This window comes from Apodemus sylvaticus, chromosome 3, assembly GCF_947179515.1.
Source record: "Apodemus sylvaticus chromosome 3, mApoSyl1.1, whole genome shotgun sequence".
Taxonomy (NCBI): Eukaryota; Metazoa; Chordata; class Mammalia; order Rodentia; family Muridae; genus Apodemus; species Apodemus sylvaticus.
Genome location: NC_067474.1, coordinates 133,254,046 through 133,305,628, shown reverse-complemented (window position 1 = coordinate 133,305,628; position 51,583 = coordinate 133,254,046). Strand labels below are relative to the sequence as shown.

General features: G+C 49.7%; 2 protein-coding genes and 1 pseudogene across 3 annotated transcripts; 1 reads left to right on the top strand and 2 right to left on the bottom strand.

Moving 5' to 3' along the window:
- Positions 1-266: 266 nt before the first annotated feature.
- Positions 267-3,159, bottom strand: C3H1orf210 (chromosome 3 C1orf210 homolog). The gene is made up of 3 exons (XM_052175637.1): positions 3,100-3,159; positions 1,174-1,286; positions 267-1,001 (listed from the first exon to the last, which is right to left on the bottom strand). The coding sequence occupies exons 2-3, from the start codon at positions 1,190-1,192 to the stop codon at positions 685-687; spliced, it is 336 nt and encodes a 111-aa protein (XP_052031597.1). The 5' UTR covers positions 1,193-1,286; positions 3,100-3,159; the 3' UTR covers positions 267-684.
- Positions 3,160-6,306: 3,147 nt separating this feature from the next.
- LOC127681177 (40S ribosomal protein S5-like) lies at positions 6,307-33,233 on the bottom strand (annotated as a pseudogene).
- On the top strand, positions 30,121-49,296 carry Tie1 (tyrosine kinase with immunoglobulin like and EGF like domains 1). 2 transcript variants are annotated; one of them, XM_052177175.1, is made up of 24 exons: positions 30,121-30,172; positions 30,355-30,511; positions 32,793-33,110; positions 33,189-33,299; positions 34,756-34,911; positions 35,066-35,197; positions 35,324-35,464; positions 35,653-35,781; positions 36,655-36,800; positions 37,038-37,182; positions 39,047-39,205; positions 39,381-39,518; positions 39,721-40,011; positions 40,452-40,736; positions 40,933-41,123; positions 43,525-43,735; positions 43,873-43,983; positions 44,192-44,382; positions 45,432-45,545; positions 45,645-45,715; positions 47,482-47,522; positions 47,601-47,697; positions 47,806-47,905; positions 48,867-49,296. In XM_052177175.1, the coding sequence occupies exons 2-24, from the start codon at positions 30,454-30,456 to the stop codon at positions 48,936-48,938; spliced, it is 3,408 nt and encodes a 1,135-aa protein (XP_052033135.1). In that variant the 5' UTR covers positions 30,121-30,172; positions 30,355-30,453; the 3' UTR covers positions 48,939-49,296. The 2 variants fall into 2 exon arrangements, with proteins under 2 accessions (XP_052033135.1, XP_052033134.1); XM_052177174.1 differs by having other exon boundaries at positions 30,122-30,172; positions 40,452-40,742.
- The last annotated feature ends 2,287 nt before the right edge of the window (positions 49,297-51,583 follow it).

The following is a 51,583-nucleotide window of genomic DNA, read 5'->3' as shown; positions in this document are numbered from 1 at the left end:
ACATGTGGATCCTGGGGATAAAACTCGGGGGGCCAGACTTGGCAGCAAGCCCCTTTACCTTCTGAGCCATTTTAATAAAATGAGCTGCAACCAGAGACATGCTCGTGGAAGGTAACCTGGAGGAGAGAAGGCCTGGGTGGTATTTTCCAGCTATGAGCAAAGCATTTACTAGGTTCAGAGAAATGTAAAAGGAACGACTTCTTATGCTAGTCCAAAATGAAAATAGATTTATTAACTGCTGTGAAAAACATGATATATCTAAGTCATATACTTTATTGATAAGAAAAAAATTTCAGTAAGAAGTTTGGCACGGTCTTCTCCTGCTGGGGCCTGTGTGAAATAATGGCCCACTTGTGACTTGGTCAAGGCTGCCTTCACGAGGGGGGGGCAAGGCAGCCCAAGGAGGGCGTAAAGCAGGAAAGTGGGACCAAAAAAGAAATCAAGAAAGAGGCCTGCTCACAGGGGCCTCTTCCCACACTCGTTCATGCACTGTCAGGCTGTATCCTGGGACAGCGGGGAGCCACCACGGAGAGTTAATGAGAAACAGAATTGTCACTTTGGCGACCAGTGTCAGAAAACAGGCTTCTGGTCAAGCTTTAGGTACTAGCGAATTCTGACCCTGAGACTTGAGGTGTCCCTGTCTTTACACTGCCAGGCATGGAAAGAAGTGTCCAAAGATGGGGCTCAGAGGGAGAAGTGGTCCCGGCTTCCCGTCGTCTCCATCTCACCAGCCCCAGGCTGAATGTAATTGTCCTCGATGAAGCCATCATCGTCGTCATCTTCTCCCACCTGTGGATGGTTCCCACCCCCTGCTCCGGACAGCGGGCGATGCCGGTAGCTGGCCTGGTATTGGCGGCAGAGGTGGCACTTGGCAGCGAGTGCGATGAGAATGGAGAGGATCACTGCCCCCAGCACAACCCCTACCATCACAGGCCATGTCCGGTCCCCGGTGGCCAGTTCAGGGGTGGGGGTTGATGCATTGGTGGCCCCTGGGAACCCGGCTGCAGAGAAAGAGATGGAGTTACAAGCAGTCAACTTGTAACTTGGGACTCCTGGGGGCGGCGGAAGGGGAAGGGGGGGGACGGAGAGTGTGGGCAGAGAGAGCCCTTCCTCAATCTCAGTAGATTAGGGGCCCAATCTGTCCTCAACCCCCCACACCTCTCTATCACTCACTTGTGTTTGTTTCAGTCATGGATAGGTCTGACAGCGGTGAGCCTTGGCCTCTGCCAGAAAAAGTCCTGGCTCCAGAGACACCCCAGGCTCCAGGCAGCCCCGGGGCACAAGCCCTGAAAAATAGAGGTGTAGGGTTATGTAGAGATCGCACCTTCCACGCTAGTCTAGCAGCCGTGTTAGAGTACTATAAACGCCAGAGGACAGCACCACTGCCCACATCACTGGTCCACGGATAGACCCAAAGCTGTTGTCTGTGGATTTCAGCTCTAGAACAGGCGAACAAACGGGATTTCTCATGTTCTTAACAACCACACCTTAAGATTTAGGTACCAGCATTATGCTCACAAAATCCATAACACAAATGTAACTACTATTCCTGCCTCACTGATGGACGCCTGAGGTCCCAGAATTCGAACTCAGGTCTCTAACACCAGATTGCAGTCTGGCATGCTCTTGGGCAAGCTGATAATAGTCAGGGCAGAGACCATTCAATAGCAATTGTGTGGAGCTACCCAGCTCTGGTGCAGACTGCAAGAACGGAACAGAGGAACACAAGAACGGAAGATTGTCCCCAGAGAGCCAGAGCAGCCCTGCCTCTCTGTTCCTTCATCAGGAGCCTCTCCTACTACATACCTCAGGTCTTCCAGTGGAACCATCTCAGAGGGCCAACTGAGTATGAAAAGGCCCTGACGAGGGTCACGGCATTCAGGGCCGAGAAACCCTGGGGGAGGGCATCTGAGCCGGAGAAGAGCACGTGTGTACGATTAGGCTTGGAAGCCTCTGAAGAAGGGGAACTGTGCATGGAGAGAGGCACACAAACCTGAGGCACATCAAGGGAAGGGAGAGGGAACAGCTGGGGCTGGGCAGTGTCTGCTGGAGGGTGGCACGAGTCAGAGACATCATCCCTGGGCAGAGTAGCCAGGTAAGGGACTGAAAAAACCAGCTTAGAGGCCTTTTCAGCCACAGTCCTCAGTGTGGTACCCAAAGGATGCCCTTACTCAAGATGCACCACTTCCTGCTCTGGTGATTCAGCCCTTCTCCCTACCTTCTGTCACAGCTGTGTCCAAGCTACCTACTCTTTGTCCCTCTAGTTACTGTCCCCAGCTTTGATCTCCTAACAGGCATCTAAACTCAGAGCCTATGACTACAGCTCCCCGACATGTCCTCTTCTTAGTTGAGGGGGTCTCAAAACCAGCATGAGACCCTGAAACCAGGCTCAGTCACTCCTCAACTCTCATTCAAATCCGTTTTCATTCAAATCAGACCAGCCCAGCTGGCAAGGTTGCGCCAGGGTCCACAGGTGATCTCTGCCTCATCAGCATCCAGTCAGAACTGGCCATTACCAGCCACACACTTCCCTGAGGCAGAGGGTTGGGTATGCTGGTGTAAGCCTGTGATTGGGGCCTGGGAAGCTGGGTTTCTGGGCTCAGTGCACCAGGCTTGTAAAGTGAATTCAGGGGTGTGGGGGAGAGAGGCGATTGTATGGGGGAAGGGAATCCTCAGAAACGGAGCATGCCTAGTTAACTCATTCATTTCCAAGCAACCTTTGGTTGCCTTCTGGGGACCTCTCTCTAGGCACACAGTATTCAAAGGACAAGAGTTTGTTATACTACAATGAGTTCATTTAGACCTTTCAAAGGTTTTACACCTGTCCCCTTCCTCCCCTTCCCTGCTCAGTAAATTCTTCCCAAAGATATACACAAAGTCACATTCTAAATGCCTCAGAACTCACAGCCCACACTTGTCTGCCCATCCCCCTCCAACTGTCATTTCACAACCCACAACACAATAATACACACTCCTCAGATCTGCAGATATGCACACTCAACTGGATCTAGATTCTCTGCTGCATGCAGGAGCCCTTATGGATCAGAAGAGACCTGAGTACCCTCTCCCGCGACCCCAATGTCCCCTCTCCGCTCCCACCTTCAGACACTGTGCACAGTCCGTGGAGGTGGCTTCCGGCTGTGACTGCTGAACCTGGACAGGTGGGCCGGCCAGAGCAGAAGCTTGACTCACCTGGAACAGTGGTGGAGTGGGCGGGGCGGAAGTGCAGGTGAAGAGAAGGCGGAGCACCGGCCAGGGTTTGCAGCAACCTCAGCAGGGAGAACTCATCTCACATCTCACCAAGGGTTGAGGGGGAGCAGGCTTGCTTCCCTCCCCCACTGCTACAGATTAGTACAACTGGAATGCAGAAGGGACCCAGCCTGTCCCGAGGAACCGATCTCAGCAGGCACTGCTACCGGCCCTGATAAACAAATGGATTTCCAGTGCCAGTACAAAGTTCAAAGTTGAAGCTGGGAGTTTTACAGACCTGCAAAGGCAACACGCCAGATGGTGCCATCAGGGGAGAGAGTAATGAGCAATCTTCCCAGGCAGAGCCTGAGGGAAGCGCGCGTGCTCCAAGCTCCCTTGAAAAGTGCTAGCACACAGTGTGTGTGTGTGTGTGTGTGTGTGTGTGTGTGTGTATTCAGGGGGTTCAAACCTTCATCCAGATCTCCTGTCCCCTTGTCACCACTTGCCAGGCCCTTAGCAGAGCCTGGGACACCCTTGGTGCAGTGTTTGTCAGGGTCTTGGGTTCATTCCCACCCAGCCTGCCTCCTAGCTACCTGGATGTTCTCCCCAGGTAGAAGACAGCATCAGAGGCTCTCTGGACTCTCAGTACCCAGCACAGTACCCAAGGCTGGACAAGATCAACAGATGACACAGGGAGAAAGGATTACCGGTGTGTGGGTGCTCCAGGATCCACAGGACCAGCCTGGTCGAGAGAGAGCTGCCCAGAGGTGTTGCTAAGTAGATGATTAAGGAAAAGTTCTGAGATGCCCTCAATTTACTGACAAAGGGCTGCGGCTGGAAGGAAAGAGAGCAGGGGCGGGAAGGGTTAATAACTTACAGGCGGCAGGCCTGTGAGAATCTGTGTTATCTTCTTGAGTAAGTGTTAAGACATTGAGTGGTAGGCATTGCCTGCAGCCTTTACCTGAAGCAACAGTTGCTTCTCCACGCAATCAGCCCGTCCCAAAACCTTTCCCAGTTGTGAGCAATATCTCTTTCCTCTTGCCTGTAGCCAGTGTGGGTTCAGTGCCTTAAAATGATTGCCTGTTTTAATCTCCATTATAAAGTCCTGTGGCAAAATAAAATAAAATAAAATAAATAAAAAAATAAAGTCCTGTGGCTTTTTAGATCACTCACTCCTGCGCTCCAGCAGGAGCGTGGTGGGACTGTCTGCAGGCTGGAAGTTGGTATACAAGGCCTGAGACTCTAAGGATGAAGTCCCACATCACCAGTAAGAGCCCCTTCCCACAACTGCTACCTAGCCTTGCTGGGGATGCTGGTAGGGAGTGTGGCAGCCTGTACCAAGGCAAGCCCTTTGGGGCTAACTCTGTAATGGGTCACTCAGTTGGTTCCTTTCTGAGATTTCTTGGTCTGATGAGGTTTGTGCTGTTTTGTTTAGGCTAAGTGTGTATTTAATTTTATTTTGAAACAGGATCTGTCTATGTAGTCCTAGTTGTCCTGGAAAGATATCTTTCTCTTTCTGTTTCCCAAGTGTTGGAGTTAAAGGCAGGTGCAGTCACAGTTTGTCCGGAGAGTTCTTATTTTGTTTTGCTTTGTTTCAGCAGGAGCGTGGTGGGACTGTCTGCAGGCTGGAAGTTGGTATACAAGGCCTGAGACTCTAAGGATGAAGTCCCACATCACCAGTAAGAGCCCCTTGCCACTCTACCTTGGCTCACCTCCTTTCTTTCCCAGACCCTGCATTGCCTCCTCTTCCTGGGCTCTGCACAATGTGACCCCAACTTTCCAACAACACTTCCAATTCCTGCACATATCTATCTCTAGCCCCCCCCCCCCCACATACACACACCTCCAAAGTGTATTTCTCCTAGGCTCCTCACTTCTAGGGTCCCAACTTGGGAGCTTTTAAAACAGAACTTTCTCCCGCACTCCCCTCTCCTCTCTTCACCTTGGCTTTTGCCTCTACAGTCCACTGCTGTGGGGTGTTTTTGTTTTTTGTTTTGGAACCCCGGGTGAGCTATGAGCTGGGAGCCATTATGTGATGTCTATATCTATCTTGTTATCACATCATATCCCAGACATCTATAATGGTGACAATGAATATGTCTGAAATAAATTAATGAGTTGACAATAAATTAATAATTGATATAAGTAAATAAAGTACATTAATAATTGACAGGTAAAGAGCCTGGGAGGGATGACTGGTGAGGTGGAAGATGCAGACCTGGTGGGGATTGAGGTACAGATGGAGGAAAAGTGGGGATCCTATGAAAATGGGGAGACAACTCAGAAAGCCTGGGGTGGAGCCTGGGGCAGAGCCTGGGAGGAGAAACAGATGAGAGGGAAATGGATGTTATTACCGGTGGGACGACGAGGTACCAGGAAAAGTGGGTTTTATTTTATTTTTGAAGCTAAGAAATCATTCACCAACAACTAATCTAGTAACATCTACCATGTCCCAGGCACTGTGCTTGTTTTTAAATGGAGATATTTCTGTAATATAACCCTATTCTCAAGACCTAAAACCCATCCTGTTAGCCATTTTGAAGCATTTGAGATTACATTACTGTGTGGCTCTTACTGTAGTCATGGTACTTTTCTCATACCAAAGGACACCCTCTACCCTTGCCCCCTCATCTTGTCCCCTGCCCCTGGTTCCTGAATAGCCCCATGCCACATTAACTCTGACCTCATCACTGGGCCCCTTCCCACTCTGCATTGTACCCAGCATTCTTCCTTTGCCTCTGTTCATTCCGTCTGTTAATTTTCCTTTTCTGGATATTTTGTATAAATGTAATAATATGTGAACCTCATATGCTTACTTATTTTATTTAGATAAGAGTCTCACTATGTAGCCCTGAATGGCCTAGAACTCACTATATAGACCAGGCTGTCCTCAAACTCACTGCCCCTGCCTCCAGAGTGCTAGGGTTAAAGGTATGTGCCACCACCACACCCAGCCCTGCACCAGCTTTTGAAAGGACTAGTTCATTTGGGTCTCATAACCATCCCATGAGGGAGATGCTAATAATCCCCTGGCCAGGTGAAGAAAATGAGGCTCTGAGGAAAGAACGAACGTGAATCCCTGGCAAGGGAAATAAACAAATGGTCCACACGCCCATCAGTCCTTTATTCCAAGAATATTTCCTGAATGCACACTATCCAATAAGCAAACTACACAGCAAGCCACTGGCACTTTGGGCAGGAGCTCTGCTGCAGTGCGACCTTTCCCTGGCAGCCTCGCAGCCGTGCGGTGAGCTCTGTGCACATTGTCGACCGGACGGCGGTCTCTCATATCAGTGACGGACAATAGCCCAGCCGAGAAACAAGACTCTTTCAGAAAATGGTGATCGCTACAAGTAAAACAGAGTGGGAGAGATGGCTCAGTGGCTCTCCAAGAGCACGTGTTGTTCTTGCAGAGGGCCTGGGATTAATTCCCAGCATTCGTGTGGTAACTCAAAAGCATCTGTAACTTCAGTTCCGGGCATCTGTCATGTCTTCTGACCACCATTGGACTGGCACCAGGCATGTAGCAATTACATAGGTAAACATGCAGGCAAAACACTGCACACGTACAATAGAATAAATTCTTTTTGTTTCCTAAAGTAAAAGTGCTACATTGGGGCAGCGTTGGCTCATACCTTTAATCCCAGCACTTGGGAGGCAGAGGCAGGTGGATCTCTGAGTTCAAGGCCAGCCTGGTCTACAGAGTGAGTTCCAGTTTAGCCAGGGCTACACAGAGAAACCCTGTCTCAAACAAACAAACAAACAAACAAACAGAGAATAAAATAAAAGAGCTTCATGTGACTGTGGCAGTGGCTGTGACTTCAGAAGCTCAGGATAGGAGGGGACTCACTAATTTAGGCACTTTACTGTTGCTGTGACTGGCACGCGGACAGAACCATCTAGAAGGAGGAAGGGCTGATTGTGGCTCTCTGTTTCGATGTTTCTATCAGGAGAAGGAAAGTGCCAGTTGCTCAGGTTGAGGCAGTGAGAGAGTAGTGGAGGTTGTTCATATTGAGGTGACACAGAAGCAGACATCAAAGTAGGAAATGGTAGGAGATGACACCTCTAGGTCCTCAAGGACCTAGACACCTGCCTCTTGCGGTTAGCTCCACCTTCCACACTTCTGAGGACCTCCTGGCTACCATCGGCGGCTGAGACCAAGCATTCAAAACATGAGCCTATGAGCGACATTTCATTCCCAAACCATAATGTCCCACCCCATCCCCCAAAGGTTTACGGTGTTAAAATCTTATAATGTAAAATTTAGCCCAACTTCAAGTGTCCACAGAATCTTAACCTTTCCAACATGATTCAAAAGTCTATGTGGAGTCTCCCCTGAAACTCAGAATACTCTTTTAGCGGTGAGTCCCTTCCTGTACATAAAGTAAAGGTATAAACTTCAGTGGTTAAGAGCATGTACTTCAGTGGTACAGAGACAACATTCTATCTTAAAAGGGGAGGAATCTTGCTATGAGAAGAAACAGTGAGATCAAAGCAAGGCCAGTCAAGCAAACCTTAAGCCCTGTAGCCCCATAACCAACATCCAGGGCAGCGCATCACGACATGCACTCCAGCAGACCTGGACAGCTCTGTCTCTGTGGTCTTTTCTGTTTTCAGCACACATGGCCTCTCTCTTGGTCTGGACCTATTTCATTCCTGAAGCTCTCCTTGTCAGACACCCACATTCCTGGCATCTCAGACATCCTAGAGTCTCCACTGCAGCTTGGAACTCACTTCACAGGCTTATAAATAACTCATAGGGACTTTAACCCTGTTATCTTGCCAGGCCTCATGGCTCCCCTCTAGAGAGGATCTTTAAGGATGATTATACGACTCCATAGATCAGCACTACATGTATGCATGTATGATACAAAATTCTACCACCAGCTTGAGCAGCTGCCACACCCCATTGGACCAAGATTGCAGAAGAGTGTCTGCGTGTCCAAACAGCTAGGCTTGGCCACACAGTTCAGTTTATCTTTCTTCTTGATGGCATAGGAGATGGAGGAGCCCTTGGCAGCACTGATGAACTCATAGGCAAGGCATTTGGTGATGGTCTTGATGTTCTGGAAACCCAAGGAGCACCTGTGCACAGCAGCCAGATGGCCTGATCCACTCGGCTCAGGGGGGACACATCTGCAACCTGCTGTCTCACTGTCCCAGCCCATCCAATGTGTGTTGAGTCTTCCCAGGGTGGGGGTGGGGCGCTGTTGATAGCGTTCACCTGGACCTGCAGAAGGTATCTCACCAGTGAGCAGGTGGATAATCTCTAAGGCACGATTGACGATCCGCAGCCAGGAGCTTCTTGCCATTGATGTGACGATCATCATGGGGTTAGTCAGAAGGCGCTCTGTGACAGTGTGCTTTGCCGAAGTGCTTGGCAGCAGACCGTCCCGCACTGTGGGTGGGGCAGGTACTTGGCATACCTCTCCATCACGGCAATGCAGTCCTTTAGAGAAATATCATTTATCTGCACATCATCAGTGTTCCATTTCCCAAAGAGCTTGGCGTCTGGGTTTCTGCCACCTCTGGTGTGGCTGTCTCCCACTCAGTCATTCTGAAGGTGCAGACCAGGCTTCTCCGTCACTCCGTGTAGACCACGCACCGTCCTGGCACAGACATGAAGATGGAAAGACACTTTGTCAGATGGACCCACTGGAGTAGACCACATGGTGGTACTGTCTTTGCAAGGAAAGGTGGGGCTTTGCCAGATTCCGAAGGTACTCATGGCATCTCTGTTCCTGTGTATCCACAGCCTCTTTCTGTGAGTCTCTGTCTCTCTGTCTCTCTGTCTCTCTCTGCCTCTCTGTCTCTGTCTCTCTTTCTCTTGCTCTCACTCTTTTAGTTGATACAGGATTTCTTTATATAACCCTAGCTGTTCTGGAACTTTCTGTGTAGAGCAGAACACCAGGTTGGCCTTAAACTCACAGAGATCCTCTTGCCTCTGCTCCACAACTGGGATTAAAGATGTAGCCACCATGCCTGGCCACGGTTTCTCTTTAATGATGCTGTTCTCTCTATGGCTCCCTTACCCACAACGCTCAGTAAGTTCACTTTCTGTCAAACTACAAGTCTTTTACTTTCCGCCTTCTGCTGTTTGTTGGCAGTTCTCACTATAAACCTAACTAAAATCAGTCAGCAATACCTACAGCTTGAATGCTGGGCCTCCTTGGAGTTTTAGTTTTCTCTGCCAAATTAGTCCATTACTTGTGAATTCAATCTCACTCAATTTTTCAGAATACGGGAAAAATACAGACAAATCCCTTGCTAGAATATAGCAGGAAAAGTCTCTAACTCAAATACCCAGTAGAGTTTTGTTCCTGTTGAGGTCTGCCACTCTAGTGTAGCTGTAGCCATTTTGTTCCATACCTACCAGTCATTGGCACAGAAAAATAACTTGACTCAGATCAAGATCATGTTAATCACATATCCCACTGTATTCTGTATGAGGTGTGTTAATCTTCAGAAATTCCTCAAAGCTTTACATAGGACCCATCAAATCAAAGGTCAATGTGAAAAGTCCTGTCTAAAATGACTTGAGCCTGAGCTGACCACTGGGAAACCCTTCCTGCACCTGTGTACGAACTTTTTGTGGGTTTGGTGGTTTGAGCCTTTATAAGCTGACAGAGAAAGTTGCTTGGGGTTGTGGTGCAGCCCCTAAATTCCGAGCCATGACCCTGATCGATCAGCCTCAAGGTATGCATTCAATAAACCATGCCTGTCGGACTGTGATTGGTGTTTGTGTGATTTGTGGGCAACTCCTGGATCTCAACAGTTCCCATCTGAAACTGCATGAGCACAGCCTTTATTGTTCACTTTCCTGCCAGGATTCTGGCTTCTAAAACCCACCAACATCTCCCATTCAATTCTGCTTATAGCATTTTAGGACTTCTGTAGACTGCTTCTCCAAATGTTTCCAAATTCCTTCCAAAACCCAGCTCTAAAGGCCTAAAACCCACGTGGTTAGATTTAATCAGAGTAGTGTTCCCACTTCTGATATAAAATTTTACAACATTTAACAACTATTACATTTTATTTGTAATTTTTTTATTTGTGCATACAGGTGCAACACACACACACACACATTACAGCATGCTTGAAGAAATCAGAGGAGAATGGCTTTCAGGAGTCAACTCCCCCTTTCTACCATGAAGATTCTGGGGATAAAACTCAGATCTTCAGCCAGGTCCCTTTACCCAAAAGCCATTTTGTTGGCCCACAATTTAATCATTTTTTTTATTAATTATTTTTTGTTTGTTTTTTGTTTTTTTCGAGACAGGGTTTCTCTGTGTAGCCCTGGCTGTCCTGGAACTCACTCTGTAGACCAGGCTGGCCTTAAACTCAGAAATCTGCCTGCTTCTGCCTCCCAAGTGCTGGGATTAAAGGCGTGCGCCACCACTACCCAGCTATTAATTACTTTTCGGCCACATTACCTGACTAAAAAGATTCCAAGGAGGGAAGGTTGGTCTGGGCTCATGGTTTGAGAGGGTCTCAGTCCACGAGGGCAGGGAGAGTGTGGCTGAGTAGCCAGTTCACCACAGCGAAGCTTGTCACAGAGGCGATTTACCACACGGCATGCAGACCACCAAGCAGAGACCAAGACAGGAAGTGGGCAGAGGCAGCATACTCCCCAGTGGCCCACCAGTTAGGCCCCACCTCCTCAAAGTTTTGAGAACAGTCCCAAACAGTACCACCAGCTGGGGAGCAAACATTCAAAATATGAGATTGAGGGGAGACACTTCAGAGTCAAACCATAACCCTGAGGGCGGGCTAGGTAAACTGAGATCACAACCATGTCAATATCTGGGGGAAGAAAAAAACCAGCAGAGAGCACAGCTGCCTTGCTCAAACACAGGAAGGATGCTGCTGGATGGACCGTGGCTAGGGAAGTGAGAAAAATGAATATCGGTGTCTCAGAGTAGACACTGTGTGAGTAGTGTGTGAGTCTACTCCGCCCGAGGGTGACCCATCCGTTGCGGTTTTGGACTGGGGAGCCAGGGTAGAAGCGGGGAGGTCAGATAGAATGTTGATGCGAGCATTTAAGTAAGAGTAAACGTGGCCTCAGAGAAGCCAGGAGGAAATAGAGAAAATGCTCAGATTACAGGCAGAGTCGATAAGATTTGCATATTGGATTTTGACAGCAATCAAGAATTCCTTCCTAGCCGGGTGGTGGTGGCACATGCCTGTAATCCCAGCACTTGGGAGGCAGAGGCAGGTGGATTTCTGAGTTCGAGGCCAGCCTGGTCTACAGAGTGAGTTCCAGGACAGCCAGGGCTACACAGAGAAACCCTTTCTCGAAAAACCAAGAAAAAAAAAATTCCTTCCTAAAGATCAGAGCCAAAGCAGGAAGACTATAGTAGGACAGGATGTGGGGAACTACGCTGCTAGGACCCTTGGTTTGGGGTACAGTAGATACCTAAGAAAGATCCTAGAAACACGTACAGTATGCATAGAATAAAGTAGCCCAGATGCAACAGTCCTGAGCATGTATGATGGAGAACCAGCAAAATGTGGAAACCAGGAAGAAAAAGATCATGGGTCTGGGCAAGCGAGCCAAAGAGCTGGTGAGAGAGAAAGCCACAGAGTGTGCCAGGAGTGGAGGCCAGGGAGGGGAGGAGACCCAGGCCAGGAGGCTGGGAACTAGGGAGTGGCCAGCACGGTGAGAGGCAAAGCAGTCACAGAGGCGTCCTGGCCAGAGAACAAAGTTTAAAAGGAGAAGGCTGGGTTAGCTCTGTAAAATCTGCAAATAAGTCAACTATGCTCTGAAGCCAGCGAGCGGGAGTCTCGGAGCACCTTGACCAGAGCTGCTCGATTAGAGGGTGCGTGTGCCTGCAAACAGATCCCCAGAGACTACTTCTTCAGGGAATTCTGCTATAAAGGAGCACAGGAACAGCAGGCACTGGAGAAGCGCTGAAAATGGAAGAAAGCTGTGGTTTTCTTTTAAGGCCAAGAGCAGTGGACTATATTTGTATGCTGATGAGGATATTCCGGGAGAGACAGGAAGGGGCTTTATGACACAGAGTGGGGCTATTCCCAAGGAGTCATCTGCAAAGGTGGGGTCAGGTACACACACAGAACTGGTTTTGGAAAGTTCCTCTGAGTCACAAGAGGAAGGTGACCTATATAGGTAAATACACCAGGGCTTAGGTGCAAGCTTCAGGAAGTTCTTTTTGTTGGTGGTTTGTTTTGTTTTGTTTTGTTTTGTTTTTGTTTTTTTTTTCCAGAGCAATAGGAAGCGTTGTGCAGGAAGTGTGGGAAGGGGAGGCTGAGGTTGGAGGAGAGAAGGGTGGGAATTTATCACCCCAGGGAAGGGAGAGAGAACAGGTTCAGTGTGATCTGTCTAGTGCTGGTGTCTTAGCTATTTCCCCCTCATCGAGATGGCTGAAATAGCTTGACAAAGGCAGCTCACATGAAGAATAATTAATTTGGGGTCACAGTATAAAGAAAGAGACACAGTCCATCACGGCGAGAAAGCACGGCAGGGGAAGCACAAAGCCGTTGGTGGTGGTGTGCTCTGGTCACAGAGTCCGCAGCCAGGTAGCAGAGTGTGAAATCCAGCGCTGCACCTGCCTTCTCCGTTTCCCCAGAATTCTTAGTCCACCAAAGGATGGTACCACTGCTCTCTGGGTGGGTCTCCTCTCCTCAGTCCAACCTCCCTGGAAACAGCCTCACAAACACTCCTCGCCTCGCATTCTCTCCCGAGGGATTTTAATCCAGTCACACTGACAGAGAAGATTAACGTGCACCAGGAGATGGTGTTTGTTTTTCTGCCATTCCAAGAGTAGGTGGGGAGAAGGTGAAGAGGGCCTGAGCCCTGGGGATCTGCCAGGCAGAGAGGACCCCGAGTGACTGAGAGAGGAGCCAGGAACTTGGCTGCAGCACCGGAGTGGGCATGATGGGAAGGGGGTCTGGTCAGGATGCCAAGGGAGGGAGGAGGGTGTTCCCCACCACAGAAAAGGTGGAAAGATCCTTCCACTTCAGGGCCAGATGTGGTGTACTAGAGAGGTTATGTGGGAGACCGGAAGAGGCAGGTGGATGGTAGCACCAGAAACCGAGGTTACTCTGGGAATGCAATTCTTGATAAGGCAGGCCCTGGACTATAAACCAAGTTGTGACCCTGAGGCGGGGCCTGCACAACCATGTGGCTTTGCTCTTATCTGAGGTATGCGGTTAACCTTCAGAGTCTTGGTTCCAAGGAGAACCTTCTAAAAGCTTCCCTAATCAGTAACTGGTGGAGTTCAGACCCGGGCTACAGACTCTGCCTCCAGCTCCTGATCAGTACTTTCCCAGTTACGACCCAACTACTCTCTCTACACTGAAGACTTAAACATCCAGCCGCGGTGTTCAATTTTTCACCGCCATTCGGAGTGACAGATAGCAATCGCTTCTTTTGAAAGGCACGATCATATTTCCCAAGGAAAGCTCTGAGTGCTACCCAAGCTTAGCGGGGACGCTGAGCAGGCAGAAGATGAGAAGCCCACACCCCACTTAACACTGGCCCCTCCCTCTTAGATCTGACCCCACCTCTCAGCGGCCGGGACTTCTAATCTGAGAGCCTTAGGCCTCCTGTTTGTTTGTTTCAAAGGATTCTCGTTTGTTTGTTTGAAGCAGGGTCTCAGGCAGTCTGGCCTCAAATTCAGAGTGGCCAAGGCTGACTTTGAATTTCTGATTCTTCTGCCTCCATCAACCAAGTGCCGGGGATACAGGTTTGAGCCACCTTGCCTCGCTGGCAGGGTTCTTTTAAAAGGGCTTTAAGAACTGAATAGAATAGTGAGTGTGTATACTCCCCCGGAAGTGCACACACATCAGCCTAGCACTGGTAGACACTCAGGGTTAATCTGTTTGATGAAGCCACAGCTAAAATTCCGCTAGCTGGCTCTAGGTTTTTAACAAAAAAAAAAAAAAAAAAAAAAAAAAAAAAAAAAAAAACAGGGAGGGATTTGTAAGGGTGGGATTGGGAGGAGAGGAGAGAGGCTGTGATCGAGATGTAAAGTGGAAATAATAATAAATTATTATAAAAACAAAACTGCTGCTGTTTGCTGTTCCCATTCTTCTCACGGGGACCTCTCTTCTACTGTACCACTGCGCTGGAATGGGGAATGAAGCCAGAGGAAGCTGCCAGCTTCTTCGCTTCTAGTCACTTCCTGCAACGTGGGAACAACTTTAAGAAGTCAGAAGGATTTTCTGTGGAGGCTGGCCTTCCCCCTCCCCCCCTGCTCTGATCGGCCGTTGTCAACATCCCACACATTTCCCAGTGTTCACAGTATTACTGAAGTCCCACTGAGGACTGAGCTTGAAGCTGAGTCAAAATGAGGCCCCTGCCAGGTATGACGGCTTACACTCTAATATCATCACATGGGAGGATGAGGCAGGGGGATCTCTGAGAGTTCCAGGTCAACCAGCCAAGGTAATAGTTAGAGCCTATCTTAAAAGAAGAAAGCAAACAAGAAGACCTCTAACCCAATTATCACTAAGGGATCAAAGCATTCCGTAACTGAAGGGACCCTCCCCCAGGGAAACATTTCAAGGCAAAGGCTTTCTTGCTTGCTCAAAGCCCAGGGCAGTGTTGTTCCAGGAAGCACTGAGGAAGAGTTTACTGAGTCTCAGAAGTCCCCAGTCACACCACCCTGAAACTCCAGTAAAATTATCTCATAGAGTTGCCACATCAGATTCATCACCCAGGTTCCTGAGACAATTCCATCCAGAGTTCCTGGCTCCACCTGGCCACAGGTGCCATTGAAAAAGAACTAAATGGCACACGGGGTATTAATGACCTGTTTTGATGCTAGGAAACAGCTGACAAGAGCAATTTAAGGAAGGAGGGGATGCTTCTGGTCCCTTCCGGCAGGGAAGGCGTGGCAACAGGAAGAGCAGGTGGCTGGCTACTTTGTATCCAGTCAGAAAGCTGAGCCTGTGGTTTGAGTGTACACAATTCTCTCTCCTCTTTATTTGGTCCAGGACCCCGGCTGTTGGAATGCTGCCATGGTTCCTGTGGGTCTTCCTAATCTAGATAATCTCTCACACATAAACTTGGAGACTTGTTTCCATGGTGATTCTAAATGATGATTCACCGTCAACCTTTAAAGTGGGAAGTGTAACTGTAGCATCCCCTCCCTTACCCACTCTCTGTTACCTCTCGCACCTATCAGGAGCAGAAGCAGCCATTCAGGAGAAGAATTCAGCCATTCAGACAGGGACCGCCACCTCCACCCCTGAGGGATGAACCCATATAAGTGGCCACCTTTGGTAAACCAGCTAGACACAGCTGCCAGCATGTCACCCCGCACTCCCACCCGGTCTGCTGTGCAGTAGGAATAGTAAGGTTTGCTGCATTCTTGCAATTGTGCAGGAAAGGATGAAAGTGGGTGTCTACCCGAGACCCACGGGTAGTGGACCAGCTCACAGGTAGGAATCCTCTAGTAGCACATGCCACCTACACCTGGAAGGAGGTGGTCTCCCCGAGTGTGTGGGAAGCCCCTGCTGTATGAGGTTGCAGCTGTGCACAGGAGGGTGTGCACTTTGATCTCTGCTGCAGGTTAGGAGCAAAGGCCAGAAGCATCACCATGCCTAAGAAAGTCAGTAAGGAGAGGGTCGAGTTGGGGTGCTACCTTCAAACTGTTCTATATCTCCCTGCCCCACCACTGTGAGCCCCAGTGGGCCGGCCACCGCCTTTCACTGTGAAGAGAGCATATCAAGATGGAGTAAGATTGAGTAACCAGATGCATGCACTCCAGCTACAGATCCTGGTGGCTGTGGGCCTGGTGGCAGTATTCCCTCACAAAATGTGCTTCGCATGCTAAGTAGGCTTGCTTTTGTTTGAGATAAAAGGACAATAGGTCACTTGTGTCATGGGCCATTGGATGCTATGGGTTCTAAGTTTTCAGAGTGACCTGGTGTAACTTAGAGGCAGGATGCCCTAAAAGTTCTTGCCAGCCCATCTCTCCTGGTCTGCCTTTTGCCTTCATGGGAGGCATCCATCTCCCCACCAGAGCGGAATCTATTGTTGGTGTTGATGTTGTTTTAAGAATAAATTCCTGGGACTGGAGAGATGGCTCAGTGGCTAAGAGCAGTGACTACTCTTCTCGAGATCCTGAGTTCAATTCCCAGAACCACATGGTGGCTCACAACCATCTAGAATGGGATCCAAAGCCCTCTTCTGGTGTGTCTGAAGAGAGCTACAGTGTACTCGTGTAAATAAAATAAATAAATCTTAAAAAACAAACAAACAAATAAAAAAGAAGTCTGGCAGGGGTGGTGCATGCCTTTAATCCCAGCATTTGATGAAGGGCCAATGCACCAATGAAGGGGGCTTAAAAAGAGAGAATGGGGTTAAGGGAGTGTGGTCCCTGCCCAAGCACCTCTTCCTCCTGAGGGACCACACACACACAGAGGCATGGTATAGAATAGAGTTTATTCAGGGCAGAGAATGGGAGTTAGAGAGAGAGAGAGAGAGAGAGAGAGAGTAGAGAATAGAGAAGCGGAGGCGGCCATGACCATGTGGAGGGGGGAGGGGAGGAGAGCCCAAGAGGGGCAGAGAGGTGAGAGTGCCAAGAGGGAGAGCAAAGAGAGAGAGAGAAGAGGGGCAAGTAGCCCCTTTTATAGTGGGCCAGGTCTATGGGGCGGGGCCCAGGTAAGTGTGGGGTGGAGCTTAGACAGAATACTAACAATTGGGAGGCAGAGGCAGGTGGATTTCTGAGTTCGAGGCCAACCTGGTCTTCAGAGTGACTTTCAGGACAGCCAGAGCTAAACAGAGAAACCCTGTCTCAAAAAACAAAACAAACAAAAGAGAATATATCTCCCATGTTTTCTGAGTTTATACAGATTGGTTTTCTGAAATCATTGGCGGGAGGTGGTGTGTGCGTGCGTGTGTGTGTGTGTGTGTGTGTGTGTGTGTGTATGTGGTATGAGAGACAGAGAGAGAGACAGAGAGAGAGAGAGAGAGCACTGTACAGAATGTAGTAGCCTTCCTGGGAGTGTTGGCAGAGACTTCTAACCAGCTTCCTCTGGAGGGAACACAGTCTAATGGGCCTGTTGCACTTTGTAGCTGTTAATCCAACCACTGGGGTCAAAAACTGAGTTTTACTCTGTAACCCACCTGAGGACTGTTTCCTCATGTGAGAAAAAAAGACTAAAATGCACCCCAATAACTGAGAGTCCTCAAAGTGTAGACACCACCTATTTCAGGTGTTACCAGAGTTTTAAGGTGCAAGTTTGAGCTCTGGTCTCCCAATAAACAAGCCACACCCACCAGCCTTTAACCCTCCAGTTAAAGAGAGAATAGCAAAAAGCTTTCTCTGTGTGTGTATGTGTGTGTGTGTGTGTGTGTGTGTATTTGTGCACATGTGTCGTTGTTCCTTTTCTTTCTTTCCCCCTTCCCCCAACACACACACACACACACACACACACACACACACACACACACGATGTTTCTCTGTAGCCTGGCTGTCCTGGAACTCTTTGTGTAGACAAGGTTGACTTTGAACTCATAGAGCTCCACCTGCCTCTGCTTCCTGAGTGAGGGGATTAAAGGCGAAGCAAAAAGTTTGATCCTAGGAGGCCACATTGGGAAGAGAGATAAAGGAGTCCTGTGGTGGGCACTGATCTGAGGGTTAGGTCTAGACAGTGAAAAGAGCTATGTAGAGTTTAGCAGTCTGGTCAAGGTATGGTCTTGATTTTTCATTACCTCAGAGCCGGTGTGCCCTACAGTGCAGTCCAGGAGATTGTCAGAACTGTGAAGGCTTAGGCCCCATAAGGTGCTCGGACATAAAAACATTTGCCTTGCAAACCTGACGACCTGAGTGCCAACCCCAGAAACCAAGGTGAAAGGAGAAGACAACGCCCAAAGTTTATCCTCTGTGCCATGGCACACTTGTGCGCATGCGCTCTCTCTCTCTCTCTCTCTCTCTCTCTCTCTCTCACACACACACACACACACACACACACACTCACACCACACCACACCATACCACACCACACACACTAATCCTCATCATTGTGAATTAAATATAATATTTAAAATCCTGTCATAATTTTAGTTGTATTGGTGTTTTGCTTGCCTATATGTCTGTGTACCACAGGCATGTGTCTTCAGAGGCCAGAAGAAGGTGTCAAATCCCCTGGATCTGGAGTTACAGATACCTGCGAATGATCACGTGAATACTGGGAATTGAGCCCAGAACTTCTGAAAGAGCAGCCGGTGCTCCTAACCACTGAGACACCTCTCCAGAAACCCAAAATTATTTTATGTTTTGATTTTATGTATACGAATATTTTGCCTACATATATTCAGTTTCACCATGTGTGTGCATGCGGTGCCTGCTGAGGCCAGAAGAGGGTATAGGATCCCCTTTGAATCGCAGTTACAGCTTTGAGCTCCCCACCCTGTGACTTCTGGTAACTAAGCCTGGGTCCTCTGCAAGAGCACCAAGTATTCTTAAACACGAAACCCTCTCCCCAGCCCCAATTAAAAGGAAAAATATTAAGAATGTAAAGTCTGCGGAAGGCAAGGTCCTCCTCCGGGTTACACCATGGCTTTAGCTTTTCCCTCCCCCTAGCATGAGATTCTTCAGACTGCCTCCCCTCTTGCCAGGAGGTCATGCTGACCACTGTAAGCATTCAAGACCTGTTAGCTGTGTTACCTGTGGCTGTCCGAGCATTCGACTGTTTATGCTCCTAGGTAAACATCATTCCAACCAAGGTCAGTAAGAACATGTTATGCTTTATATCGGGCTGATATCATTCCAGCTCTCAGGCCGACAAAGGAAGGGAGCCAAAGTTTGAGGCCAGCCTGGTGCACATATGAAAATTCTGTCCCAAAGAACTCGGAGGCTCAGGATGTAGCTCCGAGGTAGCACATGCGCTTTGTAGGCACGAGCCTCAGGTTTGACACACAGCACCGTAAATCAGTTCTGAGCTGTAAAGGACCAGAGCCTGTTCTGAGTGTTGACTTCAGCCCCTAACCTCAAAAGATCCGGAGCCAAACAGCCTTTGTCAAGCACTTTGTATAATAGGGACTTCATTCAATGCCTTTTCGAATTAACTAGGGCTTCCTTTAAATAAAGGCTTGTTTTTAGAAGCTTGCTTTCTTTCTACTTTTTCTTATAAGGAAAAACAATGGATTCAAATAATCTACAGTCCTTATCACAGTTTGTCACAAACACCTGCCTTATCTTTTCAGACAAGAATGAACACACACCCACACACGTGCACACATATACACACACACACCACATACACACACACACACACACACCACACTTTCTAACCTCAGAACACAGCCTCAGTCTGATGTCCTGGGAATGCTTGCTGGCAAGCTTCCTCTCTCTACAGTTATTTCCTGGAAGAAAAACAAAACTCATTTTTCAAGTGATGCTACATCTTCAGATGCTGCTGAGATCAAGGAAAAGCCCCACTGTTACCAACAATCAACCTAAACAAAAAAGCTTTTTTGAAATCACTTTCTTTTTCTTCTCATTTAACAAAAAAAAAAGGTTGTGTTTTCCCCTTTCTTTGCTGATCAACAAGGAAGGCTGGTTTATTAAAAAAGCTGGTTTTTCAGGCAAAGACAGAACTTAGGCCTCTGGTCAACATGTTGTTCATTATAACCTTAAAGTGAATTTCATAAAGTTATTTGGGCAACATTTACCTTGCTTTTCAAAATGAAGTTCTGAGCCGTTCATGGTGGCTTTTAATCCTAGCTCTTGGTAGGCAGAGGCAGGCAGATCTAAGCTAGTTCAGGGCCAGCCTGGTCTACAAAGTGAGTTTCAGGACAGCCAGAGAAACCCTGTCTCAAACAACAACAACAAAGCAGTTGTGTAATTGGGGATGTAGCATTGTGATAGAGCACTTACATAGTATGTATGAAGTACTGGGTGCACAAGTGCACACACACACACACATTAGTTGTGGCAGTCTGTACACAGAGTTAATACAAGGATGGAATATTCAAAAATGTAGGCTTTGGGTTTGTACATAACAAATAAATATCTTAAATACTTTTCAAAATGCTCTAGAAGTTGAAACACAAGGGCATGCTTTAGAAGAAGATAAGAATGTGATTATACACTTGGAGAGAGGGGGAAAGGACCTTGGGAGCATTCCATGTCCTTTAAGCCCTGAAGCAGAAGAAAGCAGCATTCAGTTTCTGTGCTGGCTTTACAGAGCTGATGTGCCGTAGCTTCTCCCAGAGGCAAAACCATGTCTCTTGCTCCATTTCTTTCATAAAATGAATTGCACAGATGCCTGGGTGATCTGCTGCAGCCTGGCAGGTTTGCCTGAGAGGAGTCTTAGTTACAGAGAAGAGAACTAATCTGACTCCAGCTCGGGCAAGGCCTCGATGTCAATCTGCTTTGCTTTGAAGGTGCTGAGGATGCTGAGATGCTCGCACCCCATGCTGAGCTCATACTGAGCCACATCCCCAGCCCCTTGGTACCAATTTGGGAAGATTCCTTTCTCCCCCTGATAGTCTCTTAATCCAGCCCAAAATTTCAACAACATTTTTCCCTGCATTATTTGCATAACAATTTCACCCAAAGGGATCGCCTCAGTTCAACCAGGAGGAAAATTTTGTGCATGGAAAGTTAAATCAAATTTACAGACATTTCCCAAAATATTCCATTGTACTTTTACAAGCAGTTTAAGGTCCAAGAAGGCACATAACAGACTGAAGAGATGGCCCAGAGGTTCAGAGCTCTTGAAGCCCTTTCTCTGGGCCACAGTTCAGTTCCCAGTACCCACATCTCCAGCTACAAGGGACCCCACCAAGGCTCTCTGACCATCATGGGTGCCTGCATACACATCATGCACACACACACACTCACACACACACACTCACACACACACTCACAGACCATGTATCACTCGTGTGTGTTCACAAAGAATGAAATTCCATCTTTGGGTGTTACTACGAATGCTTGAGTCACTTGGGAAACAGAGGACTCAGCCAATGGGCTTTTGCTGTTTTAAATCAAAGAAAAAAAATAAGAAAATAATGCTCTGAAGTAGAACTAAATCCATCAGCATGCCTTGGTGTTCTCATGTAAAGTGGATACTTCTTGCCTTTTTTTCCCAAGAAAATAAACACTGAAGGCGGAGTTGCCTTGTGAGTTTTACTTAGAAAGGTCCACCCAGCCTACAGCCATAAAAGAACTGACAAGTGTTTTCTTCTAGCTCTTTTATTGGATTTACTTTTATTTATTTAAATTTCCAACATATTTAGGCTCTATCTTGCTAGGTGATATAATTTTTTTTAAAAGAGAGACTTGTCAGGGTATTGTAACACCATTGTTAAAATGTCCAGCTTTGGGCCCTGTACCTCACCTGAGCAGCAGAATAGAGCTATCCTGGGGTGGTGGTGAGGAATGTGCAGGTGTGCCAGCCCCAAGGCTATGTGTGTGAGAGAGCTGGCCCTGCCCCTCATCTGGGGTGGACGGGTGAGGGAGAGATGCCCCAGCTCCTTCTGCAGTAGGGCAGTGAGCTGGCCCTGAGGATGAGAGCAGAGATGAGACAGCTGGCTCAGTCTCACTGGCTGCAGCACTCTGGGCCCTGGCGTCTTAGTTAGGGATTTACTGTGAACAGACACCATGACAAAGGCAACTCTTATAAGAACAACATTTATTTGGGGCTGGCTTACAGGTTCAGAGGTTCAGTCCATTATCATCAAGACAAGAGCATGGTACAGTCCAGGCACAGTGCAGGCACAGTGCTTCATCTGAAGGCTGCTAGCAGAATACTCACTTCCAGGCAGCTAGTGTGAGAGTCTTGAAGCCCACTCCCATGGTGAAACACCCACTCCAACAAGGCCACACCCACTCCAAGGCCACACCTACTCCAACAAGGCCACACCCACTCCAACAAAGCCACACCTCCAAATAGTGCCACGCCCTGCGCCAAGCATATACAAACCATCACACCTGGGCAGCACAATAGACCATTTTATGAACGTTAAGTTTCTGCCTTTATTGATGATCTTGGCTTATTGATTGATCTCTTTGGCTCTCTCTCATTTCTCTTTGATGTTATTTTCCCTTTGGCTCTATCCATCTGCATATTTGTGTGCCAGTACCAAGTTATCCTAATTATTAAGACTTTAGATGTCTTTTATGTTCTAGCAAACACTGACAAGAAATAACTCAGAAACCAGTTACTTAGACGCAGAGCAACCACTGTTTGGCTAGCTTGGAACTGTATATAGACCAGGCTGGACTTGAACTTACTGCAATCCTCCTGCCTCTACCCTCTAAATGCTGAGATTATAAGCATGAACTACCAAGCCAAGCAACTGTTTTGTTTCTTCAGTTTCTTTGTTTGCTTTGGTTTTGGTGTTTTGATATTGCTGGTGATGGAACACAAGGTATTGTGAGTGCTGTGTGAGTGCCTTGCCCCTGAGCTACACCCCCAGCATTAAAAAAAATTCAAATTTTTGATACAGGGTCCTTTACCTTGACATGGTCCAGGGTGACCTCTAGCTCTCACCTCAGCTCAGGAAGGTCTTGGGTCTGTGCCACCAGGCTTCACTATAGCAATTGTCCTATAATGTCCTAGTGTCAGGTGTTTGGAAGGTCTGGGATGGTTCTGGGTCACTCTGTGCCCCTCTCATGGGACCACTGTCAGAGAACAACTGGGAGTGAAACAGTATTATAGGGGCTCTCTCTCTCTCTCTCTCTCTCTCTCTCTCTCTCTCTTTCTCGTCTCTGTCTCTCCCTCTTGCTGCCTCTCTCTGTCTCTATCTCTGTCTCTGTCTCTCTCTCTCTGTCTCTGTCTCTGTCTCTCTCTCTCTCTCTGTGTGTGTGTGTGTGTGTGTATGTGTGTGTGTGTGTGTGTGTGTGTGTTTCCTTACAGCATGGTAGTTTCAGACTGTAGAAATAGAAGTTCAAGGTTACAGTGAAGTGCTTCTATGAAGATACCTTGCCTTTCTGATATGTATCACACTGTCTACACGGATGTGTGCACATGCTTATGTGTGCACATGTGTGTGTGTGTGCACATGAAGGTTAGAGCTGACATCACACATCTTCCTTAGAACTTCTGCCTGCATTTATGCATACACCCCGCATTCATGCCTGCCTCTGGAGCCAGAGTTACAGGTGGTTATGAGCACCATGTGGGTGCTGGGAACCTCAACTCCAAGTCCTCTGCAAGAACAGTAAACACTCTCAACTGCTGAGCCATCTCTCCAGCCCCTTCATCTTAATTTTTGAGATAGAGTCACTCATTGACTCTGGTGCCTGCTGAGTGGGCTAGGCTGGCTGGACTCTGGGGCTCTGCCTGTTCCCACCTCTTCAGTGCTGGAACAACAGGCACATCTGTCCAGAAGTTTGCAGGGATGCTGGAGCGTCTCAGTTCCTCAGGCCTCTGTAGCAAGTGCTTTGCCCGATGAGCCTCCTTCTCGCCACTGTTTACATTCTTCTAATTGTAAGTGAGTCATAATCTCATCCAAACCCGAGAGGAGGCATGACTCCACAGCTCAGTGGGACAAAGGTCAAGATTATGTTGTGAAAGAAACATTTGTCAAGCAAGAAAGATCTGCCATATACATCTCACTTTCTGATGGTGACAGAACACACACATACTGTCTCTCTTGGTTTTCTGACTACTCTTCTCCTTCTCCTTCTTCTTCTTCTCCTCCTCCTCTTTCTCCTTCTCCTTCTCCTTTTTCTCTTCCTCCTCCTCCTTCTTTCTCTTCCTCTTCTTCTTTTTTGACATCTTTAAAAAATATCACAATGTATATGTGTGCTGTCTATTTGAGTGTAAGCATGTAAATACAGGTGCATGTGCATACAGGTGCATGTGAATACAGGTGCATGTGAATACAGGTGCATGTGAATACAGGTGCCTATGGAGGTCAGAGAAGGACACTGGATCCCTTTGAACTGGAGTTACCAGCTCATAACCATCCAGTAAGGATGCAGGGAATCAAACTCTTGTTTCTGCCAAGACAGGTCATGCTCTTTTTGTTGGTTGGTTGGTTGGTTGGTTGGTTGGTTCTGAGGCAGGGTTTCTCTGTGTAGTCCTTGCTGTCCTGGAACTCACTCGGTAGACTGGCTTTGAACTCAGACATCTACCTGACTCTGCCTCCTGAGTGCTGGGATTAAAGGCATATACCATGGCAGCCTCCTGAGAAGTCACACTCTTAAGCTCTAAACCATCTACCTCATTATCTAAGAAGAACGTGCACCATCCTCTAAGTCATATTACCCCTCCCTGACTAGTGTCCTCAGGAGATACTTGGTTTTTAAGTAGTCTTTCTCAAAAGTGGATGCTTCTTGAGGAGAGTCACTGGTAATTATATACCAACCTTTTCTTATTTCCAGATGATATATTCAGTTCTAACTATAGATAAGTTCCTGCATCTTTTTTTTTTTTTTTGAGGGAGGGTTTTTTAGGGGTTGGACATAAGCAACACCATGGGCAGGGAATGCTCTTTCATTGATTCTCTTCTCCAGCCTGTATGTGAGGCCAGGGCTGATTGCTTTTATCAGTCAAACAATGGGGATGAATACTCTATGTAGAGATATGGGGTCTCACATGAGAGATACTGCCCACTGCCACTATTCATAGGATATTACAGCTAGAGACATCATTTTGAACTTATGTTTAGTTTAATATAATACAAATAATTCCATTCAGAAGTAGTGGTAGATACATATATATGCAGGAATCCATTCACACATACATAAACACACACACACACACACACACACACACACACACTGAGGGAACCAGAAAGCAATTGTTCCATTACAGCAATGAACGTATTTGAGACCAGACTTTTGTGTCTGCCAAGGATTGAACCCAGAACCCCACCATGCCAAATAGCACCTCAAGTCCTTATTGTCACTTAACCAGGCCTTTGGCACTGGGTAGCTAAATTACTCCAAAGTGAAACTTTCTTGAATGAAGAAGAGATTTTTGGTGGAGCATGTCTTTATCCCCTGTACTTGGAAGGCAGAGGCAGGTGGATCTCTATAATTTAGGGCTAGCCTGGTCTACGCGTAGTGAGTTCTGGGACAGCCAGGGCTATGTAGAAAGACACTGTCTCCAAATCCCGGGGGAGTGTAGGGGTAAGGGTCAAATAAGTAGGCATTCCTCCCCTGGAGCCCCTCCCACTCTCAGGAGTTCTTCCTGGCTTTTTCTTAATAACTATGTTTGCTTTACTTAAAAACAAACAAACAAACAAACCACTGAGCTAGAGAGACAATTCTATCATAACCTAGAATCAAATTACCTATGGGGAGACCAGAGAGATGATTCAACAGTTAAGAGCACCAGCTGGGTAGGACTGGAGAGATGGCTCAGTGGTAAAGAGCACTGACTACAGCCAGGCAGTGGTGGCGCACGCCTTTAATCCCAGCACTCTGGGAGGCAGAGGCAGGCGGATTTCTGAGTTTGAAGCCAGCCTGGTCCACAGAGTGAGTTCCAGGACAGCCAGGACTACACAGAGAAACCCTGTCTCGAAAACCAAAAAATAAACAAAATAATAATAAAATAAAATAAAAAGAGCACTGACTGCTCTTCCAGAGGTCCTCAGTTCAATTCCCAGCAGCCACATGGTGGCTCACAACCATCTGTAATGGGATCCAATGCTCTCTTCTGGTGTGTCTGAAGACAGCTGCAGTGTACTTACACACACACACACACACACACACACACACACACATCTTTTTTAAAAATGTTTTTTGAAAAAGAGCACTAGAAGAACACCAGGTACTCTTCCAGAAGACCCAGATTTATTTCACAGCACCCATGTGGCAGTTCACATCTGTCTGTAACTACCATTCCGAAGGATCTTCTGCCCTCCATGGGCACCAGGCATGCAAATGGTATACAAAGGAACTGTTAATCAAAACACTCATATACCTAAAAGTTTTAAAAGAATGAAAATCCACACAAGAGGGCTACAGAGCTGGCTCAGTGGCTGAAACTTATAAAGCACGAGGAACCTGTGAGTGTATCCACAGCACCTGCAAGAGCCCAGTGTGCCTACGCATGTGCCAGTAATCCAAGTGCCTTGGGAAGCAGAGGGGACAGAGGCATGACTGGGTGTGCTGGCCACCAGCCTAGCTCCAGGGTCAGTGACAGACACTCTGGAATTAAGGAGCAAAGTGACCGAGCAGGGCATCTCTCATTCTCTGGCCTCTGGCTCAAGTGTATACAAGCATATCATACATGTATACGTGCACACACACACCACACACACAAGCATGTATAACACACATGCAAATATACACATATACCACATACACATGTACATCACACACACACACACACACTAAAATACATAATGAAAGAATTCAGGGCTGGAGAGATGGCTCAGTCATTAAGAGCACTGGCTGCTCTTCCAGAGGTCCTGAGTTCAATTTCCAACAACCACATGGTGACTCACAACCATCTATAATGGGGTCTGATGCCCTCTTCTGGTGTGTCTGAAGACAGCCACAGTATACTTATATATAATAAATAAAATAAAATCTTTAAAAATAATTCACACAAGAAATCATATGTGGCAGAAACTGCCTATTCAGGATGCACAGTAGGGCCACAGTTTGGTGAACTGAGAACCAGTGTTAAACTGTTCGGTTTCTATTTTCACCCTTAAGAGGGTGTTTCTTGCTTCCTCATTACCCAGTCCTAAAGGGAAAAAAAAGCTCTCTCCAAAACAAATGCTTCCAAGCCCAGGCTTCCTCCACTCCCCAACCCCACCCCTGCTCCCTGCCCCTGCTCCCCACTCTGCTGCCAGGACCTTTCCTGAATCTCTAGTTAGAGCCTCTACGAACAGCCATCCCATTAGTCTCTACCTGGAAAAAGTCCACTTCTATTTCTGGCTGCTAAGCTGTGCTGGATCCTGGAGGAGGTGGGGGAGCATCTCTTCCTGAAATTGTGGAAACAAATTCATCTTCAAGGAAAACCTAATCCCTGCAAGGGGAGTGTGCCAAAAACCCCACCTCTGTCTGTGTTAGGCCAGGAAGCCTGGCTGCCCCGGCTCCTCATAACCCAGAAAGTCCATACATCTCCACAGTGACACCAAGACCCCCAAAAGTACATGCCCACAGCTGGAATTTCCACAATTTGGGGAAGAGCAGCTTTCTTAGAAGTGAGTTATCCACCTGAGGTGGAGTTGACCATGCCTTGCTTTTTGGAAATGGTTTTTAATTTCTCTCTCTCATTAGTCTGCAGGGGTTGTGGAGTTAACCTGATGATGTGTAGATCACTTGTTCACAGTCTCATTATTTTGGGCCTCTAATTTTCCAGAGGCCAAAAATGCAAGCTATGATTACAGCTTCATTCTTTCTATTGTAACAACAGCTGTAGTCACAACCCACTCAACATTTGTTTTGGGGTGATACTTCATCTGGCACTTGCTGTTTGTAAACTGATGGTTTTACTTCGGTTACATATTTTCAACATATGTAAGAATGTGTTTACACTTACGGGGCACTGTTCTATAATGCAAATTCTGGTGTACACACTTCACAACAGTTGTCTTTCATACAGAAATAACGACTGTGTTTTGTTTCTCAGTTCAAAAGGCCTCAAGCCTTGCATGTGCCTACATCTCCTTAGCTAAACTCTGTTCCCATTAATTAAATACTTCATATTTCCTCTTCTTGCTATGCCACTGTCCTAACATTATCTGAGTTCCGATAAATCTGCCTAACTCAGATAAAACATTCCACTATACAATCCAACTTTTTAATCTTGTTCCTTCTGCTCCACAAAACTCTCATCTTAAAGACTGCTCATGTGGTTAATTCATGTTACTATCTCTTTTATAAACTTGTTAGCTTCGGAAAACCTACCCAGATCTACCTACCTCTCGAGGACCACCCAGATAAGTACATCTGCCTAATCTATTCCAGAGGGTGGGATTCCTCTGGGTTTCAAATGTACATCTTAAAAAAAGATTTTTCTCTTTCCCAAATATACTTAATCTTATTCTCTACTATAATAATGTGTAGCCCAGGCTGGTCTCAGACTCGTGATTCTCCTGCCTCTGCCTCCTTCAGTAAATCCTACCGATCACAACTAGGATCACAGCTTCTCAAATTTCCCCATTCAGAAAATATACCAGTAATTATATCTGTCATTTTTAAGAACAAAGTGTTCTCAGGGCTGGAGAGATGGCTCAGTGGCTAAGAGCACTAGCTGCCATTTCAGAGAACTTGGGTTTGATCCCCAGTCCTCACACAAAGGCTCTCAACCATCTGTTACTCTCGTTTCAGGGGCAGACACCCTCTTCAGGCCTCTGTAGGCAATGGATTCACATGGCACACAGACATACGTGCAGGCAAAACACCCATACGCATACAATAAAATGTAAATTTTAAAAAGAAAAGTGTTCTTTATACTTCTCCACAATGACATCAGGACCCCTGAAAGTTTCTCCAAAAGTAAGGGCAAGGTTCACCAAAAACATACTGAGCCTCCATCCTGCTAGGTAAATGGCCCCTGCGTACTCCAGTGGCTAGCTCTTCCCAGATCAAAGGTACCAAGATGGGCTGGAGTGTAAGGCCTCACTTCCTCCACTCTCACAGTCTATCCAGAAAGTCTTCTGACTCAGAGCTAGCAAAGCCTATGGATGTCTTCCTCAATTCTTCCTGCTAGTCAGTGAGTCACGCCATCTGAGGCTCTTTCGGACACCTCCAGAAGAGGGGCAACCCCAATAAATACCTCTCAGGGACCTGGCTTCCCCAAGAAAGTAGTTTTGCACCTTCTGGATCCAGAGAAGAACATAACCTTCATCAGAACTGACTTAGGAACAGAGTCCCAGCCCCAGAGGGAGGGCTTGAAACCTCCCAGTCACTCAAGCTGATACCAGATCTCAATTTCATTTATTGTTGGGGGTAAAATAGATACAGATTCAACCAGTGAGCCCAGGCTACCCTGTAGCTTCTCCTGCTCCATGAAAGCACCTCCCTGTGGGTGCTCTATGGGGCATAATCTGTCTGGGAACTGTCAGTGGGGACATGACCTCAAAATGCTGAGACAGGTCTAAGAAGTGAGACCTTGGAAGATAGACCAAGGGGGCAGGGACTAATAATGCCCGGTGTGCTCACCCTCTAAGAGTAGCTGTGAGCTGAGGTACCTTAGTAGGTAAGGGCACTTAGTACCAGGATTGATGACCTAAATTTGATCCCTGGAACCAAATGGTAGAAAGAGATGACTCCCACAACTTGTTCTCTGACTGGCACATATGCACGATAGTAGGCACACAGGCATATAATGCCAGGACTCAGGAAGGGGAAGTAGAAGGATCATGAGTTTGAGGCCACCCTGGGCTATATAAAGAGTTCATACCAGTTGGAACTATAAAGTGAGTTCCATGCCAACCTGAACTGGGTAATGAGACTGTGCCTTGATTTTGAAACAAGAAAAAGAGGCTGCAGATTCCTGGGTAGACGTCCACTCCCCAGTGCCAGGAACACACATGGCTGTCTGCACCGAATAACAGCAAGCCCACAATGAGCTGACGCCTTATAGGCATCTGTGGGTGAGGAATGTCCCCGTCACAGCCCACGGCCTTGTGTTCCCCCGTGTGCTTCAGTGGGTCTCTTGTGGAGCAACTAGCATGGAGGAATCAACTACGAGACCAGAAGCTTTACTAAGCCCCAGCTTTATCACATTCTTGGGGTCCTTATGCACCACACATCTCCATTTTCCCATCTGTACGATAAGGAAGGCACAGAAGACAAAGGCTCGTCACACCCCTAATCCCTTTTTGTTTGGGGGTGTACTCTCTGTGCTTCTGTGACCTGCTTTCTGGGATCAGGCCTGTGTTCTGGAGTGCATGTATAAAGAGTCACGTGAGGTGTGTGTGTGTGTGTGTGTGCCTGTGCATGCTGGGAGGAGGGGCCCCAGAACAATGTCCTGCCTCCAAACCTTCTCAATAGGCGGAAGCCACCGGCTTCCTCCCTTTCCTGTCTCCCATGCTCCGGCAATGCAGATGGAAGGGACAGAAGGGATGGGACAGCCCAACCATCCCCAGGTCTGTCCTTGTCATAGCCTGCCCCCCACATCTGATGCCCCCCCTTCCAGAGACTTCCAAGCCACACCCATCTCCAGACTTGTGGGGGCTGGACATGGGAGGACTAGAGGTGACAACTCTTCCCACCCCTCTCTCCCCTGCCACCCCTCCCAGCCTAGCCATCATTTCCTCTTCCTCCCCAGCACCGAGGTGCACTGAGCTGAACAGGCTGAGCACGCAGACCCACAGCAACTGACCCCGGGCCCAGCTGGCCTTGGCTGGCCCAGGTCAGCCTCCGGAGTATGGTCTGGTGGGGATCCTCTTTCCTGCTCCCCATTCTTTTCTTGGCCTCTCATGTTGGTAAGTCTTCCCCTGAGCGGAGGGCCTCCCTGACTCCCGATTTCAAGGTCTCAATCCCAGCTCCCCACTCCCAAGAAACCCTAGCATAGCATAGCAATAGACCTCACAATATGGTGGTGACCATGATTTGGGGGAGGGGAAATAAAGTTATTGTTTAAATGATGTAGTATTTCAGTTTGACAGGATGAAAGGAGTTATGAAGTTGGGTGTGGTGGTGCACTCCTTTAATCCCAGAACTTGGAAGGCCAGCCTGGACTACTTAGAGAACTCTATGTTAGCTACATAAAGACATAGTGAGACCCTGGGTCAAAAACAAAAACAAGAGCTGTGGAAAGGGGTGGTGATGTTTACACAGTTATGAATGTATTTATTAACACTGAATAGACTGTTTTCAAATGGTTCTGATGGCAAATTCTAGGGTATATGTATTTTGGCACAACTTAAAAATTGGAGGGAAAAGCAGAAACTCTTGTCATTATCATCATCATGATTTTGATCCATCAAGAATGAGATCAGGGTGGGGGAAATCTCAGACAGGTACTAGGAATCACTGTCTGCAGCTGGGGGGGGGGGCAGAGGTCAGTGGGGGCTCAGAGGTCAACCCTGAACATGGACCTCAGGAGTAACTGTATCAGGCTTATTCAATAATTCATTGGACAAACAGGCATGGTAGTTTTAATTCCGGTACTCAGGAGGCAAAAGTAGGTTGATCTCTGAGGGTTGCCTTTGAGTGGTTCCCAGTCTAACGGGGAGCACAGGCCAGGGATGAGGGCCAGACAGAAACAGACATCAAGAGTTCTGGAGGCGTACTGACAAGAGAGCCAGCTTACTCTGTCATAGCCCAGAAAAGTCATGAAGGATTTCCTTGAGAGAGGTGGTCACCAGAGTAGTACGTGCCAGCTCAAGAGGTGTGGAAGCCAAGAAGAAAAAACTGTAGAAACATGTGCCAGACTGGAAGCTAAGCGAAGTGGAGTTTAGGCTTGGACAACCTGGCTCTGCTAGTTTCTAACTGTATGACCTTGGGCAAGCGCTGAGCTTTTGTTCCCTGGTTATAAAATGGGGATAATAACACGCACCTCCCAGGACAGTCAGGCCCTGAAAGGAGGAGAGCATCACTAAAGGGCCTGGTGCATAATTGACATCCAATAAACATTAATTATTAAGACAGCAGGAACATGAGATGACTCTGAAGTTAGTGTCTCAGGTAATGGGCGTTGTCCTCTTGACTCAGAAAACTTGGGAGAGGTGAGGGTTTAGGAAACACTGATGTAAATGCGTTTGGAGCTGAAAGGCCACACCAGAGCTACTGACTCAGGGGTGACAGCTAAAGCCCAGGGAGTAGATGAACGTGCTCAAGGAAGCCTGAGATTGGTTATTACAGAAAAGGATATCGACTTCACTGGAGGCTGTGAGGATGCCATGGAGAAAGGGTATTTGGTGCCTGCGAGGCGGCCAGGAGATGCCAGCTTCTTTGACTTGTGATAGAATTGTCAAAAATATGCTATGTAACCAGGGAAGTGGTGGCACAGGCCTTTAATTCCTGCACTGTGGGAGGCAGAGGCAGGCAGATTCCTGAGTCCGAGGCCAGCCTGGTCTACAGAGTGAGTTCCAGGACAGCCAGGGCTACACAGAGAAACCCTGTCTCAAAAAACCCAAAAATTTTAAAAATTAAAAATAAAATGCTACATGGTATTTAAGTGAATTGATTACCTGACAGCTAACAGGCATGGAAGGGACAGGGAAGGAGTAGTCTTGGAAGGTCTGGGGTCACAGATCTGAGGCAGGCTCGTCACCCTCTTCCCCTGGGTCTTGCACTTTATGTTCCAGCTGCATTAGCCCTGGGCAGCTGCCCTCTATAACACTTCTCATATTCAAGGGTAGGATGGCCTCTCCCTACCCCTGACCCTTCTTCTGCGCCTCCTCACCCAAGTACCTTCATAAGCCCTTTGGGGTTGTTTGTTTGTTTGTTTGTTTTCTGATGAAGCTCCTGTATCTTCTCCTGTCCCCTTCCCTCCCCTCCCCATGCTGGTTAGACGTTCCTCCCTCTGCGCCAATACCTGCATCTATTGTCCTGCACGGATGTCTGTGTCTGGTCCTCCAGCTTCCCAAGGGTAAAGGGCAAGCACGTGTGGAAGGGAAGGGAATGGGCAGAAATCTTTGAAAAAGTGAAGTCTTCAGAGGGCACGGTGAAACATTAACACAAGTTACTGTTGGAGTCCCGCGCTCCTGGGGCTGCTGAGTTGGCAGGGTCCACCATGGAGTCACTGTTGTCTGGTCCCAGGTGCGTCTGTGGACTTAACATTGCTGGCCAACCTGCGCATCACGGACCCCCAGCGTTTCTTCCTGACCTGCGTGTCTGGTGAGGCTGGAGCAGGGAGGAGCTCAGACGTCTGGGGCCCGCCCCTGCTGCTGGAGAAGGATGATCGCATCGTGCGCACCTTCCCGCCCGGGCAGCCCCTGTACCTGGCACGCAATGGTTCACACCAGGTCACGCTGCGGGGCTTCTCCAAGCCCTCGGATTTGGTAGGCGTCTTCTCCTGCGTGGGTGGCGCCGGCGCGCGGCGCACTCGAGTCCTCTATGTGCACAACAGCCCGGGGGGTGAGTCTGGCCTACCAGGAGATGGACCACCAGAGGGAGGGCTGTGTTGTAGATCACTGACTTACCTTTCATTCACAGCACACCTGTTTCCAGACAAGGTCACGCACACGGTGAACAAAGGTGACACAGCTGTGCTTTCTGCACGTGTGCACAAGGAAAAGCAGACTGATGTGATCTGGAAGAACAATGGTGAGAGGCATGGGAGGACAGGGAGACCTATGATGCTGACAATCAAGACCTCCATCCATGCGCCCCGCCCCCACCTCCCCCAGACCTTCCACTTAGCTCGTTACCCTGATCCACCTGCCATCCTTCTGGTCAACCTCCAGGGCCTTCCCTCTCATCTCTAGCACTGAGCCACCCACCTACTGAACCAAGAGGCCCAGGAGACTGTGGCCAGCTACCTCTTAAGTACTATGTTTTGGTTTGGTTTGGTTTTTTTTTTTTTCCCCCAAGACAGGGTTTTTCTGTATAGCCATGGCTGTCCTGGAACTCACTCTGTAGACCAGGCTGGCCTCGAACTCAGAAATCCAAATCCGCCTGCCTCTGCCTCCCAGAGTGCTGGGATTACAGGCATGCACCACCACCAGCCGGCTCTTAAGTACTATGTTAAGCCCTCATTTTTGACCCTCCCCTGGGAGTTAGCAGGTGCTGTCACATGCCCTGCCTGAGAAGAGAAGCAGTCCCCATGGGAAAGAAGAGAGAGAAGAGAGCTGGTGCCCAGCACAGGCCTGTCTCAAAGACTTGCCTAACTCAGATCCTTGATGCCCAGGGCAGACATATGCTGGAGTCCATAGAGATTTGTGGGTCTCGGCTCTGTGCCTGCCCACCGCCCTGTCCTTATCCACTCCATGGAAGGACTCTTTTTTACTTGGATAGCCCCAAAATGTCTGCCTCACCCCCACAATCTGCTGGCTGCCCCTTGGGTACTTGGGAGAAGATCTTTTTTCCTTTGAATCAGAGGGATCTGTAGACGCGGGAAAGGAGACCTGAGTCTTTGCAGTTTGTCTGGACTTCTTATCAAAGACAGGAAGGAACAGGGTTAAACGCCCGACTAACAGTGTAGACCCTAGATGAAGAGGCTGGGAAAGAGGCCTGAACGGCAAAGGGGCCAGACAGAGGAAGAAACAGCTTGCTAGGAGACAGGCAGGGCCGGCAAGAACAAAGGCAGGAGGGCTGACACGCCAGAGGTTTCTAGAGGGCAAACAGGCTTTTAGGAATTCAAGAATGTTAGGGGTCAGGCAGGGTGTGGTGGGGTATGGGGCTGGAGGACTGAGCAGGGGCCAAACTGGTGACAACAACTACCAGGGGGATGGGTTGTCACTCTGGTGCAATGGGGAGCCCTGAGAGCCTGCAAGAGTAGTGGGGGTACAAAAGAGTCTACTGTAAAAGCAGCCTGCTGGCTGTCCAGATGTAAAAGGCAGGGGGAAAGGGCTGGACTATGAAATGAAGACAAGGGAGAGGAGGACTCCGTGTGTCAGGAGGCTCGGAGAGCATGCCGAGGATGTTCTCCTGCTTCCTGGCTTGGGTCTGGTGGTGTTCCCAGGTCTGGTCACTGTGGGCGGTGCACACTGATGTGACCACGCAAAGGGAGGTAACACCAGCCTTTCGTGTGATTCTGAGGGCCCCTGACTGTGTTCCCCAGGATCCTACTTCCATACCCTAGACTGGCATGAGGCCCATGACGGGCGGTTTCAACTGCAGCTCCAAAACGTACAGCCACCATCAAGTGGCATCTACAGTGCCACCTACTTGGAGGCCAGCCCCCTGGGCAGCGCCTTCTTTCGGCTCATCGTGCGAGGTAAGGGGCAGAAGGCAGGGGTGATGTGGGAAGCTGTGAGCCTTATATGGACTTCCTGTGGGTCTCAGGATCCACGAGGGTCCCAGAGCTCCCTGGTCCTCGGTAGCTGTGGACAGGTGGGTGAAGGTCAGCTACTGAGAGCACTTCCCCCCAGGCTGTGCGGCTGGACGCTGGGGGCCAGGATGTGTCAAGGATTGCCCAGGCTGCCTGCATGGAGGTGTCTGCCATGACCATGACGGCGAATGTGTGTGCCCCCCAGGATTTACTGGCACCCGTTGTGAGCAGGGTAAGTAGAAAAGCTAGGACCTAGGCAGGAGAGGGAGCCTGGTCGGGAGAAGATTCTGGAACCCTGGAGATGATGCTTAGCATGTGAGGCCTGGCAGAGCCTGTACACCACACACCCTGTTTTCAGCCTGCAGAGAGGGTCGTTTTGGACAGAGCTGCCAGGAACAGTGCCCAGGCACAGCAGGCTGTCGGGGTCTCACCTTCTGCCTCCCAGACCCCTATGGCTGCTCCTGTGGATCTGGTTGGAGGGGAAGCCAGTGCCAGGAAGGTATGGACTAAGCCACCTCCTGTGGACATAAGTATGCCTGACACTTTACTCTGACCCTCACATGAAGATCAAACCCTCCAATCCCCTGACCAGTGCCCACTACCACCTCTACACCAGCCTACTGGATAGCTTATCTGTAACTGCTGGGTCTGACTTACCCTCTGTAACTGTATTGCTTCTATTCCTAGCGTGTGCACCTGGTCATTTTGGGGCGGACTGTCGCCTCCAGTGCCAGTGTCAAAATGGTGGCACTTGTGACCGGTTCAGCGGCTGCATCTGCCCCTCTGGGTGGCATGGAGTCCACTGTGAGAAGTCAGGTATATGCCCCTGAGACCCCCTCAGGGGGTCATCAAATGCATCTCGAATGCCCAAGTCCTTCCCGAGGGGAATTCGGATGTGGTGGATATTTCTACTATTCAGGCATCTACATTGTGAAGGTCAGCAGCCTAGGGGAAGAATGTGGAGAAAGTGCAGGGAGTTGAGACCCTGCTTGTATACTGGGACAATAACGTAGGGGCTGGGGGGAGAGGTCAGCGGGAGTCATGTGACAGTGCCTTTGAATATAGGCCAAGGGCTGCTGCTTAAATGTGAGGAGCTGAATAGAAATTGCTGAAGAGTGTGCTGGTCAGACTTGTATTTGATGAAGAACTATGTGTGGAATACATGTGTGGAAGTGAAGTTGACAGGCGTAATATCTCACGCCTACAATGTCAGCACTTAGACTGAGGCAAGAGATTTGTTTGGAGTTCAAGGCCAGCCTGTGCTACAAAATGAGTTTCAGGTCAGCCTAGGCTATAGTGTGAGACAGTCACACACACACACACACACACACACACACACACACACACACACACACACACACCACAGAGAGAGAGACAGAGAGAGTTAAATTCAGCCTGGGCTGTTTGGGCTGGCAGAGTGGATCAGAGAGGGTCTAACTCTGGATCTTAGAACATCCTGGGAGATGTGATGGGAGGGATGGAGGAGCTGAGTCCTAGGCCTGACTGCATATGGGGCACCAGAGCCTGAAGGAACCATGCAGGACCTTGCTGATATCAGTTTCAAGCGGCAGGTCAGACAGGAGGACGTTCACTGAGATGCAGGGCATGGGACGGGGACGGGAGCGTTTTGGTGGTCACATGGCTGCCCCAGGACTGTTCAAGATGGCTGTCCTCTCTTACTCTCTCTAGACCGGATCCCCCAGATCCTCAATGTGGCCACAGAGCTGGAGTTCAACTTAGGGACAACGCCCCGGATCAACTGCGCAGCTGCCGGGAATCCCTTCCCAGTCCGGGGCAGCATGGAACTCCGCAAGCCGGATGGCACCATGCTCCTGGTCAGCCCCGATCACCCCAACCTACTGTCTGCTCCCCCTCACCAGCCTGACAGCTCATCCTTTGGATCCCTAACCCAAGGAACTTTTTATAGGCTCTGCCCACTGCCCTGGTCAGGATGTACATAGGGCAGGCTAACTGGTGAGGGGTGCCATGGGGCTTGTGTTCCAGCAATCATCAGCACTGACTCTCCTGTCTCATGGAGCATACGTTCTCTGTTCCCTGTCTCCTTGTCTCAGTCTACCAAAGCCATTGTGGAGCCTGACAGGACCACAGCAGAGTTTGAGGTCCCCAGTTTGACTCTTGGGGACAGCGGGTTCTGGGAATGCCGAGTATCGACGTCTGGTGGCCAAGATAGCCGGCGCTTCAAGGTCAATGTCAAAGGTTAGTGTTGTTCTAAGGTTTGGGGGATGGGTGGTACTCAGAGGTACCTAATGCTGCTCAGGCTGGAGATCCTAGCGGGACAGGCAAGGGCTTCCAAGGGCAAAGCTTAGCCCAGGCTAGGAAGGCTAACTGATGGCCAGTGTCAATGCTGGAACACAGCTTGGTCCCACCTGGGAAAGACATCCTATGGTTCAGAAACTAGAGACATCCTCCAGCCTTGCCCTGCCTCCTTACATATTCACGTACCACTTACCACAGCACCCAGGGTCCCTGTAACTCCACCTCTGAGGTGCTACTCCTTTGTCCTGTCTGATGCCCCTCACATGGACACACAGGAACAGCAGACAGGTATAAAGGACACACAGTCAGGAGACTGTTGGGTGAATGAGAGAGCTACCAAACACAGCAGAGCACCACCGAGCACCCTCTCCACTGACAAGGTATCTTTCACTTCACCCCCTAAGCCTGGGCGCACCAGTCCCCCAGTGCTCCTCATGCTACGTTGTTTCTATCCTCGTTCTCTGTTACCATCTTCTGCTTCCCAGTCCCTCACCTCATCTCTAGCCCACTATCCCACCCACCTCTATCTGCTCATTCTCTGATCAGAACTTTGGACCTAGCCCTCCACTCAACTTGGATTCCAAGTGCTCTCTACAAGTTCTGTCACCTTAAGCAAGTAAGAGAGCTTCAGTTTCTCGCTGTGTAAAAGGAGGCGATTAGCACCCGCAGGGCCAGGCTGCCAGGAAGACTAGGTGATGCATTTAAGTAGTCCTCACCATGGCTGACAGGAAGTATGCTCAACACAGCAGACAACTGTTATGTAAAGTGACATCTAGTGCCAAGATGCCAACCCTTCCCTGGCAACGCCACATGTGTTCTGTAGTCAGGACCCCTCTCCTAATGCCAGCCCTGCATGGTGAACCTTCCCGAGGCAGGGTGTCTTCTGTGAAGGTCTGGTCCCAGTGTGGAAATTGATGCCTATTGAATACCAGCCACTTCTCCAGACTCTTTGCTCCCTTACATGCCTTCACCTCGCCACCCTGCTTCTTCCATACTACACACACACACACACACACACACACACACACACACACACACACTTCCTCCCTCCTGCCCGCCTTTCTTTTACGCTTTCTGGGAAAGTCAGTCTGGTCTTCTTTTTGGAAGAAGCCAAGGTACCTATTTAGGCATTAATACAATGATCTAGACAGAAACGCTGAGGCCGGAATAGGGGCGGCGACAGTGGAGGCGGCCAGGCAGAAACACAAATACCGGTTTAGGGTAGAGCTGACTGGTTTGAAGTAGCATGATCAGACAGACCTAGTTCAAATTCTCCCAGCTGTGTATCCTTAGGCAAGTTGCTCAAAGTCTCTGAGCCTCGATTTCTTTATTCGTGACCACAAGAATTAGCGGTTATGCATAAGAAGCATCAACTGTGGAGCAGGTGACTCGTTACTGGCATGTTTTGCCTTTAAAAAAAAAAAATCAACAGATCTGTGGATGGTGAAAGGGAAGGGCATCGGATACTTAGGTGGTCTCCTGACTTGTGTTCCGGCTTCTTTCTCTACTGCAAGGACACTGCAAGGACAGAGAGATGGTTCCCAACCTCTGTCTGGCCACACCACTCTCTGCCCTAGCATCTTTTGAGATACTTAAGTCCTTATGGCCAAGCTGGGACCCAAGCTACCCAGAGGCCAGAACTTCCTTCCCTGAACCCTGGCCGTCCCAGTTGTCTGTTGAACTCGGTCTCCTCCCACCACACTAGATAATGCCCAGGTCTGAACTGAGATCTGGAGGTGCTCACTGCCCAAGTCCAGAGTGCTCCCCTCCCCATGGACCCATGCTCACCCCAGTTTTTTGGCAGTACCCCCAGTTCCTCTGACTGCACCTCGGCTCCTGGCCAAGCAGAGTCGTCAGCTTGTGGTCTCCCCACTGGTCGCCTTTCGCGGGGACGGACCCATCTCCTCCGTCCGCCTGCACTACCGGCCCCAGGACAGCATGATTGCCTGGTCCGCCATTGTGGGTGAGTGGAGACAGAGTTAGGGGATGGCATATAGTGTAATAGTGAGGGATGGGGTGGGGACAGAAGGGAGGGAGCAGATGGTACAACAAGAAGAGGGGACTAAGGGGGAGTGGTGGCTTCAGGAGATGTTTGGGACCAAGCATGTGTGTGGTACACCTTACCCCCCCCCTCCCAGTGGATCCCAGTGAGAATGTGACATTAATGAACCTGAAGCCAAAGACAGGATACAATGTTCAAGTACAGCTGAGCCGGCCAGGGGAAGGGGGAGAAGGAGACTGGGGGCCTTCTGCCCTCATGACTACTGACTGTCCTGGTGAGAAGCCAAGATATATCCCTTCCCATTCCCTCGGGGTTTCCTGCCATGCCCACTCAGAATATGTCTGGATCCACCTCCAAAGACCCCTCCCTGCCTTTCCCAGTGCAATCTGTCCCAGCCCCGCCCACTGTGGATTATCCCCCATTTAGTCCCATGCTCCTATTGGATGGCTCTGACTCCTCCTGACCTCTGGCCACAGAGCCCTCACTGCAGCCGTGGCTAGAGAGCTGGCACGTGGAGGGTCCTGACAGGCTACGTGTGAGCTGGTCGCTGCCCTCCGTGCCACTGTCCGGTGACGGTTTCCTGCTACGCCTGTGGGATGGGGCCCGGGGACAGGAGAGGCGGGAGAACATCTCATCCCCTCAGGCCCGCACTGCCCTCCTGACTGGACTCACGCCTGGCACCCACTACCAGCTGGATGTGCGGCTGTATCACTGCACCCTCCTGGGCCCTGCCTCACCCTCTGCGCATGTGCACCTGCCCCCCAGCGGTAGGCCCACTCTGGGAATGATGGGCTAGGGATAAGGGTGTGTTACAAGAGACTGGGTGGACGTGGAGAGATGCCAGGATGAATGGGGGAAGGCAGAAGATACCGGGAGGACACGGGTCACTTAGAGCACGTGGGGCAGGGACACGTAAGAAGATCATGACTCTTGTGAAGAACGGGGCCGTGGGGGGCTCGGGGAGCATAAGCTGCTGAGAGCGTGGAGAGGCGTAGGGATGCAAGGTGACCACGGGAAGAGGCAGCTTAGAGGTGGAGGTACCTTGGGGATGGAGATGAGTCCAGCCAGGCACAAAGAGGAGGATGGTAGCACAAGGCTCCTGTGCTGAGATCCACAAAGCAGACTACACCTAGAGTGACTGCGACTGACCCCACAGCTCTATAACCCCGTCCAATCTGTCCCTTCCTTCCCCTTCCCATCTCCCCAGGGCCTCCAGCTCCCCGTCACCTCCATGCCCAGGCCCTCTCAGACTCCGAGATCCAACTGATGTGGCAGCATCCTGAGGCTCCGTCTGGGCCTATATCCAAGTACATTGTGGAGATTCAGGTGGCTGGGAGCTCAGGAGACCCACAGTGGATGGATGTAGACAGACCAGAGGAGACGAGCATCATCATCCGTGGCCTCAATGCCAGCACACGCTACCTTTTCCGTGTGCGGGCCAGTGTGCAGGGTCTCGGCGACTGGAGCAATACAGTAGAAGAGGCCACTCTGGGTAATGGTGAGAGGATGGGGCCTGTGGATCCCTAGGCCCCCGGGCCTGTCCTCTGCCTGGGCCCCAGCCTTGGAGCTAAGGCATCCCAAGACTTCTGGTATCTGGATGTCCAAACTCTCCCTCTGTGGGATCCCATGGTGGCCTCTGGGTTCCCTGACCCAGGCCATGTGCACAATCTGTCCCTCATCATGTCTAGGGCTGCAGAGTGAGGGCCCAGTCCAAGAGAGCCGGGCGGCTGAAGAAGGCCTGGATCAGCAGCTGGTCCTGGCTGTGGTTGGCTCCGTCTCTGCCACCTGCCTCACCATCCTGGCTGCCCTTTTAGCCCTGGTGTGTATCCGCAGAAGCTGCCTACATCGGAGGCGCACCTTCACCTACCAGTCAGGATCGGTCAGTGCCCGGTACCCACTACGTGCATGATCCTATCTATTGTGTGTGATTCTGCCCACATACATGCAAGTACACACATGTCTACACACGCCTGTCTAGGCCTCAAGTTTTAAGGTACATTAAGTGACCCTTTAAGATACAAAATAGAACTTTCTTTTCTTTCCTTATTTCTTTCTTTCTTTTCTTCCTTTCTTTCTTCCTTCCTTTCTTCCTTCCTTTCTTTCTTTTTTAACTGAACACAGCTCTTGAGCCCTTTCATATTAATGATTGGATAATTAGCATTCTCAGTTTAAAAGAAGTCAGTTCATCCCTATGTCACCAGGTCTCATTCCAGGCCTGGAGGACGCCATTTTGGATCATGTTGTTCACTTATCCACCCCTGGGGTACTGTCAGCTTGGATCACACGGTGATCTCCCGATCTCCTGGAGGGGCAACGAGGGTCCATGCTGGCCTCTGTCTTCACAGACCCTGCCTTACTTGGAAGCCACCTTTCATCTGTGTTCTGAATCCTGCTGGCTGTGAGCTCTCGCCCCAGCCTCCACTCTTTTATTCTTTCTTTCTTTTTTGAGACACGGTCTCTTTATGTAGACCAGGCTGGCCACAAACTCACAGAGATGGACTGCCTCTGCCTCCTGAGTACTGGGATTAAAGGTGTGCACTACCATGCCCAGCCCCAGACTAAACTCTTAAAGGTTTCAGGGCCTCTCTGGGAAACTGTTCACCTGCCCCTCAAAGGGCAGCAGTGTGTGGCCACACTGTTCACATAACTGCCGTTGGCCTGCTAGAAGGATACAAGGCCTGCAGCCTCACCTGTGCTCCCACAGGAGAGAGAGAGGTTCACACTACAAACTTTTCTGGGTTTTCAGTCTTCTTACAGGCCATGGCTCTGCCCTCGGGCCCATACAGACATGGGATGGGGAGAGGGTGCTGATAGGCTCACCCTATCTTGTCCTGTTCACCCATTCCATTGTCCTGTCCCCTCTGAGAACTTCCCTCTCTTGTTGCTTAGAATCAGAACTCTGGCTTTGGTCTTTTCTGCCTGGACCCTTGCTATTTAAAGCCACTTAAGAGAAATTCGGAGTTCCAGCAACAATGCCAGAAAGAAAAGAAGGGAAGAAACACTTCCCTTTCTCCCTCTCCCTCCCTCCCTGCCCCCCCCAAACACTAATTCTTGTATAGAAAGTCCAGTGATCAAGGCTGGTGTCTGCTGTGCCTTTAAAAATCCCGTCCAGAGTCCAGAGACTCAACTGGCTTCTTTGTCTGAGCCCTGTTGAGCTTGCCTCTGAGGTCAGTGCCCACAGACGGCCATCACCACCATGGGAGGCAAAGAGAGGATAACACAGTCAGATGCTGAAGCAAGGCAGGGAGAAAACAGCCTTTAAAGTGCATCTGTTCATATATCAATACAGATGTTCCCGCACACAGCTATTGATGCTCACGTGTGTGCCGTGTAGTGGGGTAGTGGGGAAGAAGTGCATCCCATGTATGTACGCATGTGTCTCTGTGCTGGCACACCTTCAGGCTCTTGTGTGCATGTGTATCTCTGAATGGATGCAACTGGATGTGGTGCAGCCACAGAACTTACATGTGTATTCTGTTGTGTGCCTCAGCTGCACCTGCTCCAAATGAATCCACATGACCTGTGTCCCCGGCACTTACACATCAAGCTAGTTATCAGGTCACTTAGAAAGGCCACTGCACGGACCATCTGGACCTTGTTCTGGGTTCTCAAATTGCAACTTCTTCCATCACCCCTGCCCAGGACATCTCTGCTCAGCAGAGGGAGCCGGACGCTTCTCTTTGTTATGGTCCTTGAATCCCGGCCTGGGATAAAAACTGTGTCTAGACACCAAGTAGAGGAATAGAGAGCATTGCTGTTTCTGCTACTGTGAAGAAAAAAATCTGTCTACCTGCTCCCGACAGCTCAGGGCTTAGCATGTAATGAACACTCAAGAAACTCACCCTTCGTGGCCTGAGTCAGTGAATCGATAAAGCCTAGCTGTGGGGGTTACACAAGGACGAGAAGCTTACTTTCCCCATCACACTTCATTTCAATTCTCTGCTTAAATATTAGAATTTTCTTAGTACATTGATCTATCCATGATTTGGCAACTTACCCATGAAGTCAGATTCCACCTTGCAGCAAACCCCATCCACTACCGCCCCCCCCCAGGATGATGCCCTCTGCACTGTCCACCTGAAACATACCTGTGGCTGTCACCTGTGATTCTGCGCGGTGTCTGTCTCTGTAGGTGTGGCCCAGGCTACCCCCCAGGATGCCCTCTGTCTGGCTCTGCCGTCTGTCTAACCGCTGGCCCCTCTCTGTATGCCTCTTTGCTCCTCCGGATGCCCCCGCATCTCTTGTGTGGACTGACTGCCTGTCCATCCCATCTCATGAAGGGCGAAGAGACCATTCTGCAGTTCAGCTCAGGGACCTTGACGTTGACCCGGCGGCCGAAGCCGCAGCCCGAGCCCTTGAGTTACCCTGTGCTGGAGTGGGAGGACATCACCTTTGAGGACCTCATCGGGGAGGGCAACTTCGGCCAAGTGATCCGGGCCATGATCAAGAAGGACGGGCTGAAGATGAACGCAGCCATCAAGATGCTAAAAGGTCCTTGGTCGTGACTCAGAGCCCAGCTTCTTGCTCTCTCTTTATCCCACACTCACCAGGCCCTACCTACCCCTCCCGGCAACTGACCCCTCCCAGAGTGATCCCCGGCAAAAACTGATACTGACTTCTTTACACAGAGTACGCATCTGAAAATGACCATCGAGACTTTGCAGGTGAACTAGAAGTTCTGTGCAAACTAGGACACCACCCCAATATTATCAACCTCCTGGGGGCCTGTGAGAACAGAGGTGAGCCCTGAGTTTGTTTGCCATTCCTTCCAGACTACTGGCATCGGTTATCACCTGCCTCACATAATCAACCTGTGGGAAGTCCTACATTCCCTGCTCGTCACGGGGTTCTCCTGCGTGCTGCAGCCTGCCTCTGACCATCGGGTACTGCTCATAACGACACTCGGCCTGTGTATAAACTCTCACCCTGTGTCTCCTTACCTCCCAGGCTACTTGTATATTGCTATCGAATATGCCCCCTACGGAAACCTGCTAGACTTCCTGCGAAAGAGCAGGGTCCTGGAGACTGACCCAGCTTTTGCTCGAGAGCATGGAACGGCCTCCACGCTCAGCTCCCGGCAGCTGCTGCGCTTTGCCAGTGATGCAGCCAACGGCATGCAGTACCTTAGTGAGAAACAGGTGTGTGTGTGTGCGTGTACGTGTGTACGTGCATGCACCCGTAGGGAGCGGGGAGGCTGCTGCATAGAATGCTCAGGTTGCTAATCAGGCTCTACTCGGGTATGGGAGGTACAAACGGTGAGAAGGAAGGACACAGGCGACACAGCCGTAGGCTCTGGCCCTTGTGCCAAGTGACTGTAAAAGCTACAAGGAGGGAGAAGAGGACAGGAGGCAGAGGGGGGAAGGTGTTGGATTTGAAGTCGCTGGGGGACATTCTGGGTGGAGGTATGCAAGTTGTGGGTACCAAGCTAGCACTCCAAAGACAGTGTAGGGACTACCATTGCAGCACAGAGACTGCAGCATCCAGCAGGGAGGACATGGAGACCCACGAGGATGGTGTGATGGGAGCCCGAGTACGGTGGGGGGCAGGAGGGGGGACGACATGATGGGGGGCAGGAGGGGGGACAACTACCGGAGGGACACTGTGGCCCAATCGAAGGCATTTTACAGGCAGCAGAGTTTGAGTCTTTGGAAAGAGAGAGAACATGGAGGTCACTTATGGAAGTGACCTTATTCATCAATAAGGAAGAGGGAGTAAGACAGTGGGGAAATGGGACAGAGGGCATTGAAAGAGGAAAGGTCACATGGGGCGGTGGCAGATGCCTTTGATGGCAGCTCTTGAGAGATAGAGGTGAATGGGTCGAGAGTTCAAGGCCAACCTGGGCTTCTTAGTAAGTACAAGACTAGCTAAGACTCACAAGGAGATTGTATTTCAGAAGGCAGAGGGTAGGGAGTGGAAAAAGAGAGAAAGAGAAGAAAACAAGAGGGAGAGGGAGGAGAAGGAGGCAGCAAACCCATCATCATCCCAGTCTCAGAAAGAGGGGTGCCGCCTGAACCTGTGTTCCAAGTCAGGGGGGAGAGTGGGTGAGCGCCCACAGTGACTTTTCTCGGACCCTAGTCAGCTGATCCACGGCGGAGGCATATGTGGGAGGGAAGATGCAGAGGCTGCCACAGGCCCCACGCACCAGGGCCACACCCCTCCCTTCCCTGACTTCTGACATTGCCCGCAGTTCATTCACAGGGACCTGGCTGCCCGAAACGTGCTGGTTGGAGAGAACCTGGCCTCCAAGATAGCAGACTTTGGCCTTTCTCGGGGGGAAGAGGTGTACGTGAAGAAGACAATGGTAAGTGTCACTCAGGCTTCCCCACTCAGGGCCCACGCGCGGACCTGCCCCTCACAAAGCCCTTCCTCCCAGCCCGGCCCTTAGACCTTTCCTTCGCAGGGCCGTCTCCCTGTGCGATGGATGGCCATTGAGTCCCTTAACTACAGTGTCTACACCACCAAGAGCGATGTGTGAGTATGGGGGCGGGCACTGAATACTTGGCCCCCGGGCCACTTAGACACACTCCACACACACACACACACACACACACACACCGTGACCATCTTAGCTCACTTCCTCTATCTCCGGGTATGTCCATCTTAGCCAGCCCTGTCTCCAGAGCTGCTGTTCCTGGCTCTCAACCCTTGGACTGACCTGCTCTCATTGACTGCCCTCTGACCACCATCTACATCCTGTTTCTGCCCCAAGACTCCCTAGAGTGCCCCTCCACACCAGAACTCCCTGCCCTGGCCTTAGGCCTGACATGCACCTGCACAGAGCCTTTTCCTGTACAGAACAAGAGAGTTTTGAAGCCAGGATTTGGATCTTGTTCTAAGCTGTGTGACCTTGGCACAAAAGCTAACCTTTCAGACCTCAGTGTTTCTACCTGTAAAATAGTAAAATGGTAATGTCCAAATCACAGTGCTGCTGTGAGTTAGGTGATCAGTGCTCAGACCATAGCAAGTGCTCAATAAAAATGTCAGCTAAAAATATTCTCAGTATGGGGCTAGAGATGATTCTGTAGTTAAGAACAATGGGTACTTTTCCAGAAGAACTGAGTTTGATTCCCAGGACCCATGTAGTGGCTCACAACTGTTTATAACTTCAATTCCAGGGGATACAACACCCACTTCTGAATTCTGTGTACACCAGAGGTATACATGCTGTGCATGTTTATGCACACAGACAAAAGCCTCATTCCCAAAACCAAATCTAAAGCTATTAAAAAGAAAAGAGAGAAAGAAATTCTTTAAAATGTTAGTTGTGCCGGGTGGTGGTGCACGCCTGTAATCCCAGTACTCTGGGAGGCAGAGGCAGGCGGATTTCTGAGTTCGAGGCCAGCCTGGTCTACAGAGTGAGTTCCAGGACAGCCAGGGCTACACAGAGAAACCCTGTCTCAAAAAAAAAAAAAAAAAAAACAACAACAACAACAAAAAAATGTAGTTGTGAGGACTGGGGAGGTGGCTCAGTTGGCAGGCAGCGTGCCTGCTCTGAAAGCATGATGGCTCAAGATCAGATCCCCAGCGAGAAAGAGAGAGAGAGAGAGAGAGAGAGAGAGAGAGAGAGAGAGAGAGAGAGAGAAGAAGAAGGAGGAGGAGGAGGAGGAGGAGGAGGAGGAGGAGGAGGAGGAGGAGAGGGAGGGAGGGAGAGAGAAAGAGAGAGAGAGGTGGGGAGGGAGATGGGGAAGGGGGAAAGGAGAGAGGGAGAGAGACAGAGAGAGGGAAGGGGAAAGAGGGGGAGGAAGGGAGAAGGAAAGATAGGTGAGGAGAGAAGGCAAGAGAGGGGAAGGGAGGGAAGAGGAGGGAAAGGGGAGAGGTGGGGAGGGAAGGGAAAGAAAGGGGGAGGGGGAGGAGGACAGGGAATGCAGCACACACTTGAAGTCTAGGCAGTCTATTGGAATCAGCAAGTTCCAGGTTCAGGGAGAAAGCTAAAGTCCACAAACTATGGCACAGATCAATTATAAAGAAGCCCAATGGCCAACTATTATGAACTAAACACACACACACACACACACACAGAGTAGAGGGGGAGAAAGAAATACACAAAATATTACTGTAATTGGTTGAGTCTTGCAACCAAGACCTATGAAAGAGCTTCAGAAGAATAGAGACAGTAGCTGTCCAAAGCCAGATGCTGTCAGGGGCACAGGAGGGTCTGGGAGCAGCTACACCGTTGGATAGGTAGAGGCTAAACTGTGTCTCCTGTGAAGTAACTGAGCGCATCCTTCTCATTTCAGCTGGTCCTTCGGGGTCCTCCTCTGGGAGATAGTGAGCCTTGGTAAGCCCACACCCAGTTCTCCAGGGCATTCCCTCTTCCGTGGGGCCCTGGACTGAGGGGACCTTGTACCCTCTGCAGGAGGCACACCCTACTGTGGCATGACCTGTGCCGAGCTCTACGAGAAGCTGCCTCAAGGCTATCGCATGGAGCAGCCTCGAAACTGTGATGACGAAGTGTGAGTTCACTTCCCTTGGCGCTCACGGCTCTGAAGGCGTGACCTGCCCCCCCCCCCCCCCCCCCGTCAGCCTCTCACCTTACAGCATCCCCCCCCTCCCATCCACAGGTACGAGTTGATGCGGCAGTGCTGGCGGGATCGGCCCTACGAACGCCCCCCCTTTGCCCAGATTGCACTACAGTTGGGCCGCATGCTGGAAGCCAGGAAGGTAGGAGGCTGGGCAAGGGCGGGCTGGGCATCCTCCAAGCTCACTGGAGGCACCACCTCAGAAATGCCATATGTGCCACACCGTTACCCAGATTCCCTCAGCGGGGACTGTCACCACAGCTGGGTTGACCTGAAAATGCAGCCCATGCTGGGTTCAGACACTAGGACCACATACAGTCTTCCAAGGATGTTACTGTCAACAGCAAATCCCTCCCCTAAATTCCAGACTCTTTGTCTGTCTTCTTCCCTGCCACCAACTCCTTCTCTCCTGATTCAGTGCCAGAGGAAATGTGTGACTAAAAGGTCGCCCAGAAGGAGGCGTGACCGAATGATGCAGAAAGGCTGAATACATAATTAGTGATTCCATAATCCAGTGAATAAACGCAGAAACTGAGTCAAATAACCACGTGAATAGATGGATTACCAAACAGAAATTAAGGAAGAAATATAGCAAAATGTGGAAATATAAAAAAACGATTTTCTTAGCTTGGCAGTGGTTGCCCACACCTTTATATCCAGCACTGGGAGGCAGAGGCACGCCCATCTCTGAGTTCAAGGCCAGCCTGGTCTACAGATGGAGCTCCAGGACAGCCAGGGCTACACAGAGAAACCCTGTCTCAAAACAAACAAACAACCCCTCCACACACACACACACACACACAAAACAAAAAACAGGGGCAAGAAGAAAGTGATGGGGAGCAGAGAAGAGGGGAAAAGAGGGGGAGGAAGGGAAGACCAAATAATCATATATGCAAATAATCATATATGCAAATGATCATATATGCAAATGACTGGATAATCTACAGCAGCCTTATGAATCATGAGTACGTGATTTTTTTTTTTTTGACAGTGTCTCACTACATAGCTTTGGCTAGCCTGCAGCTTGCTGTGCCAACCAGGCTGGCCTTTAACTCACAGAGATCTTCCAGCTTCTGTTCCACTAAAACTTGCTCTTCCCACAGGCCTACGTGAACATGTCGCTGTTTGAGAACTTTACCTATGCGGGCATCGATGCCACCGCTGAGGAGGCCTAGGCTGCCCCCCACCAGAACCTGGCTCTGCTGGCCGGAGCAAACTGCTTCCACCTGTGACTTTGGATGCGTCTAACCTCTGACCCAAGCTGTCTCCAGACAGTCTTTTAATTTAAAGGAGAAAAGAAAAGATCCAGGAAACATGGGGCAGAGGGCACCAGGGATCCCCATGTTTGGCAGCTGCTCCCATAGCTACCCTTCATCTCCTTCCTTCTGCATATGTGCTCCCCACTCTGCTGCTCCCCAAACCCAAACCCCACTTCTGATCCTCCACCGAAAACAGCATGTGTGTTACTAACACCCTGTTTAGCAACCGACTCTGTGCTTATACTCAGAAAAATAAATGCTCGGAACAACTGTATGGGTGTGTCTACACTTACAGAAGGTCTGTCTAAGGTGGGAATTAGTCCCACCAGCAAACACTGGGCTTCTGAGGGAATGGAGGACTGTCTCAGAGCATTGCCTCAGTCCTGCCCTTCTGTCAGGGTACTGGGTGTTCTGGAGGACCCTTTGGCCGCATACACCCCGCAGACTACCGTCCTCTATTCCAATCACATTACAGTTTCTCTTTGGTCCCCTTCCTGCTTCCCAGCCTCCTCACCAGGATGTCTTCCTGCATCTCTAGGGAGTTTGCTCTGCCTGAGTTTGCTCTGCCCCAACACGGGTCTCTGCCAGAACTGGCTGAAGCCCAGCTGAGCTTGAAGTGACACTCTGCCCCAGAGAGATGGTGGCTGGACTTGGAGGATTTGCGTCCTTCTCAATCTTGGCATCTAGGAAGCCCTTCCCTGACAGGCCACCAGCTCACAGCCAGCTACCTGGCCTAAAGGAGGGAGGCAGAGCCCCTCCAACCAGCTCCCCGGCCAGATGAGGTAGATTCCTTTGGACTGGTGTTGGGGGAGGTGTAGGTCTCTGAGCTGAAAGGGAGCCCCATCCCCGGCCCGCACCCACGCTCCCTGGGACACCTGGACTCTCTGACTTGCTCTTCCTTTGACTGCTCATGGCTGTTCTCCACTGTCTCACCCACTGGTTCTTAGGAAACAGGTGTGATCTTTTCTTCAATGAATCAAATAAACAGCCCTCTCTCTGTCACAAAAAGACATAAACCCAGTATGACTGTGTGGTTAATGCCACAGATCCTAGACTGGCAGACCCAGGCTCGAGCGCTCGCATGCCGCATATCACATGTGGTCTTCACCATATCATTTAACCTCTCTGAACTTGTTTTTCTCCTCTGAGAAGTGGGGTTGATTAGAGAGACCTCAGTGCTGCTGGTGGTGAATAAGATCTTCCGAAGTACTGGGCCTTGTGTGTAAGTAACTAAGTACTGTCAGAGGATGGCGGACTATGCCACGGACAGGAAGCTCTGTAGTGAACAGAGCTGAATGTGTGGAGCCTGAAGTGAACCCAGGGGAAGAAATTCACTGGAGTAACTGGGAGGCTAGTGCAGGAGAGATGGAATGTGTGGGGATGAAACTTCAGAACTGCATTCATGGCAGGGATGCGGTCCAGGCACGGGCATTTAAAAAGGCTGTGCTAGGGCTGGGGCGATGGCTCAGTGATTAGGAGTGTATATTACTTTCCCAAAGGATCTGAGCTTGTATCTCAGCACCCACATCCACTGCCTATAACTAGATCTAGCTCCAGAGGGCCCAACACTCTCTTCTGGCCTCCACAGGAATTTGTACTCACATGACACATACTCCCCCCCCCCCCACACACACACATATACACACTTTCAAAAAGAAATCTTTTGAAAGGTTGTTCAGGGCTGGGAATGCAGTTCAGTTAACAGAGTACTACCCTAGTGTGCACAAAGTCCCGAGTCCAATGCCCAGCACTGTCAAAACTGTGCATAATATTCTAGGGCTGCAGTCGGAGTACTGGGGGGGGATAAAGGCAGGATAGTCAGAAGTTCAAGGTCATCCTGGTCAGAGGTCAGCTGGGCGTCATAAAATCCTGCCTAAGATAAAAAATAAAAATAATTAGCTCTCTGTCAGATGTGAAGTTAGTGAAGGTCTTTCCCCATTCTGCAAGCTGATGTTTTGTCCCGTTGATGGATGGTGTCCTTAGCCTTACAGAAGCGTTTTCAGTTTCACGAGGTCCCGTTACAGATCGTTGCTCTTAGTGCCTGTGCTAGCAGTGCTCTGTTCGGGAAGTTGTCTCCTGTGCCAATGTGCTGTAGATAGTGTTTCTGACTTTATGTTGAGGTCTTTGATCCACTTGGACTTGAGTTTTAAGTAAGGTAACCAAGACCCAGAAAGACAAACATGCTATCTACTCACTTGTATGTGGACATTAGCTGTTAAGTAAAGGATGATCAGACAATGCACAGACTAAACAACAAGGAGGACTCACGTGGATCTCCCTGAGAAGGGGAATTAGAATAGATTTTGCAGGTGGACTGGAGGTGGGGGGGATGGGAACGGGAGGGAGCAGGCCAAGGGGTGGGGAGAGGGACAGACAATAGGAGTGGGAGTGGGGGCTTTGGAGAGACAATGTAGAAACCTAGTGCGTGGAAATTTCCTGGAATCTATGAGATCCAAAATCTCCTTGCAGTGGGGGATCCGCAGCCTGAACTAGCCATCGTCTATAGGCAGGCGAGGCTCCTGGCAGTGGGACTGGGACATCAGCCCAGCCACAAAGCCTTC

What these genes read in the sequence shown, in the direction of transcription:
- Tie1 (XM_052177174.1), top strand. Translation starts at nt 30,454, where the DNA reads ATGGTCTGGTGGGGATCCTCTTTCCTGCTCCCCATTCTTTTCTTGGCC. An exon ending in CTTCAAGGTCAATGTCAAAG is followed by an intron (nt 37,183 to 39,046) that starts GTTAGTGTTGTT and finishes GTTTTTTGGCAG; the next exon opens with TACCCCCAGTTCCTCTGACT. An exon ending in CGAAACTGTGATGACGAAGT is followed by an intron (nt 47,698 to 47,805) that starts GTGAGTTCACTT and finishes TCCCATCCACAG; the next exon opens with GTACGAGTTGATGCGGCAGT.